Raw genomic sequence first — 72,089 nt, 5'->3', positions numbered from 1 at the left:
TATGTATGTATGTATGTATGTATGTATGTGATCATTGGTGAGTGAAGGCAGTAGGGACTACGTTGATGGAGTAATACTAATGCAACGTATCGAGAAACTTCATTTTTTCCCTTGGGTAACTTTATTTTTTAATTATGACAGTAATCGACACTATGTCCTACAACATAATAAGTCGGTAATGGGTCAGAATAAGGCCTTTCAATGTAATGAATACAGGTCTGTACGGATACCTACCACCAGTAGAGCAGGAAGATGGCATTGGGAATTGTGATGGCTAATTGTAACTTCGACCAATCGCGGATGAAGTAAGCAAATACACTGAGCAACATGTAGCCAACACTGTAGCACACCGGTATCATCTGTCCGGCCAGTGGGCGTTTGGACGGTCCAACGTGCTCGGTGACTCAAGTGAACGAAGAAAATTGCAAGTCAGATAAATGAGAATGGATCTGTGAAAATGCACTGTCGTATCGCAGAAGCGCAAGTATGATTCAGTTGATGAAATCAACAGTCATTAAATGCCATAAGGGTTCATGGACTTTATCAACATTTCTAAAACCCTAATATTCAAGTGCAACTCCAGTCACGGTTTGACCATGATGATGTCCATGTGATATTGAGAGACATTTTACTTGCATCTTTCAAGAAGAGTGCAATAACCAATACAGGGTATTTCTTTGAAATGAAAGAATGATATTTGATCTACAAAAGCATTTATGTACAAGTAATCTTCGAAAATAATTGATGTCTTATGACTAAATATTTCTCTCATACAAATTATATTGTGCAATGATATCTGTGCATGTCAAAGAAACAGTGAATCAGTTAACTACAATGTTTACATCAATTCACGATATTGCAAAAATCTCTCTGCATGTAGGCCAGTATGCACACTTGTGAGTACTCGGCGTGTATTCCAACAAATCCAGTACATGTTTTTTTTTCAGAGCGCATGAATAAATTTGCTCACCCAAAACGAACCCTGCCAAGTAAATGGCGAAGGCAACGACGAAAAGGAGAAAATTACACACGGCAAAGAAGGCAAAGTTCGGCGAGAATGCCATGGCGATTCCCAACACTTGTAATAATAGCAGCGACCAAATGAGCCCTTGCAAACGTCCGAATCTGAAGTGAGAAAACAAAATCTTCATTTCTTACGCTAGCATGTGCCTTGAATTTGAAAGACTTGAACTTTTGCTCAAACTTTCCCCAAGGAAACTCTTAACAATCCCCTTTCGAAATCGAGAATAAAAATCACGGGTTACCGTGCAAGATTTTGTACCAGAGAAACAAATTACTTATTAATATAGAAATAACATTTAACGACATATGATATTCAAAATGGCTGCCATCTGTGTGAAATCAATGGAGAAAAATCATTTTTTACTCACCTGTCCAAAAACAGCCCAGAAGTGACTGACCCTACGAGGATACCGACAAAAGCAATAGAGGGCAGCAAGGCGTTCAAGTAATACCGATCACACACCAAGTCAAACTGCCAACGTTTAAAACAGAAAATAACATTGATGTGTCAGAAGATTGATCGAATGATGGACAGGTGTTTCAGTTCATCTAACTAAATAAGAATGATTGATGGTGCAACTTGTAGGTTGAAACGAAATATACACATTTTAGAGACTTCTAGTTGGTGAAAGAAATTTCCTGTTCAAAAGAGGACGTTGCGAACCTCCTTGATTATACTCACCAAAAGGAATGTGATACACTGTCGCTTCCTCAAAGACAAACACATATGTAGTATTGACGTTTTTCCCGACAATGTGTCCACAGCAATAATAATGATCAGGAAAGGGACTTAAAGTAGTAATGATAAAAAAGCAGAGAGAGAGAGAGAGAGAGAGAGAGAGAGAGAGAGAGAGAGAGAGAGAGAGAGAGAGAGAGAGAGAGAGAGAGCCTTACCTGTTGTGTAGCTGTATGTGTGTATTGGGATCTATCGTATTCCCATCCATGATCGCATTTTATCGTTTTGCTCTCTGTTAGCCAATCCTCTTCAGCTGAGGCTGAATAAAGTATTTCATCGGTTGTGACGTTGTAGCGATAGCATTGACTGTACTTCCAGCCGACTCCACACGCCTCTGAACTCTCCTCCTTTGGAATTGTCAGGTTCTTGACGAGGTCAACGCACTCCATGGTGTCGTTTGACGGACAGAAAGTGAAGCTAATAATGTGGGCGTCTTGGACCCGGCACCATGAATCGGTCTCTGCCATCGTGAATACGACAGCGAATTCCTCGATCCCGGGCGGTATTGCCGTCAGCACCAGCAGCAGGAAGCAGAGCACCTGAAACTTGCCGAACTCCCCCAAGACGTGTTTCAAAACATCGTCATACTCAAGAGTCGAACCTGGAAAATGATACTCTTTCATTAAGGGAGTTCTTGCCTCAAAAGTGAAAGACTTAAGACTTTTGCTTAACATTTCCTCAGGCAAACTTTCACGCATTCTCTTTCAAAAACCAAGAATAAAAATTCGGGCATCATCGTGCAAAGTTTGGTACTACAGAAACAAATTGCCCAACATTTACCGATATTTGAAAAACAAAATGGCTGCCATCGTTGTCTTGTCTCTATTGGGGGGGATAAAGGTTACTCCACACGCCATAATTTTTAAAACAAACCCTCAAAATGGCAGGGCAAAATAATACTGTAACACTTTGAGAGTAGGAATCTGTCCTCGAAGCGCACGCTACCTTAAACAATTTTAGATCAGATTCTGTGTATGATTCGTGTTTTGGAATCCGGGTGATTAATATGACCTTCACCAATCAATATGGAACCGAAACAGAATACTTAAGATCTTTACCTCGTGACAGCTTTGAAAACGTCACTGAAACGACCATAACAAATACTTGCCCGAGAATTGACCTCACCTAAGAAAACTGTCGTTCATCAGCTTTTGTAGAGTACCAAAGGTCATATATAAGGTGAACGCTCATCGAAATTGCAGTTATACTGGTTCTTAGGAGCTGATCATTATCCCCGACATGTGTTGTTTCCTACGTTTTGCTAGAGTTTCACATGAATGAGTCATTGCTCCTCCAGGCCACCACAGTGATAGTTTTGGCAAGCGTTGGTCCCTTTTAATACACTCGGAATTTGTAAACAGTCTCGCAGCAAGCACTGGTCCCAGGGAGTGTCGACCACCGAAAAAGTAGAACAAGCTTCCGCTAGAGTCTAGAAACTAGTTTGCTGTATAAAATGACCACGCTGTCACCAATGACCGAGATATGTCTGCTGTGATCTAACAGAATTGGAAGGCGAATAATCCTATAAAAAACGAACATTACCTTGTTTCTTCGGAGCCATTGCTCGGCAGGCCAGTCTGGAATTGCTACACGGCGCCGCGGACGTGTAGCGGTAGAGTATATCTGACGTAAGCTATCCGAACAATGAGCGTGCTCGGGATCAAGGCACTCCTGTATATCTATTGCAATGCCTTCAAGCCGCGCTCCAGATTCAACACTACCCTTCAGTGGATTGTTATCAAGACCTCGTTCCGCAAGTTACTCGGTCCAAAATCCTCAAGCTTCAACAGTGGGCGCGTTTCAGCACAAAATGCCTCTTTTGAAATTACCTGGCGCATCAGAGTTGACTTGTTTGAAATGACCGTTGAATGATCAACTATAGCATGTAGGTAGATCAAACATGTTGACTTTCACAGCATCCTCGCCGGTGATGTGTGAGAGCGCATAGCACGGATCACGTGAGCGGCCCGAGTCTATCTGGAGAACTCTGGCGAGTGAGCGCATGCCTATAGAGTGCACGCCACCTTGCAAAGCTGTGTGTTGTGCGGCCAAGGTAAATAAGTCGTGCGATTTAGGTTGCCTGACCTATCCTAATTTTTACCCACCACCCTAAACATTTATAGCCATAGGTAAACGGGGAAGTGAATAAAACTAAATCTTGGCGAAAAAATACAAATTTAACACACGTGAACTTCAGTGAGATCTATTCATTGTTGCGGGTTACAAACAAGCAAATTGCCAGTTAGCGATGTCCATAGTGTAATCAATTTCATTTTGCAAATATGACAACGGAGACGCAAAAACATATTTGGCCACTTTCTGGCTGCCGTTCATAACAACCTGACCTTCGATTAATTTTAGATGAGCGTCATCGAGGTTTTCCTTACTGTACAGCGCTCTAGCGATGTTGCTGGGCCGTACCGTGAAGTTTAGCAGGCTGATATCGGTGTTGCATGGGCGATGAGGCAATGGAGAACTTTGACATAAAATGTATTATTTTGCTTGATGATTTGATGTATTTTGTAATAGTTTACTCGTCTGTCACTTTGGCAGTCAAGACATAGCATTGATTAATACCAGTCATCAGAATGAATGAAGACTTTGAATTTCCTCTGTGCAAACTTTAATGATCTAAAAAGTTGAGGATTTTTTTTTGCGTTTAAGCATAAATGATCCAAGATCTTCATAAAGGCAAGTCCAGGGACCCATTTGACCCCTGACCCGGATGTCCTAGATTCAACACGGGTTCAAGTAGATGTAATTCTCTTTGGAAACTGAATCAGTGTAAAAATCGTCCAACTGGCATCGACACACAGACAGCAGACTAATCTCCAGGGCAAAAACGAAACGTGCAGGTTCGGCTCTTAGAACAATAATATCTTGTTGTTTAACACTTGCATGCGCTATCTGGTGAAGCAAATTTAAAAAATACTCATTCATTAGACTTTTTTGGAGGCGAATGTCAGAAGTAAAACATCTATATTTATCATATTAGATATATTTCCTTCGGCCGGATCACCAAGCTCAGCACTCTAGACATGTAAAACGTAAATTTACCTCTTGTTACACCCAGCTATTTTCACATATGGCTATTTTATCATGATAATACGCGCCTCGTGACAAACAGTTTTTACACTTTTGATAAAACTTTCCTTCAAAACGTTTAAACCTTTCTTCACGGTCACCGTGCTCATGGGATTCGAGAAACACCTTGTATCTGAAATTTAAACAAAGGGATTTGAAATAAAAATGGGCCGCTATACCACGTATAGAGTTCCAATGAGTCCACGAAGGCAGTCCAGTAAAGTAACTTTATGCCTCTTAAAGGTATACAGTCACCTGTAATCTAAACATGCCCATATATAGTCAAAGGGGGGGGGGGGTCCTTGGTATTCAAAATGAACATGTGAGGGTGCTGTTTTTTAAAAAACGGCCACCCGCTTAAAATCTGTGATTGGTTAGATTTTCTCTTTCCATGGCGCAGTCTACCTTTAGGTATATGAAGTTCGCGCATCAACATTAAACGACAACTTTTGCACACACATTTCCGTCAAGTAAGCTTTCAACCATTCTTTTTCAAAATCAATAACAACAGTCGGGGTCACCCTACAAATTTTGGTACTAGAGAAACAAATTGCCCGATATTGAACGACATCTGAAATTAAAAATGGCCGCCATTCCTGTGCTGTGATCTCGATTGGGAAATAAATTTCCCGATTGTCACAAAACTAAGCCGGTGAAAATTGTTTACACCATGAGCTTCAAAATGAGCCTTCACAATTGGTAGGCCAAAATAATAGTATTACTTTAAAAGTTTGAGGGTCCGACTATCTGTCCCCTAGGCGTCATCCGTCTACTTTAAACGAAGCAAATTAAGAAGAAAGTTCACATGAACGTGTCATCTCCCAAGGTGACCTCAAGTGCTGACGGTAATCTCATCTACATTACATATCACAATAGATATTATCAGGGTAGAGGTTAGGCCAGGGTGGGCATACAATAGTCACACCCTTCTAATGAAGCTGCAATGACACAATACGTTCCGTTTCATGTCAGGATGGCATCTGTGCGTCACTTCGGGTAGAGATCAGTTCGGGGGGCATACAATAGTCACCCCGCTGACAGCCCTACAATGGCAGAATCGTTCCGTTCCTGGTGAGGATGGTGTTTGTGCGTCTTCGGGTGGAGGTCAGGCCAGGACTGGCATACAATGGTCAATCTACTGACAGCGCTACAATGGTACAATCGTTCCTTTTCAAGGTCAGGACGGTGTCTGTGCGTCTTCGCACACATCAAACGTGTGATGATATTCAGTTCGGATTTGTTTTAAATGTAACAATGTTCTGATTTTTGAAAACGAGAAAATAAAATCCACAACACGTTTTCAATCTATTTCGTGTCCATATAAATTTATCTAAAATAGACCATCGAAAAAATCACACCCAATTAATCCAATTCATTCGCTATGGTTAAAGTAGGGTACCATTTTACAAGTGGTATAGCCACAAACTGATGAAGTGAAATCGCTGTACACAAAATAATAATAATAATAATAATAATAATAATAATAATAATAATAATAATAATACTTTATTACCATGTGTATAAAAACGAAAATACAATGGAATTTGGGGTTAATCTGCGGAGCTCAGGCCAAAAACCAGATATGAACTGAAAATGCTCACGTGTTTCATTATATATTGCATTTATGTGCAAGTTTGAACCTTTGCTACATGCTTTGCTACATTTAAAGTGTTATGATCAACACAATGAATTTCACCACAGATCAATTCTAAAGGTCATTAAGTATTCAAATATGTAATTAGCTGAAATAAAAATAATCAGTTTCTTTGAGTACTGTCATTGTATCACAATATAGCATGTGTAATTACCTTTGGTCAAGTCCTTCAAGCTCTATATGCCAAACCGTGAAAGCTTGTTAGCTATTTATGCAAATTATGAATTAGCTGACATGAAAATGCAAAATGACTTTCAATACTGTTATAACCTGGTATAATGATCAATGTACACAGCATGTTTCGCCAAATTTTATCAAGTAAATGCCAGTATATATCCCTAATTTGGAAGGTTCATTAAATATGCATATTGGGAATTGGCTGAAAAAAATGTCAAATGACTTTCAATAATCTTGTATCATAGTATCTTTAATGTACATAGCAAGTTTTGCCAACTTTGGTCAAGTCAAAACAGATAAATATCGCTAATAAATGCGGGATATCGGACCGCAGGCGGGCGAAGATTGCATTATAAGCGCGCCAACCCAAACTCACTGCATGGACATCACATTTACGAAATCGAAGTCCAAAGTCAACTACGTCATCGTTAGAATAAGAGAGGTTTTCCATCACACGGGAGCATACCACCACAAATTTTGCACAGATGGCGTTGCACTGGCATTGAAAAAGGGTGCATGGGAGCATGGGAACGCGGGCAGTTTCCCTCGCTATGGGTAGGAAATGCATTGAGCAAGACACACTTCCGGGTTCGCAAAAAAAACGAGGATCCCATTTACGGGGCGCTCAAATATAACTATTTGCTGTGATACATAGCAGAGGCGTATATGTTTGTGATGCTGAGAATAACATCAGTAAATAAATGACGGGTTTTAAAAGTTGACGTTTTTTGCGATGAAACAGACTTCTGAAGGTAGCTCGCTTGGGGAACACGTCATCCCGGCCGCTGTCCGCTTTGACCCCAGTAATTCACACTGGTTTTGGTCGGCCCCAGGTACCCAAGTCACTTCGACCCCGTCACACTTTTGCCTACATGTCCACGGAGACGATTCAACATGTTCCACAACAAAGCCAAGACAAAAATTGAAAATATCAATAAAATGGCTTAACAAAGGCTGAAATACACGATACTCGATGAAGTATGAAGTTTATGAAATGAAATCAAAATTGACAACACAAGTGTTTGTCTCGGGTAATACCACTTAAAGTTGAACAATTCTACAGACTGTTTTTTCCATACAGTGCAGTATTTGTCAGTGACAAATTAATCTTTGCAATACATTTTTTTGCGATGAGCTGGAAATTTGATCAATATCGAGTTAATGTACATAAATATTCCGTTATTTACTGGGACACGTTTATTTTCTCGATCCGCTATCTGCGGACTACGTGCTGAAGTACATTGACTGTTCATGTCAACGATCGTTTTCTCCCTCTGCAGAGTTTCTGTATCCCGTTCAACAACGCTGTACCTCGATCACACGATAGTGACGCTATGTAGCTGTCAGTATTGAAACTTATCATAAAATGGCCACCTCGTCTAACAGTAACACGTATTGTCGGGATTATCGTACGGAAAAAAGACTGCCAAAGTAAGACTTATGAATCTTCATCAGAATTGAACACATCATGATTGTACATGAGTATCAACCGTGATGCACGTTGAGCTCGGCAGTTACACAAGCATGGTACGCTACATGCATAGCCCTACGAGTATGGCGACAGTGTCCGGCTTTGGCTACGCCGCCTACCGGAGGTGGGAGGCGGCGTAGCCAAAGCCGGACACTCTCGTCATACTCGTAGGGCTAGCTACATGCACTGCCGCGATGCCGATTGTATGCATTCCAAGGCCTATCCCGGAATTTGTTTCACAAACAACCTCAAAGGAGAGCAAACATACTTCTATGGACAATGACGAACACGTTTCTTGGCGAAGCAAAATCAAAACAGTGCAGAAGTACATGAAGTAGGTCATGGCCTTGGACTCTGTGCACGAACCTGATTGGACACTTCAATACCTTTGACCCAAATTTATTATTCATCAGCACTTCCATGCCATGAGGCAAGGTAGAGAACGTATGTACTCATTTCTGGCGATCGAGCAGCGAGGGAAACAATCAATTACCAAGGATAAAGCTAATTTGCTAAACGATATTTTATCTTGAATAGTGAGTTGAATGAGTAATAAAATATCATATTTTTAATGTTCAATACGAGGTTGAAACACGGAGGGACCGTGGTTGAAACCAGAGCTATCCAGCTGTTAGCCCTGCGTACGATGCTGTGTGTTCCGCTACAGCTAATAGCCCCGCTCACCACAGCCCTGCAAAGACCCGTACGTAGAGTTGGTGACTTCAAATCCATTTTTGGACTTGACGTAAAAAGCCAATTACTGCCGAAATTCAGCGTTCTTGGGCCCAAGTCGTATCCCTGCCTACCTCAGCTACTCGATCGCTTCCAAAAATGCCAGTCTTTTATTCTTTTTCGTAAATAACCGTCGATGTCGGCAACTCTCTCGCTAGCCCTGCGTACGTACGCACTGTACGCTGTGTGTTAGGAACGCACACAGGAAATGCACAGCGTACAGTGCGTACGTACGCAGGGCTAGCGAGAGAGTTGCCGACATCGACGGTTATTTACGAAAAAAGAATAAAAGACTGGCATTTTTGGAAGCGATCGAGTAGCTGAGGTAGGCAGGGATACGACTTGGGCCCAAGAACGCTGAATTTCGGCAGTAATTTGGCTTTTTACGTCAAGTCCAAAATGGATTTGAAGTCACCAACTCTACGTACGGGTCTTTGCAGGGCTGTGGTGAGCGGGGCTATTAGCTGTAGCGGAACACACAGCATCGTACGCAGGGCTATCCAGCTGTAGCCAACCTGGACAAGCACATTTCACAGCGCCCTCAAACAGTCGATTGTTTTCACTTGTCATACGCGGCGTAACAGAAAAATTAAAACTTTCATAACTTCATTAATATCCAAGCCACGCCCACCAAAACCTTTTCAGTTCTAGCCATTTGAATTCTGAAGATGTCTACCAAATTTGACTGAAATACGTTCAGCCGTTTTTGAGAAAATGGACCAACAGACAGACAGACAGACAGACAGACATCGCTGCGACATATGCCCACGTGTTCACACGTGAGCAAAAAATGACCCTCTCATGATTTGCCTATGACTTGGTTGGGCAGAGCTGCAGTGTCAACACAATTAACATATTTGACGTCATATTAATTAGCTCTGCCCAACCAAGTCATAGGCCAATCATGAGAGGGTCATTTTCAGTGATTGACTTTGAAAGGGACGCTAGATAGTGGGTCGGAGGTACGGAGGCAAGCGGAATTCTAGGCTACTAAAATAATGGGGAAGGGAGAGTTTTTTATTCTCTATTACGGGTCCGTGAAATCGAGAAAAAGGGGTACTTTTCCAAAAACCTTGAAATATCCGAGGAAATACGTATACCTACCAGACACTTAAACTTTACCAAAGGTCTCATTATGCGTTTCCTATGCTTTGATCTGGGTTAAAAGTGTGATTCGAGATCTAATGAATTTTATGAGTTTGACACTCCTGTTCCGAAGTTAACAGTTTCTTTCAGACTCTGATGTGTTAATATAATTATGTGAAAACGATATCATAATTCAGCATTGACCTGACTCTAATATTACGTCTCCCTCTCCTGGATTTTGTAATTATAGGGGGATTTTTTGGTCGTATTTTCTCCCATATTTCTAAAAATAAGGGGGTCGGTTTTTTGGAAAATCCCTGATTAGGGGTATCTTGAAATTTTGCGGAACGAGCATGGATGCCTATACTCTCTAAGGGTGTCACCACCGGGCTGTGGGGTCGAGTTGTCCAGGGTTTTGGGTCAAGTTGACTGGCGGCCGACTTGCTGCAATAATTGTTGCCCACGGACCGTGCGCTAGCTTTTTCCTACGGGCTGGCGCTACCGTGACGCAACCAACATGACAGATAAATCCGGCGCTCGGCCCGCGGGCTATAATTATTGCAGCTACCGGCCGACCTGTATGAGTCACCGTCCGCTCCGCACGGCTTAGGTCGGACTGGCGTGGAAACCCCCTTGGTTGAGGAGCCTTCAGTATTTACAGGGGGAGGTGGGCCGGGGGAATTCCATGCACACCTGTAAATGAGACCTCCCCTATCCTCCTATCTAAAATGTGACCCTCCCCCTGTCCGACTTCTAAAACTTGACCCTCCCCAAACTACTGCAGTATTCTCCCCAGGAATAACGGAAACAGTATCAGCTAATATACATAACAATTTGTTTAATTGTTATGTAAGTAAGGGGTGGACCATTTGATATCCTGGGGGGGGGGGCTTGGAAGATTTGGGGAAAAAAGATGCCAGGTGGAGTTGCTCGAAAAAAAAAATCTGGCTTTAAGTGGCTGATGGAAAAACAATTATGGACCATTGCGACTCGGAAAAAAAAATCTTGGCAATTGTTCGATGCACACTGCAGCATCAATAAAAATCAAGCAGTAGCTCTGGAGTTTTATAAACCATTTCAAGCTTGAGGAACAATAACTGAATATGAACAATTGTACAGTATACATGACCTTCTGATTAGAGGAAGTATGCTGAAATTGAAATTGCTCACCAGTGTTTTCCAGAAATGTGTAGCCTAAATCTGAATGTATGGATTTTGTCAAAATACCACAAGAAGAGAGACGGCCTGCAAACATTTTACTATTATCGTTTATATGAAAAAATGTGTAGAGAGTCGATCCAATGCGTAATAATATTACGCATTGGATTGAGTCTCTACGCATTTTTTCATTGTTATGAGTTTTCTATATACGCATGTTTTATTCGTAAATGCGAACACTGTTATAGTGAATTATCTTACCAATGTTTTTATTAACAAAAGCGAATGTGTTTTGATTAGAATTGAATGAGTTTGATGGTTTTGGGGAAACTACTATGTGGTAATGAAGAATGGAAAATGGGCAATGAAATGAGCAGACAGCAGGTGATTTAAGATTAAATGTTACATCTTCACTGCAAATAAAACCATAAGTGTGTCATAAATAATACAAACAAAACAAAATCATGTTTGTTTGTTTGTTTGTTTTATTGCATGTGAGCCACGTCTGAGACACACAACAAAAGTACTGTTTCAGTCTGTAATTGTCACCTCAGATGCCACCAGAGAAAACCATTTCCACTCCAAAATTTCATTTTTCGCCTTGCGAGAGGGGGGACACCCCCCTCTCGCGCTCTCCCCCCCTCGTTCGCTACGCTCACTCGCCACTCAGTCGCTTCGCTCCCTCGCAGTCAACCCGTCTACTTTCTTAAATTACCCGGCTACCTTCAATGTAGGGACAACACTGACAAGTAAATGCCATAAATGTACATGATTTTACAAATATGATTTTGTAAAGTGAATCAAAAATGTTATGTATTTACATATCTTTATTTAGTTTCTTGAATATAGTCTGTGTGCGATAGAACAGCATCTTGTAACTGGGTGTGAAAAACCAAGCAAACAAACATTGCACCGAAATTTTGTAAAAAAAAAAATATATCTCGAAGAAGGAAAGTGAAAAAAAAAGTTGCCAGCATATGCCCTGTAGAAAAAAAATAATTCATGGTGAAGCACTTGGGGAAAAAAATAATAGCTCTCCACCAATCTTCCAAGCCCCCCCAGGATATCAAATGGTCCACCCCTAAGGGACAGAAATTACAGGGTGAGGGTTGGCGTTTTGGGACGGATAGTTGCAATTTATCACACAAGCATTTTTGAAGGGATGGACATGGGGGAGGGTCACCATAATTTGTGCAACTAAGAAGGCAAGATGTGGCTAATATATTGCTTCACCAAAAGATAGAACTATGAGATTTTTTTGATAATTGATGTACACTTTACCATCCGTCCAATATGTTTATCAGTTTTAACTGTTCAAGGTGTTTAATGTAGGATAACACTGCATCTTCTTTGCTTGTGCAGATTGTGGATAATGTATGTATTTGAAAGAATTATGTGTATTTCGTTTGTGATTTCCTATTCAGGATTACATGGACAATCGAAGTTTTGGCCGTAAAATCAGCTTCTGTCAAAAGTGGCCCTCCCTCAAGATAGGTTTATAAAAAGTGACCCCTTGGACAGTTTTCTAAACAGTGACCGTCCCCAAATTCCCCGTAATTACTGAAGGCTCCCTTGGCGAAGTTGACTTTTAGTGAGCTTGTTAGGGGCCGTGGATAATTAAAACATGCGCCCAGTCAAACGCAACTAAATGTATATGGTCTCAACCCCCTCCCCTTCCCCTAAACGAGATTTCTGAAGTGCGAAAATCCAACCAAGCCGTATTCTGTATCAGCATACCTACAATCGGTAGTCACTATGAAATCACGCATACCATCCCGCTCCCCCAATACCCCCTCTAAAATCAATCGTTATTCTGCACCAAGTCGACAATGACGCAAACAATAGAATTAAATGAATTGAAACACTGTATCCATAATGATCGTTACTTTTTCGCCAGTACCGCACGTGCGCGATTTTCAAGTTGCGATGCACAAAAGACGACTAGCCAGGGATGTTGCGATATACATGTAAAAATATATAGTGCGATTTTTGCGCTTGATAATCGGAATACAGTCAAACCCTTCCCTAAACACAAAAATTATGTTTACCGTGCGCTTGGTTTAATTATCTACGGCCTCTTCACCACCATAGCTTTCAGCGCTTTCAGTAGCTGTTCTGGAGCCCCAGACCTAAGTGCTAACCCTATATTACCCATGTGATAGGATTAAACTGTTTGAAAAGTGTTGATGACATACTTTAAAATGACTGTTCAGCGAAAAAAGAGACGAATTTTCACCTTGTACAGGCCAACACTTTAAAGCGCAGTGGTCGTCGCGCTGCGCGTGCGTGATTTTTTTGTTGATAAACATAAATTTTTGTAAACATAAGTCTTCTCAACTTCAATAGGAGTGAGATGGGAGCAGTCCCCCACTTTGTTAAGGCCTTTGTAAGACTCAACATCATGCAATAGTAAAATATTAAGATCGGAAACGAACTTCAGTGGTGTATTTCTATCTATAAACTCGTGTAGAGCTACGAATATTGGGACACTACACTCAGCGCATTATGTCGCTGAGTTTACTGCACGCAGACACAGTGAACAAAAAGGTTTGATCGCGCGCGATTACGCTGGTTGTACACAATGCTATGTACAGTACAGTGAAAATACATAACTAAAATGATCAACATTGCCTATATATGTAGACCAGCAACAAGCACAATGCCTAACACAAAAATTACACTCAAGACCATGATCGGCAAGCCAGAGCAGGACACCAGAGATGTTGTTGGGAGACGGTCACCGCGTTGACGTACACGGATATAGAGAATCGGCCCGCGACGACTTGGCCCACAACCAACTGTTGATCACCATGTCTTACTTCTCCTAGTATTACGTGGTAAGAAATAGTACAATGACAGGAAACAATAGACAAAACGAGCGGGTTTTCGCTGCATTTGGCGGAAAAATTGCACGGCTACACCGTGCATAGACGTATCGAGAGATCCTGTGCCCCGGTCCTGCACGGTCATATGCATGGCAGTGCTCAAACCGCTAGCTGGTGTAGGCCTACCGGTGATGGGCAAACGTCGTTGTTGTACCTCCTGATTGCCGGGTAGGTCTGAATCCTCTTTCAAGTGAGATAACCCCCACATAACAAGAAGACCAATGAAAGGTCCTTCACTTGACTTGATACCTGTACTCGGAATTCTCGTTTGCACCCCCAAACGGGGTAAACTTTTTGTAGTTGAGTTGGATTCTCCACAGCTGAGTGAAGCGCGCCATATACCCGGTTTGACACGGACGTTCATACAGACCACGGAACGGAACAGATGCAGAGATGCTTCTTGCTGCAGCGGGCATTGCTCTGCGAGTTGTAGATTTCTGTAGTTTCGGTTGTTGTCTTTGTACTCCTGTCGGGCCTCTTGAAATGAAAGCTCTCGTCCTTGCTAGCGATGTCGAAAACTAGAGCCCGGTCGTTGATAGTCTGTTGGCGTATACATGCGTACATGCGTACGTCTAGCTCTATGGCTCGAGCGATAACAGTAGCCGAGCCCAATTCAACTGATTCAAGAAAATCATGAGCAAATGTGATCTCAATCCAGCGTGCAATTATTGTTCAATATTCAGCAGATATTTAACTTAGATTAACTGACCTTTTATCGCGTGTTACATTTGGTTAGTTGGTATACTTGTGACAGATCAGCCGCCATTTTAACAAGCGGCAATATCGCAAACATTACAATCAACCCGTAACATGTGCGGCGTTCTTGGATTTGTTTACAACAGAGGGGGACCCCCTCAGGAGGATGCGCAGCGCGACGACCACTGCGCTTTAATTTAATGCCGAATTCCAACGCAAAGAAAACCCCCCAAAAACTTAATATCAGGAATGGAGAAAGTGAAGTTTTCTGTATATACGATCTTTTTGGTCGCCTTTAATTGGCCATGGTATTCAACTCCTCACGGTGCAGAAAATCGGAACACAATTACCACAGGCCAACTGGAAATGAATAGTATAAAATATGATATTATTTTCATTATTATTAAAATATTAAATGGTAATTATGAAATATTGATATCACTTAACCTAGTTTGTCAGGATTGAGCTTCCTTTCTGCGTAGCAGCACTCCATAAAATCGCTGTATCTATGAGTTATGTATGACATGGGCGGCCGGCCGGGGCGTCCAATACTCCTGCTATATTGGATACGCCTAGCATATTGGACGCCCCGGTCGGCCGGCCACCCATGTCATACATAACTCATACACATACAGCGATTTTATCGAGTGCTGCTCTGCAGAAAGAAGCTCAATCCTAATGAAATACTAAGTTACGTGATATCATTATGTCATAATTACGATTATTATTTTTTTTTAAATTATGAAAATAACATCATATTCTAGACTTCATTTCCAGTTTGTCTATGCGATTACAAGGGCAAACGCGGCCTCTGCATGCAATGAACATTTTTTGTTTTCGCGCAATTAATAGTTTCGATATTATTTTCATTTGTGTTTATGCGCTAATGTAGCTGTTTGCCACCGAGGGCGCAGACTCGACCCGTACATTCATGTAAAGGAACATTCGGACCATACATATATAGAGAGGTGGGGTTGTTTTATTATAGTGCGGTGACATATCGGGTGGGAACATTGCACTTTGACTGTAGCTCTCGCGGAAACTGCCACGCTTCCTGTGAACTCGACATCCATGCTGTACAGTAATATTTTTCGATCAAATGCCTCTTCCAACGACTGTCATTGGTAGCTATCCAAAGCCTGACTACTTGAAGTTGCCAAACTGGTTCATAACAACCGAGTACTGGCCAAGCGATTACACAAAAGTATGCGCTGAGTATAAAGTTGAAGGTAAGCGGCCAAGCTGCTCGACGAGGATAATGTATGTATCTAGGTCGCTGCGAGCTGAGAGGCCTCATATATTGTATGAGCGATCTCTGGTCATAATGCCGGCTATTGAATTCGAAATCGTTCGGTCAAATCATTGACTATTTTTTACCGTGGCCGAAAACGACACAGACCCTCTTCAGTTTGTAGTTGCGTCGTTCTGTTAGAGCTGCGTCGTTCTGTTTTGACCTGCGCTCTTCAGTTTGTAATTGCGTCGTTCTGTTTGAGCTGCGTCGTTCTGTTTTGACCTGCGCTCTTCAGTTTGTAATTGCGTCGTTCTGTTTGAGCTGCGTCGTTCTGTTTTGACCTGCGCTCTTCAGTTTGTAATTGCGTCGTTCTGTTAGAGCTGCGTCGTTCTGTTTTGACCTGCGCTCTTCAGTTTGTAATTGCGTCGTTCTGTTAGAGCTGCGTCGTTCTGTTTTGACCTGCGCTCTTCAGTTTGTAATTGCGTCGTTCTGTTAGAGCTGCGTCGTTCTGTTTTGACCTGCGCTCTTCAGTTTGTAATTGCGTCGTTCTGTTAGAGCTGCGTCGTTCTGTTTTGACCTGCGCTCTTCAGTTTGTAATTGCGTCGTTCTGTTAGAGCTGCGTCGTTCTGTTTTGACCTGCGCTCTTCAGTTTGTAATTGCGTCGTTCTGTTTGAGCTGCGTCGTTCTGTTTTGATCTGCGCTCTTCAGTTTGTTGTACCTGCGCTCTTCAGTTTGTAATTGCGTCGTTCTGTTTGAGCTGCGTCGTTCTGTTTTGACCTGCGCTCTTCAGTTTGTAATTGCGTCGTTCTGTTAGAGCTGCGTCGTTCTGTTTGTGACCTGCGCTCTTCAGTTTGTAATTGTGTCGTACTGTTTGAACTGCATCGTTCTGTTTGATCGTCGCTCTTCAGTTTGTTTTGTTGTAATAAAGGGAAAGCAACTCCACACATCGTTCATATCTGAGTTGTTTGCATTTTGTGTATAATATTGTGTAGGGCCTATATTGTGAGTGTGTATCATGTTTGATTGTTTTATGTGAGTATTGGTTAGCCATGGCGAATGTAATAAAGGGAAAGCAACTCCTCACATCGTTCATATGTGAATTCTTTGCGTTTTGTGTATGATTCTATGTGTGTGTATATAATGTTTAGCTGTATGTAAAGGGTGATTAGCCATGGCGAGACGTACCCGTAATTTACGTGTCTTGCTGTTAACCCACATTGGAACAAAGAGACTAGCGTTACACTGCGATCCTTTGGAGCTACGTTTCGAAAACAGAGATTTCTTCATCAGTCACTTAAAATTCATTTTGGATTGGTGAGACATGTTGAATGATTGATTGATTTTATGTGTTAATATGTTGTTCCACTGAAATTTGTTGTTCAATTACGGAAGCTATGTCTACGGTTTGGTCTTGTTGTGTTTGTGTATGCTCATGTGAATCGGAGTGCCATCTATTGTAGCTTTTGTGAAGTCTGGCATTTGTAAGTGTATCGCATACTTCTGTTCCTTCTGTATGCGATTATTGGTTGCTCGAAGGTTTGCAGCATGAAAAATATATTTGGGACAAGATTTCACCGACGTTCTTGATCCAGGCTTAAATAGTATAAAATCATGGACTTTTGTATAAAATACAGCAAAAATGGGCTAAGTGTCAAAGACACAAGGAAAAAAAGCTGGGCAACAAAAAAGGACCTCGAAATCAAGAAAGTGAAATAGAAAAACATGACAAGACATTGATGAAGTTCAGAGAGCTTTAAATGATATTTACGAAGTCAAAACACAAGGTATTACTCAACGTGCAAAAATAAGATGACATGAGCTTGGTGAAAAAAGCAATGCTTATTTTTTGAAGCTTGAAAGAGAAATCATTACAAAAATCACATTCGTAAACTTCAAGCATCTACAGATTTAAATGAAATTTTAAACACGCAGAAAGAATTTTATCGAAATTTATAACAGACTACGCATTGTTTTCCTGAAGAAAAACCAGAAGAGTTCACTGGCGATTTGCAATTCCTTTACTGTCAGAATTACAGAACAAATATTTGTGAGGGTTATTTGAGTCTCGAAGAGTGCTACCAAGCTTCGAAAAACATGTCCATTAATAAAAGCCCGGGGAATGGCGTTTCTGGCCCTTGTATGGTAATTTAATTGTACTGACTTTCAACTATATGTACACGTCCATATGGAGAGTTGTCAGTGTCAGTTTCCCAAAGACAAGCAACCATTACTTTGATTGATAAAAAAGAAAAAGATCGTCTGTAGCTGAAAAATTGGGGACCTATTTCTCTTTTAAACTTTTATTATAAAATTGTTGCCAAGGCCCTTTTAATTCGAATTTCAAAGTTTTATCGGAAATAATTTACCCAAATCAAGCTGGTTAATATGTGAAAGGTCGCTACATCGGTGCCGCTGTTTGCAAGATTTTAGACTCAATACACTTTACAAAAGAAAACGATATTCCTGGTATTCTACTTTGTATTTATTTTGCCAAGGCATGTGACTCTATCGAGTGGCCTTTCCTATACTTTGCTTTAAAGAAATTTAATTTTGGTGAATCTTTTATTCTATGGTCAAAGTTTTATACTGCGATATTTTTAGTCATTAATAATGGTGTCACCTCTGGTTAATTTTAAGTTAGCAGCGGTTCAAGACAAGGTGATACTCTTTCTGGCACCTTACTTGTTTTTTGTTTAGAAATTTTGTCCATCGCCATTCGTCACAACAAAACAATTAAGGGCATTCAAATCGAACAAAATCAGTTAAAATTGCACAATATGCAGATGACACCACTCGAATGTTATCAGATGTGAAATCTGCCGAAGAATTTCTCAGAATAGTTGACTCATTCGGCAACATCCCCGGCCAGAAGATCAATAAGGAAAAGAGTGACGCACTATGGTTAGGTAGAAAGAGAGATTGTATATACACACATTAATCGACTCAATGTACCGCATCATTTAACAAAGGTAGAAACGATGTGTGAAGTTGCCCTCACTTTCCTTCTTATAAAATTGCTCAAAAATGCTCAGGATGTAAACTGTCTGCTCTACCATGTGTGGCAAGTGATGATGACGACCACGAGGTAGCCTCGTCCATGGGTACCAGTGGAGGCATAACCTCTTTCCCTGCTATTTAAATTACAGTAAAAACATGTTGTTACTGTGCACATTATCTTAGGGAAACAGTTCTTGTCTAAAGTGTAAACAAAAAAGAAATTCCTCCGTTCTATTTATTTATAACGGAGGTCAAACAAAAGCACAAAGTTGAGAGAAACATTTCCTACAAAAATAGCACAACTGAAAAGTATAGGACCCGCTGGCATATTCTGGTAATGTACTTTGAATCATAGATTGAGAATGTTTTTGGGGTTTTTTTTGTAAGTGCTATCCTTGTTCTTTGTCTTTTGTCTGTGTTCTGTTTCCGTTGTCTTTTTCGTACCGTTTTTCTCTTGTTTGTAAATATATATATATATATATATATATATATATATATATATATATATATATATATATATATATATATATATATAAATTTATTTATATATACATATATCAGTCTAGTAAACACAATACGAACACAACCTTTAACACAATAGAACAAAGTTAGACATCCTAGCTTCCACAATGAAAGAACAAACTTACAGTGGGACAACATAGGAATACGTATAATTTGCCATTATACCACGCAATTTATCCACTGAACCTGAACTTGTGGCGACTGATGAAGAAAGTCTGGCAAACTTTCGAAATATAGCGTTAGTGTCGTACGCAGTCTCTCTACTCTGGAGTGCAGACTGCACTGACAATCATATGACAGCTGTCTCCCCGTACCTATTCTGCCAATGAACAGACTGCACTGACATTCATATTCAGCTGTCTCGCCGTACCTATTCTGCCAATGAACAGACTGCACTTACATTCATATTCAGCTGTCTCGCCGTACCTATTATGTTCTGAACACAAGACAGTGAAACAAAAAATAAACACCATAATACATTAAACGCAAACAACCAATATGTGAACGATATGTGGAGTTGCTCTCCCTCTACTACCTATGACTCCACGGGCACCCATGCCAAGTTGCAATGGTATTCTCCAAGTGACCGTTCAATGTTTGTTACAATTACTCCAGTACTTCCGTGTTATGCTGAAAACAAACTGAAGAGCACAGATCAAACAGAACGATGCAGTTCAAACAGAACGACGCAGGTCTAACAGAACGACGCAATTACAAACTGAAGAGCGACGATCAAACAGAACGATGCAGTTCAAACAGTACGACACAATTACAAACTGAAGAGCGCAGGTCAAAACAGAACGACGCAGCTCAAACAGAACGACGCAATTACAAACTGAAGAGCGCAGGTCAAAACAGAACGACGCAGCTCAAACAGAACGACGCAATTACAAACTGAAGAGCGCAGGTCAAAACAGAACGACGCAGCTCAAACAGAACGACGCAATTACAAACTGAAGAGGGTCTGTGTCGTTTTCGGCCACGGTAATTTTTTGCCTGGGTCAATGTTAAAAATTCTCTAAAGTAAAGCATGTCTAACCAAGTTGTAAATTATAGCTCCCAACTTTGATGTGTATAGATGGCGCGATAGGAGCTGATTCAATAAGTTGAAAATAATTTCATTTCATTTCATAGGTTGAGACAGTTATTAGAGATAAAATGGCAATAGGAGTTGATCGAGTTTGACTCCGACTCAAGTAGGCCTACACGTATAGGTCAAAAAGCAAAAAAAGGTCTAGACAGAAATCCTGTGTCTGTCAGCTCATTAATGTTCTTGTATCCGAGTCCCATGTCTGTCTGTCAGTGTCTGTCTAATCTGTCTGTCTGTCTGTGGCTGTCTGTCTGTGGCTGTCTTCTGTGGCTGTCTGTCTGTCTGTCTGTATGTCTGTCTGTATGTATGTATGTATGTATGTATGTATGTATGTATGTATGTATGTATGTATGTATGTAGGCCTATGTATGTATGTATGTATGTATGTATGTATGCATGATGTTCAAGGTGACCAAAATCAAAGGTTATTATGTGAAGGCCCTCTTGTAGTACAAAGGCTCCGGGCCGGGCCTATACACACACTCAAAGGTAGGCGAACAATAGAGGTATAGCATACACTGTTTGCCTATACCCCCTTGACCTGAAGCCATAAACCGTCACGGTGACTCCATAGTACGTACACCACAGGGGGCTCGTACTTGTTAATTTGTGTCTGTGTTTGTTTGTTTATTTGTTTGTTTGTTTGTGTGTATGTGTTTGTGTTTGTTTATTTGTATATGAAATAACAGCGAAAAGCGACTTTGTTTATATGTGTGAATAAAGAGCAGTATATTTATTTGTTTGTTTGTTTGTTTGTTGATACGTATTTCCGATGTTTAGGGTTAGGGTTAGGCTTAAGTTAGGGTTAGGGTTAGGGTTAGGCGTAGGCTTAAGTTAGGGTTAGGGTTAGGGTTAGACTTATTCACTCCCTTTATATATTTAGTCTAAATATTGAATAGTCGCTGTCTAAATATATAGAGGGAATGAATAAGTCTAACCCTAACCCTAACCCTAACTTAAGCCTAAGCCTAAGCTTAAGCCTAACCCGAACTTAAGCCTAACCCCAACCCTAACCATCGGAAATACATATCAACAAACAAACAAACAACCAGACAAACAAACAAATAAATAAGCTGCTCTTTATTGACAAATATAAAGAAAACAGCTTTTCGCTGTTATTTTATTAAAAATGACAAATAAACACAAACACATACACACAAACAAACACAGACACAAATAAACAAGTACGAGCCCCCTGTGTCTCAATGGGCATCGGGTCGCGCCCACACTGTGCGGCAGACGTGATCCCGGGAAAGAAAACACAGGCAGTACGACTAATCCATGGACTAGGAAACCTTGACTGGGGCCACGACACGTAATTACGCAATTTCGATGCAAGTCCACGCATTTGAAAAAAAATTACTAAACACCTTGTAATGTAGGAGATGTACACATGTCTAGGGCTGAGTGGACACATGCACGGCGAGCGGATTGGTTCGGGTTGATTTAATAGTGCCTTCGGAATCCCCACAGCTTCTGAGTACCCGACCTAAATTGCCAATACTGAATGTAGCGTCGAGTAAAAAGTAGCGCACTGGCTACGTAACTTTAATTTTCAATTTTTCGCGCAATATTTAATTGTTTTCATATTGAATTGATTGCACTCATATTACCGTAACATTTATACTGCCGCGGAGGACGCGGACCTGTCATTCACACCAATTATGGAAATTTCGAACTGGAGGGGGCGTGGTTTATGATACTACAAATACATGTCAACGTCGAACACGTCACTTTGAACTTCGCGTTCGCGTGAGCAATAACGCCTCCCGCGCGCACTCCGACCTGCGGTACCGTATCACTTTGCCAATCACAACACAATGGCTCTCAAAACCACCGTCATCGGTAGCTACCCGAAACCTGACAATTTGAAGTTGCCGAACTGGTTCGAGACAACCGATTATTGGCCGACCGATTACACGAAGACATTCGACGAATTCCAGGATGAAGGTAAGCGGCGATCGGCAAGGCCAATACACTTACTTACGAAGGTCAATACGCTGAGATGTTCATGATTACGGGTAGGCGTCATATATGCACGGTTTTTGGCTGCCATATTGACATCTTCCAGCAAAATCACCGTGTATTATTTTATGTCAAGGTCAAAACTCCTCTAAAGACTAGAGACTGCCAAGCTGTATAGCAACTGACCCGTAAAAAAACAGCGGCGCGTCTCTCGCTTTTCCCACTTCGCGCGCGATCACAATAGCTCTAAAATTACCGAGATGTGAAGCTATCGGAAACCCGATAAGTTAAAATTGCCGAAATAATTCGAAACCACCGTGTATCTGCCGAGATATTACGCGAAAGTGCACGACAAGTACAAGGACGAACATATACACGGCTCGGCAATGTTTATAAATACTTCGATGAGCTGAGCTATTTATAAATGAAGGCCTCGTAATATTAAAGCGCTGAATATAATCAGTACAGCCAGTACAGTCACAAGCTTTCAGTAGAATCAGCATTTTCATGCCAAGGTTAAATAACACATCTCTCAAGTAAATACTGTCGAATTTAACAGCGAAGAACCCGTATATAGGGGGCGTCAAGACCCCACTTTGCGTGGCAAATTTGTGACCATATCTCATCCGAATGTTTATCCACATGGCTTCCCAAATCCAATATGGACAATGAACGTTACTACGAACTGGATTCAAACGCGGCATTTGGCGGGGATGACTTATGCATCGTATCGTAGCGGGTAAAGGTATCTCATCATGTCCTTTTTTATACCTGACGATATTCTTGAGCTTATAATAACATACGGCACAGGAAAGATGTGTCTAGGAAAATATAATTCGGTTGTTCCATGCCATACAATTTAGCGTTCCGTTGAAAACGATTTTTCGTTGCGATTCGAACTGAAATGTTGCTCAAAAACAAAACAAAAAACCAGCGCAGTTACATGTAAAAATCAATTAAGCCTTTGTAGGCATTGTCTTACGGCTTTCGCCGTTCACACAGCGGCTTGATGGAGTGCCGTCGTTTGTGCTCAGGCGCTGTTTGTCTGCGGGAGGGCAAAATTGCGGATCATGTACAGCTGTTCGCCGCGAAGAGGGAACCACATGCTTTCCACATGAACGTGAGCGATCTCATTGTGGCTAGGCTCAACCTATTTCCGAACATTTACATGACAATGGCCAATATCGATATTCACTTTGCGCGCGTAGGTGACCTCCATGCTCACAGAACAAAAACAACAGACCAACCATTAGATCTCAAAGGGTGGTCAGAATAATTGTTTGCTTCAGTATTTTCACACTAGAAAATGCAAGATTTTTCTTATTTTTACAAATGGATTTCCTCTCATATGTCGGGTGTATTTCATCTCGTAACCTCGAGAAGGTCAACATTTCACTCGGTCCGTGAACCGTTATTGAATATGTCATCCGCTTTAGCAACATCGCCCGATCGGCCTGTGTAACTGTAAGCATTCTGGGGCCGTTCGCCATGTCTTGAAACACTCATGGAGGGTTGCATACGATAGAATGTTATGTCAAATTCAGGAAGCAGTTTTCAATCGGTACAACTTTAAGGCTGGACTCGTTCACAGCCCTTCGTTGGCTACGCACCATGCAGCTACACACTGTCACTGTGGCTCTGAGAGCCAGCGAGGGGCCGTGAGAGAGATCCAGAGAGTCCGTAACACCTCGAATTCCTAGGAGAGCCCCTCCAAACACGTCAACTCGCCAACAATCTTATTCATCAAACCATGGATGAAACAAAAAAAGATTCGACGAAGGTCCATGTATTCTGGATTCAGTTCATTCCAGTTTCCGACTTTACTCTCGATTGCATGAATTTTTGTCCGGAGAGGTAATGAGTGCCATAGTCTCAGCCTAGCACTCTGGTAACGTTAGAGTGACATAATATAATACTATAAAATCGCCCAAAAGAATGGTTTGGGGACCGTGGTTTGGTCATTTATCGATCGAAGTCACAGTGTTGCCACCACCACCCATTGGAACCTTTAAACAATCGCTGCAAAACCATGAATCTGACAACCAGCACGTGACTCTGTAAACAGGTTTACAAGTGATTATTATCATGGAGCTACCAAAAAAAGCTCCATTTTAACATCGATAGTCAGGGGTTTGGGTCAAACCATTTGACGTAACGGTTTATAAGAGTGAATGAATAATAGAAGAGGTGACGTCACTTCACAGGCTTTTTTCAAACATGCTCTTTTGACAGGTAATCGTCCTATCACAGTCATTCTTTTGTCTGTGGGTCAATGCAGCATTGCATAAATTGTAATAGCGGCCTTCGGTTATATGTACACTTGCCTTTAGTCGTACGACAAATGAATAAACCAGTCAGTGGTGACAGCGGAAGGCTGGCTTAGTGAATATTAATGCTTCAAAACAAACTCCCAAAAAACGAAACATGCATGTTTGTTTCCATCCGTCTTCACAGAGTTGGAGAAGGAAGTCAAGGCGGCCACCCGAGAAGTTATCGATGAACAGATTAAAGCGGGCATTGATGTTATCACAGATGGCGAGATTAGCAGAGAGTGTTACGTGTTTCACTTTTGGTGAGAATGCTGTCTGCATATGCCCCCCAAATGTGATCTGCTGCCCCTCAGACTGTGATCTGCTGCCCCAGGACTGTCCAAGTTCACCACACCCTCAGTGTTCTGAAGTTGCCATCTCATGACGCGAAATATTCAATGCCGTCTTTCTCAAAGCCAAAGTTACATTGCTTTGTCGCATCTACACGCGTTTATCTTACGGACGTAACATCTGTACTTGTTCTAGTTTACACTGTCAGCATTTGCTTCCAAACCGGACGACTTTCATTTACACGTTTTTGATCTTTCTGAGATAGATCCATCACGATATACCGTCAATTATCTATATTACAGAGCCTTGATTAACTTATATTTTTTCCCTTCTTTTACTCTCCCATTTTAGTCGCAAGGTGGAAGGTTTTGATTTCGCCAACTTGATTTTAAAAACCTACCGCAATGGCGCCCTCAAGGCTCCCCTTCCCCGGATCGTAAGTAAAATAGGTGAGTGTTTATAAATAATATCAAGTTTCAGTTTGTATCGCCAAATATGCAAAATAGACGATCTTAGTCTTGTCTGTGTGGATTACTGTCCCTTCAGAGGGACCGCTGAGAGAGAGAGAGAGAGAGAGAGAGAGAGAGAGAGAGAGAGAGAGATTCCCCATCTGTGTTACTGTGCATAGGGGACCCATACAACAGGTCTGTTGTTATGCACAACATACCCCAACATCCATTGCCATTGCAAATATCCGACCGCGCCCTGAGCAGCTTCGTGTAAACGAAGGGACGCAACCAAAGTGTATTTTGCAAAAGTCTTGAAATGATTGCGAAGCTGCAAAACTGGTGAATCGGACATGCATCAAATACTAACAATATTCTCATTTGCCTGATGTCATGATTCATGGCCAATTTCTGGTGCCCTACCCAATCAGCGTATAGAAATTATCTGTGGTATCAGATATCGCTAATATGGGATTTTATCGGCAGGCCCAGGAAGCGACGAAGATTGGGCAGCCAGGGAATGGAAGCAAGCTCAGGTCAGTGACAATCATGTCCGCATGAAATGGTTCTCTCGTCAGCTCCGTAAATTTGCTTTGCCCAGGAAACTAGCCTTATTTTCACACTGAACGGTTAAATATTTCTGTGCACCTGAACTTTTTGTAGTTCATCAATTGGGACAGGGCTATGATCAATGTTTTTTGGACAATTTCTGACAATCACCAGTGATTATGGCAAAATCTGGCCCAGGAAGAAAGCTGGAGGAAACTTGAAGTTGGACTATCCCGCTTGTTGTACTCTAAAAATGAAAGTTCCACCAGCAACAACATCAACCGATAGACTACAGATAATATACACCGTCATCGATATTCCCATTTCTCTCAATTTGTAGGAATTATCAAGTGTGCCAGTGAAGTACACGATACCCGGGCCCATGACGATAATAGGATCCACGCACAGTGAGTAGTCGATAACCTTCTTCACGAGTCTTACACTGGCGAAATCATACGTTCGGGTTTTTTGTGAGGATTTACATACTGATTTACAGAATTGACGAAGAAAAGGCCCGCTTTGCTATTTTACACTAGTGCGAATTAGTTCTACCAGTACCTGCTGCTGTCCGTGTAACCTAAAATCGATCGCAGACGATCGACTCATAGAAAAGCTCTTCTACGCAGACTTGAAGATGTATTATTAGACTATTGAGTCACGTGACCTATGTGAGAGGCCGGGAATCGGCGTTCTGTAGTGTGACGCTATGGTTTCGATCCGCGGCATTTCTGTGCCCCAGTTCTACACCCATGCTGTTGACGGCATACCTTGATGGCGACTTTAAAAATCTGTGACAAAATGTATGTTTTCTGTTGCCTTTACAGAAGCAACAAAATCGCTCGCATTACTATAAAAATGAAAATAATATTAAGAAAATTAGTATCAAATCGCCAGAGGCCCCGTTTGTAGTTGTAAACGGAACTTGTAAAACCGACGTTGCAACTTGAAAGGGTCGCCTATGAAATTTCAGTCCCAAGTGTCCGGTGTAACTTGGGGAATACAATATAGTTTTAAACGAGAATTATTGCTCAAATGAGTTTTAGTACGCCAGGCTATTTTCATGAACGGAGTAACCTTCATTTCAAAGAAAGAGCTCTGAACCCATGAAGCAAGGCACAATAAACGGCAGTCAATGCAGAATGGCCATGTTTTTCAATATCTCGAATAGCATTATGATATCACAACTGAAATACGCCTTACAGCGCCGCAGTCGAGCTCAGATGTGACAAAGTCACTATCTTTTAAAATTATTTCGGTCAATTTTGTTTCATGTGAGCAGCCAATCGTGTTCTGCTCACTGAGGCATGCTAAATCACCAGTTCTGACATCTCTTGTCCCTGCTTTGTAAATAAAACAAATATTTTCATGACTTAAATTACGGTACATACCAGAAATTATGTCATCAGTATATTTACTTGGTATTTGCATACACAAGGTCACAGTGCATTAGAACTCTTTTAATCATAACAAAAAATACCCAATTTAATTTGAAAAAACGACCTTGTCCCATTACCAAGTCGAAAGGCAATGACCTCCACATCGTGTTGTCAACGTTTATCTGCATATATTGCAACCTGCATATACCACCAATCAGAATGGTTTTGAGGAAGTTTAAATACTACTCTGTCAACGAGCATCTGTAGACCAGTACGCGCGCACCCGGAGTATGTCATGTGGTTGCAAGCCTGTCACACGAGTACCAGTAGGACGTTCGCCCTCTATGGTCACCTCTCTCGTCCGAACATGTTATGCAGAGTTGCATTGAACTTACAAGTATTACTGGTGAGACGGCGTGTGTTTTGCCTGAAAAATGTCAATAATTTTTCTGTTTTGGTAGAGCAATTGGGTGTGAATTCATTAGAATCTTTTTTTTCTCTGATGGTGAAACAAGACAGGAACAACAGTGACACAGGATCATGTTTTACTTTCCAAGATTTTATTAATTTCAACAATTCAAGATTACAACAAGTAACAATACAATTTTACATAATCAAACTTTCTAAGGTTAACAAAGGATGAAGAGTGAATAAATTAACGTTTTCCTGTGGTAAAAATCTTACTTAGGGAGTCGTAATTATTAACGACCTTGGGGGGAAGTCTGGGGAATTTCATAGTATTCTGAAATTTCGAGTAAACCCCATGCCAACCCCAATGCATTTGAGTAACCCAGTCTCTAACACAGAAATTTTGACTGATCCCTCCCCCCCCCCCCCCCCACTTAGACCAGTTAAATACCAAGACATGTATTTGTAAAATTTACAAAACTACAGCAATAGTAAAGACCTTTCATATCCTGCTGGAATATCATCGGTTACCTCATGACAGTTGAAAAAGATGTGACCAGCAAAAGAAATTCAAAAAGTCACAAAAAAATGTAGATACAAAAGCTCATGCTGTAACCACTATCCAACCATATAGTATTGTTTACCATACAGTATTGTTTATTTTGGATGGGTATCATGACAAGGTTTCCACTAAGATATCTGACAGGGCAGAATTTGAAAGTACAGGAGAACAGTCAGGAGGCTGGGGGGGGGGGCAGTGTCAGAGGAGTTGTACCCTCTCGTGTTGAAAATTTGAGAGATTGATGTGTGCAATAATGCAGTCTGGTGCAATATGAGAGATGTTATCAATTTGTGTAAAACTGTTAGAACACCCCACAGGGGAAAAGTGTGAGAGGCGTGTCCCCTCTGCCACGTCGGAAATTTTGAGAAATTAATGAGTTCATTGATGCAGTCTGGTGTAATATTAGGTGTTTTCTATTTGTTTTTACTAAGTAAAACTGTCAGAACACCCCAGGGGGAGAGGAAGTGACAGGGGGGGTCGCATTAAGAATTTTGAGAAATTGATGAAATGGTGCAATCTGAGAGGTATTTCAATTCATTTTGTACCAAAAATTGAGCAACCCACTTCTTTCTCTCCAATTTTGAACAACCTCCTTGTAGCTTTCAATTTTTTGAGTGACTACCCTCACATTCCTCTGACCCCCCAGGCCCTTATGTTAAATTACTCTAAAAGACCCATAAAAATATTCTTGATGGCCTTAGAACTAAATTTGTGAACAACATGTACAGTAAAAGTGGTCAACTTTGATGCAGTCTTGCTGATGCATTTTATGGGGCTTGAACTCACAATATCTACATACTAATTCGCCTAGCTTAGCAGTCATTAAAACCCCTACAAATAGGCGTTTCAACTAGCAGCGGCCTGGTGGCTCATGTAGCTGTACTGTGATAATATTCAAGAGAATCCATAGGATAGCTAGGTGTGTGCCTCAGGCAAAACAACAGTTAGCAATAATAACAACTGTAATAAATATCAATTTCTGCAAGTCATTTAAAAATATACCACCAAGGGCACAGTATTGCTCCTATCTGACAAACAAAAAGAGGTATTCCTATTTCCACTTATTCACTCAAAATATTATTGTGTTTGCAAAGAGTTTGAACTTTCAATTTTCATGGGCAGAATTCCGTTTTAACAGCCACTTTTCAATTTTGTAGATCAACAGTAAAAATTTGATGGTCCTTGCTTGAAATGTTAAGATTTACTCAGAGTTAAGTTATACACAGATGAGCCAAGAATACAATGTGCAATATACACACCAAATAAACTGGTGAGAAGGAAACCTCCAACAGGTCAATTAACTTTCAAATGTTGGACGTCAGAGAAAAATTGAAAGATTTCAATAACTTCCTAGTTGTATGTGTAACATTAAATGTGAAAACTTCTTGGTTTCAGATAAAAATGTGCAACTATATTTTGACAATTACTGCAAGCAAAATATATTGTAAGTCAACATTGTCTACTGCAAGTTCAAAGTTGTAATCAAAAGCAGACAACCACTGGTAATTGGTCATGATAACTGATAAATCCGAACCTTGGAAGGAGTAAATATATGCAGTGTACTGATCAAAAAACAATATGATGTCAGAGGGATAGGTCGTCAACAACAATATCGTTGTTTATTCTGTTTGTGTGGTGAAGTGACCTGATATTATCATTCATCACTCATCTTATTCAATCTACACATGATTTCACTCAGCTGCCTTCATCTTTGTGAAGATTTACTTAATTAAGTGATACCATGACAGGTTTTTTTGTTTAGGTAACAAAATGATTGGAACTGATACAAATAAAGTGGAGTCAGTTTTATATAATGGTATGGTGCATCTTGCCATATGCCTTCTTGTGGATTGAAATCCCTCATCAGTGTATGGGGTTTCCTCCATTAAATATTTGCTAAAGTTGATCCACTACATAAAACATAGCCTCAAAACTTTTTTCTAAATCATATTTCACTACAAATTGGCACCAAATAAAACTACATTATTTTCAGTGTCTTCAAAATTGATTTACAAGGTATTCAGGGTTGGAATAGGTCATTCAAGCTTGCAGACTAATATATTGGCTCCAAAATAAAAATCATGGGTTCCCCCAGTTTGAAAAATGATTTGGCTTAGGTAGTCTCCAGGGATTTTTATAAGAAAATGCAAAGATATCAGATAAACACCAATTAGACAAAAGCACTTTTTGACCAAAATTGACAAAAATTGCTCCAAAAATACAAAACTTTGCATTTCCTCACTGTATAAAAATATCTGACTTAAGTCATCCTAAGGACCTGTATACTGAATATCAAAAAGTCTGACAAGGATTTTGAAGAAAAAAAATAGATCTACAATGACAAAAATAATCTCAATAATACAAAGTTGCATATCTTGGCACGATTTTACAAAATCTTATTGCTGTCATCCTAAGGGACATGTATAATCAATATTAACGTGTCTGACCAGAACTTTTGCATGATATTTTTGGTTAAATATGACAATAATTGCCTTAAAATTTAAGTTTTAAAATATTTCATAACAATATGGACAAATGTCAATAAGGTTATCCCTGCAGAACAGTACATTTAGATTTCTGTGGCAATACTAGAGTTTATTTGCTTCTCCAAGCATAACCATTCTTTTCTTTGACATAAGGTAAACTTCAGCCTCCTCCAACAACACAATTGTGATGTAGTCTACAACAAACCTGAGTGAGAAAATAGAAATATAGATAAACTATTAATACATTTTTGTATATTTCTTTCACCCATGAAAACCTGTGGTAGATAATGTCATAAAATGTATGATATCATGATAGGGCAAGCCAATAAACTTGTGCATAGTAATATTGGAAATGTAATTCAATAGAATGTAATAGTTCAATAATTATATGAGTTCTGTGTGCAATAAAAAATATTTGTTAAAATACTCTTATTTAGCACGGGTGTTGATGACCTCCACTGCTTATGCATGTGGCTCCTTGTTGAGTCTGATTACCCAGTATACTGTGCACCAGGATGCTGATGTTTCGCTTCGATAACGTTTGTATGTGCGATGTGTGAAAGTGAGCATGCGTGCGTGAGTGCTTCACGAACTCTACAACGTGTGGAGCGGTCTCAGTCAGAAAAATGTAACAATTTAGCAGGCTATTGAACCACTCTTTTTAGAGTGGGGATTTAGCTGAGTGGTTCTCTCTGTGGCCTCTCCGCTAGGCGACTGATGCCGTATGTTGTGGGTTCGAACCTGATTGAAACTAGCCGTATTAAGGTGGCTGGAAAGGCTATGTTTGCACCAATTCTTTTCTCAGAGTTAATGTCAAGTTTCAAGTGTAGAATCAAGATATTTAGTTCAAATTTTCATGATAAGTCTCTTAGTTAATACTTTCTCCAAAGAATATAAAAATTGTATATTTGCAGCCATGATTTGAAATATGACACCAGTAAATATTAAAATTTAATTTTTCATATTTTTTTACACATTTGAATTTAATAATAATTGGATAGTATTAATATTACCAAATTAGTTATAAATATGTTGACACTATTAATTGTAAGATTTGCATGGCAGGATTTGTAAATAAAATTTGTTTTTATGATTTTACATGGGTTTACATATCAAAAATTATTAAAAATTCTTTCAAATTTCAAAATGTGATTTTTCAAAAAGTACTTCTAATACAGAAAATTGTGCCATACACATCTTATCTGTAACCTTGTTAATAGGCTGTAAAAATTCCATGTCCATATCTCATTTCAAAAGTTGGATTAAATTGGTATATAATTATGTAGGAAAACTATTATTCTGTCAAAAATGTTGAAAACAAGCCATATTTGCACACCTCTTTTGAAGTCACAGAGCAGTCTTTTTGGTTAATCTCACTTTTGACACCTCTTTGACACTCAAAGAATCTAAAAATGAATTTACAATAGCAGTCACTCACTCTGAATGCAAGCACCACTTTGTCAAACTTTCCTGAAAAACAGCAAATAATGACTTTCCCTTTTTAAACATTTTATTGGGGACCTCTACCATAGTTAATACACTGAGGACTCCCCAACTCTTCTTATTTGGTCAGTTTTTCAGAAGTTTCAACAGGCTATAACTCTGCAATGCCTTTGTGGCCAAATGTCTTGTTTTTTTTATTCCACAGAGAATGTTGACTACTTTTATACTTTGATAGTTTTGTTGAGGTTTATAACTGATGCTCTAGCCTTTCCAACCACCTTAAAACAAGTCCTTACGGCTGCTCTCCAATACCAGTGCAATCACACATACAAATGCTATGCTGACAAGCTAAATATTGATTGTTAGCAATCTTTTTCTAGTAAAATAACAACTTACAGTGGACAAATATAAATAATGAAAAAAATATCAAAAGTAAGCATTACAGGCCCTCTAAATTTTTTTGAGTTGTAATATAATAACTTACACCATTATCCCAAAACCATTCACATGATACAGCTCAAGTTGTAACTACAAAATGGTACACCAATGTGAGAAGCAACATATGAACATAATACCCTACTTACATTGACGTTTCTTTCACATTCCTCTTCCAAAACAAACTTCTTACCATCTGTTGTTAAGGCAGGGTCATAGCATTCAAAGATACTGTCAAAACAAACAAAAATCCATTATTACATCAGAATGAATAGACACTGTTCACAGACGTTTCATATTAAAAATTAGACATGCCATAAACCTTCAAAAGACACAGTTTATGTTTTACTTTGCATATAAAAATGATATAAGTCTTGCATTGGTTATATATATATATATAAGTGGAGCTGACAACAGTTGTCTTAAATGGGCAGTGACATATATGATTTGAATAAAATATCACTTTTAACATGGTCGTCATTTCCTTCTTTTGGCAGGTTACATCTGGACATATTTTACAGTACATGATCCTCATACAAATTAAAATGCCTCTTATTCAAAATGTAAGAACTTTATTGCCAATCAAAAAAAGTTTTGTTTAACAACATTTAAAAAAAATAATGGGAAAATTTAAGAAAGTTTGACCAAGTCAGTATGGAGTTAAATTGTTTGGAAATCTTGAAATTGGAAGAATAGTGAAGCCAGGAAATTGGGTGATTTGCAAACATTTGCAAAAATTAACACTTCTTTATCAAGCAAGCTACGACTGCTTGACAGCCTTGAAGATGAACCCAAATAATAATATTTTAATCTTGGGTTAACAATTTCATTAAATTAAATGAATGTCTACAAAAAAGTTATTTTGGTGCAAAATACCCTGTGTTGGGTGCAGCGCCCCTTAATTAGCAAGTTTTATACCACTGCAAAGTCTCTGTGCAACCAGTTGACACATTCTGACTCAGCATGATCTAACAGCAGATTCCTGCATAAAATTTTTATTTCAAAACTTGAATCACTTTTTAATAGCATAAAAAGAGCAAAACCAAGGAGAAACTTAGATGACAAAGCCTTATAAGGGAAAGAGAGATGTACCACATGACTCCGTGCAACCAGGTGACACATGGTGACTCAGCATACTCAAAATGCAGTTCCTGCAAAAAATTTAGATTAGACAACTTAAATCAGTTGGCGATAGCATAGAAAGATGAAAACCAATGAGAAAACTTAGCAGTCACAGCCTTAGCACAGTAAGAGAGATGCACCAGAGTGTCCGTGCAACCAGGTGACACATGGTGACTCAGCATACTAAAAATGCAGATTCTGCAAAAATATTTGATTAGACAACTTAAATCAGTTGGCGATAGCATAGAAAGATGAAAACCACTGGGAAAACTTAGAAGTCACAGCCATAGCACAGTAAGAGAGATGCGCCGGAGTGTCCATGCAACCAGGTGACACATGGTGACTCAGCATACTCAAAATGCAGTTCCTGCAAAAAATTTAGATTAGACAACTTAAATCAATTAGTGATAGCATAAAAAGATGAAAACCAATGAGAAAACTTAGCAGTCACAGCCTTAGCACAGTAAGAGAGATGCACCAGAGTGTCCATGCAACCAGGTGACACATGGTGACTCAGCATACTAAAAATGCAGATTCTGCAAAAATATTTGATTAGACAACTTAAATCAGTTGGCGATAGCATAAAAAGATGAAAACCAATGAGAAAACTTAGCAGTCACAGCCTTAGCACAGTAAGAGAGATGCGCCGGAGTGTCCGTGCAACCAGGTGACACATGGTGACTCAGCATACTCAAAATGCAGTTCCTGCAAAAAATTTAGATTAGACAACTTAAATCAATTAGTGATAGCATAAAAAGATGAAAACCAATGAGAAAACTTAGCAGTCACAGCCTTAGCACAGTAAGAGAGATGCGCCGGAGTGTCCGTGCAACCAGGTGACACATGGTGACTCAGCATACTAAAAATGCAGATTCTGCAAAAATATTTGATCAGACAACTTAAATCTGTTGGCGATAGCATAGAAAGATGAAAACCACTGGGAAAACTTAGAAGTCACAGCCATAGCACACTAAGAGAGATGCGCCGGAGTGTCCGTGCAACCAGGTGACACATGGTGACTCGGCATATTCAAAATGCAGTTCCTGCAAAAAATTTAGATTAGACAACTTAAATCAATTAGTGATAGCATAAGAAGATGAAAACCAATGAGAAAACTTAGCAGTCACAGCCTTAGCACAGTGAGAGAGATGCACCAGAGTGTCCGTGCAACCAGGTGACACATGGTGACTCAGCATACTAAAAATGCAGATTCTGCAAAAATATTTGATTAGACAACTTAAATCTGTTGGCGATAGCATAGAAAGATGAAAACCACTGGGAAAACTTAGAAGTCACAGCCATAGCACACTAAGAGAGATGCGCCGGAGTGTCCGTGCAACCAGGTGACACATGGTGACTCAGCATATTCAAAATGCAGTTCCTGCAAAAAATTTAGATTAGACAACTTAAATCAATTAGTGATAGCATAAAAAGATGAAAACCAATGAGAAAACTTAGCAGTCACAGCCTTAGCACAGTAAGAGAGATGCACCAGAGTGTCCATGCAACCAGGTGACACATGGTGACTCAACATACTAAAAATGCAGATTCTGCAAAAATATTTGATTAGACAACTTAAATCAGTTGGCGATAGCATAGAAAGATGAAAACCACTGGGAAAACTTAGAAGTCACAGCCATAGCACACTAAGAGAGATGCGCCGGAGTGTCCGTGCAACCAGGTGACACATGGTGACTCAGCATACTCAAAATGCAGTTCCTGCAAAAAATTTAGATTAGACAACTTAAATCAATTAGTGATAGCATAGAAAGATGAAAACCACTGGGAAAACGTAGAAGTCACAGCCATAGCACACTAAGAGAGATGCGCAGGAGTGTCCATGCAAACAGGTGTATAATGCTTTGAGCATTTTCGACCATTGTTACTGTTACTGAAGCATGCATCCTATCAAGAGAAAAGTGATAATATAAAACAAGCCAACCACCCTAATGTTTGTAAATAAGTAGACTTTGATGTGTTTCAAGACATCTCTTTGACTCTTTTGACACAACTGTGAAACATCTGGTGAATTTAAGAGACACGTACGCTAACAATCATTGCACTTAACGATTGTAGAAGAGTGTATACTGCTGTGTGTTACACCCCTAAGGTTACAGTGATCAGTCTAACACAGGCATTTTGTCTTACCTATGGTCCTTCGAACTGGTTTGTTTTTAAATTGGAAAAGTCAAACCTCCATTGGTTTCAATACGGATAAAAATGTTGCTAAGAGATTTGCTATTGATATTTAGCAGTGCCATGAATACAAAAGCAAGCACAGTAGCATTGTACGGCTTTGGACCATAACAATCAAACACTAAAGTGCTGAGTCTGTCGAGGTCGATCATGATGACTGATGTATGTAGACACAGTCAGAGGCGGACTGTCATGTAGACCTGGTTTCGTCTGACCTCTGAATTTTAAAGACCTCTGAATTTTAAAACCGCCTGCATGCTAACACCAGAGATATATGAGGAAATCGTATGCTTGTGTTACAAGCCTACGATCAAGAATCGAACATACTACTATACTTGTACTCACTTGCTTCGAAATGGCACAAATTAAAACGTGCTTTGACAACCAGAGCTAGCACAAGGTATCGCTTGGACTTTCAACTCTGATCTTTGACATCGAAACATAACCAAATATGGGTGTGTCATAGCCAACAACCACATGACATATTTACAACCAGATGACAGGACTCCCAACGCGCGTACTCCCTCTATCACGAGCATATACTTTATAGTTGCGCATGCTCTCTCATTTTGTTGCCTATCAGCCATAATGTCGATTCCCTGCTCGGTCTCTCACACTCATGATGACATGAACGATCACAGTACCGGGTCGGGCCTCCTACAGCCCAAATTCCTATTTATCTGCCCGACTTATCGTAACGTAGTCGACGGTCAAGATCACTTATAGACTGTACTTTATTTCTCCACTTTCGTAGATGATTTCTACACGGACGTGGCGGAGCTCAGTAAAGACCTCGTCAAGCAAGTAAACAGACAGATAAGGGGACTAGCACAGGCAGGTTAGTTGAATTTGCATGATGGATATCTTAAAGCTGTGTTTTGTTCCAGAAAGCAGCTCAAACGTGATATGATGGTGATTATATACCATGATAACGACGGTTGTGATGATGGTGATGATGATGATGATGAGGAGGAGGAGGTACTATCCGGATGACAGTCAATTGTAGTTCCCCAGTCAATGGCATCAAGTATTCAAGGCAATTTACTGTCATAAGAGCTTGTTCAAAATTATCAAAGAAAATTGTCACTCTGTTGTCATGAAGTTATTGTGAACAATAGCTGTGTTTTCGAATTTCATTTAAAGTGCAGGTACTATAATTCAGTACCCTGATAAAAATATAAATATTATATTAATAGTGGCAATAATAAGTTGCTTTCATGGCCCAAAGAGGGCGCGGTTATTGTCAACTTCGTAGCCCGGGAAGCAAGAAACAGCTCGAAAAGAAAGAAAACCAGGTTCACACAGAGATGTTTTATTCCACCGATAGGTTGTCGCCACATACAACTCGATGAGCCAGTCATGGTAAGAAACCCGGATATTGCAGCTGAGTATGGCATAGATCACGCAGCCCAGTGCTTCGAAGGAGTGGGACCAGAAGTAACCAAAACAGTTCACCTTTGCTGTGGCTACCCTCTTCATCTGGTGAGCATTCGCTTGTGTTTCCCGCGAGCCGCAGAGCTCTCGACGTTTGCCCGCGTCTTTGCCGCTTCGTTCATTCGAAACACAGTCCGTGGATAGAGGGACTGTGTTCGAAACAACGCCCCAAGTGACGCATGAGGGCCAGTATCTACTACAAGCGTGCGATCTTGTGTTTTTAACCAGCTAATATTTTAGTATTAAATTAGGATTAAATTGATTATATTAAAGCATGGGAAGGTTGACAAGGATCTGAAAGACATTCCGACGATTTATCAACTAATTTCATTCGAGCATTCGGGGAGAATATCTTTAATTACACCACCAGGGTCGATACTGTATTCACTTTGTGATATTTGTAAACGGGTAGTTCATGAGTTAATTGCTCACGTTTGATTGGATGTCTTCAGGCGCACCCGCAGAACAATGGACGCGATCTTCCTCAAGGGAAAAAATGATTTTTTCCTCTTAGAAGTTAGGGCAGGGGGGGGGGGGGGGCTGATTGCTGTTTGAAGCAACTCTGCCACTGCCCTCAGGATAATGCTGAGTTGTAAAATTATCTTGAGGGTCTAGTCTTCATGACTCTTGGCTCTCTCCATAATGAGAACCAACTACAGTATCTCGATTTCTCTTCCTCGGCAGGACCAAACAGACTACCTGAAAGCTGACCGCCAGGTCTATTTCCGGCTGGCAGATCAGTTAGACAATGCAGGGTTTGACGCAAGTAAGTATCGACCACAATCAGCTCGTTCGTCTCCGTGACCTGAACATATCTCTTGCATTTTATCAAGCGTAAATATCGTGAAATTCCCTTTTGTGTATTTGTATTGAAATTGGTACATCACAAAATAAATAAATAAATATATGAATAAAAAAATACCTCTGAATGGTGAAAACGCCACTTCTTCTGTTTATTGCCTCTGAAGAGCAAGATCTTTATCAACAATAGACCAAATTGAATATTTTTCTTTTTTTAACAGTTTCTATTGAAGACGCACATCAACACAACGATTTGAAATTATTGGAACAGTTTAAGAAGTCCAAGGTTGTCTTTGGAGTCATTGCCATCGCCAATAGCCGTGTCGAGACAGTGGAGGAGATTCGTAATCGACTCGGCGAGGCGCTCCAGCATATACCAGCCGACCGTTTGATAGTTGCCCCCGACTGCGGGCTGGGCTTTCTCCCCAGGGACATCCTTCGGCAGAAGATTACAAATATGGTCAGCGCTGCCAAGTCTTTTCCTTGAATATGAACATAATTTACTCTTGCTTCTATTATTTTTCCAAAGTAGATAGGCTGACCGTCTGCGCGGCGACAGGAGCATTGAAGAACTCAAAACGAGATCATAGGCCTACATCGCGCACGGCGGTCAGCGATCAACTTATATATTCAACGTTTCTGGTATGGTATTGATCCTGGTCTAGATCTGTCCATTGGAATTCTTTACGCAAGACCTTAAGTTTATGCTTTTATCTTTGCATCACTCATTAAAAACACTGGGCAAAATGATATGCAACAATATATACACACATACTGATTCTGTACATTTGTCAAATACGTTAAGTATACACATAAAGTGCACAAGTACGGCAGTGTACCCTTGGCGTGCAAAGATCTGCATTACGTATACTCTTGTTCTGCATAGATATACGTTACGTATATCAACGTATTGATATGTTCCATACACAAAGATAGACGTTACGTATACCACTAATGCTGTATTTCATACACGTAAATATACTGAATATATCAAACATTTTGCCCAGTGAAGTATCTTCAACGTTCTCGACTTCCACAAGTGTGCTGATAGTTACTATGCCTCTCATTTTCAAAGAATATAACGTGTCGGTCAAATACTGCTACTACAAACTTTTGCATAATGTATTATATGATGATTTCTTTCCTTATATAGGGTAGAACGCACCTCGGAGACAGACATTCAGACTCTCAAACTTGTACAGTTCTCTTCTGATATACCACATGTTGGGGTTCATTTTAAAGCTCTTGGTGAAAGAAAACTTTTCACCGGTATAGTTTTTTGAAATTCGAAAATCTGTATTTTTCGCCGTAGCGTTAACACAGGGATGGCGGCCATTTTGAATTTCTAATATCGGTAAATCTTGGGTTATTTGTTTCTCTAGTACCACAATTTGCACGGTGACCCCTATTTTTATTCTTGATTTTGAAAGAGAATGATTGAAAGATTCCTTGAGGAAAGTTAGAGCAAAAGTTTAAGTCTTTCACTTTCGAGGTGCATATTACCTCAAGTGTGTATTTTGTCGAGCTAGTCGCAATTTGCAATGCAAGCTGTTCAGTAGACGTGTTACGTTTCTGTACGTTTACTTATAGGGTAGAGTTGAGTTAAAAGCGCACAATGCAATTGGCCAACAAAGCATTCACTGTTCGACAAGCGTAGAACTTTGTAGGTTTCAGCAGCCCGGGTGTTCATTTCAACAGTGTATATCCAACTTCCGTTTGTTATTTTTTTTTTGAAAAGCTGAATATTTATTAATGAAATGAAATTTTAATAAAAAGATATGTTCGCTATGATCAACATGTAGCGTTATGTAATATACATGAGTATTAAAGGGGAATAATCTAAACCTAACGTGTGATAAAATTACGGTGACTCAAATACACCAACGAGCTCAAAACCCATCCTCTTACCTCAACGTTTCCGATAAAAATGGGTACAAACTCACACAATCTATCACCGTGTAGTTGCAAGATGCAACCTGGGCTTACGTTGCTAGCTCGCAGCACGTTTCCTAGGAGACCACGCAACTGCAGATTCGAGATCAGGCCGGAGCTGGAACCACTGTCTAAATTCGAAACTACGAAACATATTATCAGGGTAGAACCGAATACAGAGTGACATGTGTCTCTGTGCAACAAGTGAAGTTAGGTTCCCCATTTTGAAGCGTGTATGTAATGCTTTGCCCAAGCTTTGCCTGTTGGACAAGACTGCAGATTAGCGGGCACTAAGGAATTTTGTTTGAATTATTTGTAACCTAGGTAGTCCACATATACCATCCCTTTTAGCTAGACCCTCTAAGAAAGTCCTCGTTTGTTCACAACCAAGGGGGTGTCTACTAATCTTCAGTCGTGTTGTGTGTTAACTTGAAAAAAAACCTTTGCTATCCATTCCTACTGACTAGCAGCCACAGATCTAGCAATTTAATTTATTATGATTGATTGATTGATTGATTTATAATGGAAGTGCATTCCCCCTCCCTCCAAATTTGCTCAGGAACAATTATATAACCGATTTTAGGTACAACTATTTGTTAATCTACAACTTGCAACATGTCGTTATGCCTTCAAAATATTCCACGACTACGATGAACTTTTTTTTTTTGGTTTTATGCGGTTTATCATTTTAATTCACGGTTACTCTAGAGTTGAGTAACCTTGCTTGTAGATCGTCCACTAATAAATGTGCAATTTTATTAAAATAAATACAGACCCCGTGTCATTTTTGTGCGCCTGTGTGTAAGGGGCACACTTATGGGCAGGGTTCCGTGCGGTCCGGCCGGCCGTCTGTTGAATTTACCAGAACGGACAAACAAAATACGCACATCGCAAATATTCAGATGATGAAATCACACTTGCTTGTATGTTCGAAAGAAATGTGAATACTACTGATTGTCGTTGAGGGCGTCCTTATCGATTATACCGATGAAGTGGAATAGCCTTATTGCCAACTGTCTCAGACGGCAACGCTTTCAAAAACTTAAACTAAAGAAGTTCGTCACCGAGAAACTTCTCATATTTAATGAATCGAGAATAACACAGACTTTCGAAACTTTGCTGAGAGATTGGCCAGCGCCTTGTTAAACTGAAAGATCCGTCGCTCGAGGGCGCTCTCTACGCTCACCTCTTGTGTCACAGAGATTTCTAACAGTTAACATAGTCTGCTTTGTTGCGTTTTTTCGCCAGAGTCGGATGTATAATTTGTCCTCGATTCTCGGACTTTAACAGTCGATTGTGTGTGTGCCTAAAATTGTTCCCCTTGCGTGGAGCTCCGATCATGACGTCATTTACGACGTATGAGTCAGCGTAACCGTGCCGATGCCGATTAGCTATACTGTCTCCCGTTGTGGATTTTCCTCCCTGAACACTGAAATGCATTGCGCATGTGTTGCGTTTCCCTCTCGTTGACTCTTACGTAGGGCTAAATCAGTATATATATCTTGCCTGTGGAATATTCATTGGCTAAAATTAATTTGTTCGTAATTGTGCCCGCTGTCTGTTTAACAGGTTTTGAGGGCATGCATTTATGCCTCTCATCACAGCAACAAGTCATACTGAGGCTGCGTTCACAAATAACGGTCAGGGAGGTGGGAGGCTGGAGGAATCGCGATTGAAATCTTATTCTTTTTCACAGAACCCCTCCTCAATACCCTCGAAAATTTTCAAGTCCTCCCGTCTATATGATCACAATTTTTCAAGCCCCCCCCCCCCGAATTATCATACAGTCACATATTTTAAAGGATGCACGCAAAGAAAAAAATATACATGTTGGGCAGTTCTGCTCGCACATGTTCAACACTACCTGTTATTAGCAATTCGTAGAGCCATATTCTTAAGGGATATCTTTAAATTGATTCATTTAAAATGCATCAGTGGACTTTTTTTGATATATCAATGAAAGCCGACTGTCGGACTGAGTTAGTCCAGTCTGGCCAGGTCAATGGCACCTGACTGCACTAGACGCTACTTATAAAAAAATTACAAAAATGACAATACATGGAAGGTTACAATATTCCATCAAAAAATTTCTGAAAATTTTGATGTAATAATGGTAAATTGGGTAAATTAAAATAATTATATTTAGCCACACAATTTTTTATTTAAATTTACTTCCTGTTTTACTTTTGTGTTATTTTACGATGGGAATGTAAAGATATAGCAAATCAAACACGGTGACCTCATCTTTTTTCTTTAATATTTGATTATTCTCATATTCTAGAATTCAAAAAATCCCTGATATCTTTCAAGTCTCGTGGTCATGTGTTGCTCTCTGGCCTTATCTTGTGTACGAGCGTTACAAGATCCGAACGCTTTTTCAGCTACTTCATAGTCAGACTATCTCTGTCACTGCCGGGACGGTAACGTTGCCCGTAGGCGTAGGCTGTAGCGGGCAATAGCTGTATTATTTTGACAATTATTTTGATAATTTTGACAATAACGTTGTTCAGTTTATGCAACTGCGCGCAACTGCATACTTCTCGCGAAAGAGCGAGGAAGTGTCCCTTTCTCGCTAATTTCTCGCAAATTTCTGTACTGGTGCACCCAACATTTATATATGCAGGCTTTTGTCGACAAAGTGAATATTGTGTGTTTCAGCATGCTGTTGGCAGACTGCAAGAAATTGTGTTTTACATATATTGCATATAAATATTAGAAACAAATTATCGACAGATGCAGCTTCTGCCCCGCTGCTAGGCTTACGTGTTTGATTTATCGCAGACATTCAAACATTTTTAGATTTTTTCGAGACAAGTCTAAGTAAATGAAATGCGACAAATGTGTTCTAGATCTTGTTTAATTATTACTAACATTAGAACAATTTGATGACATTAAAATGTTATTAAATTTTCATTGAATTTCCCACCAAACTTTGGAATCATAAAAAGTAAACCGAACCAACACGATTTCAGGTGCCCCTATAGGCAGAACAAAACTTTCGAGTCGCCCCCTGTACTACCCAAAAATTTTCGTATTCCCGGCCCCCTGCATTCCTCCAGCCCCCTTCACTGTTTTGTGAACGCAGCATTACTGTCTTAGTATAATCATTTCTCCACAACCGGTCTATCTCCAAGACAATTCATTACCCATGTCTGTGACTCTGTCAGCTCGGTTACGATGAAAAGCAAGGCAAGAATTTTTTCCTGTTTTTTTTCTGTCTTTCTGTATGTCTCTCTGTGTTTCTGTTCATGTCACGTTAGCTCTGTGACTGACTGTTTGTCTATGTGTCTGTCACCGTCATTTCCCCTTTCGCTTTCTCCACTTATGTCTTGCCTTTCCCGCCTCCTTATCGCCGTCTGTTCACCCCTTCAAATTTATACCACTGTTGTTCTCTCTTCCTGTCTCGAATACTCTACACCGTTTCCTCATTGCAGACTAATAACGCCCTCCGATGTTTCTTCCTCGTTGCGAACGTTTCTGCCTTAACACAGTCACCTTACACATTCCGTTATTAGACTTCGTAATTTAAATTCAGGCACTAGAACCGAGTGTGCGGCGGGATATCGAATATTTCGTCACACTCGACTCGGCATGCCGTCAACGTGTCCCGTGTTCGCTCCCGCCAAGCACTTTATTCCCCCAGGGCGTTAGGAATGCGATGTCATGACGCACAAGTCAGGGATGAGCAAAGTTCCCAAAATTAATAACGTACCCTCCTCTTCAGGGGAGCCACGGTATGGCGTCTTGATAATAGCGACCGTGTGGTACGACATACATGAACACGTGTTCCTTATTAGATAGCGGAGAATTGGTCGTATTGGAAACGCCCAGGGGAATGCAATTGAGGAAAGACGTCATCGCTAATGACCAGGAAATTACATCTATTTTGGCGCAGTTTTATCTAACCCTGAACGCAATATTCATTGGAACGCGTTATCACCATGGCAACAGTTCCCATCGTCGCCTGTGCTCAGGATGCAGACTTGCCTTGGATATATTTTCGAATTAAAGACGACTATTCTATGAACTTCTCTGTCTTTTTTGTTATGTATGTATGTATGTATGTATGTATGTATGTATGTATGTATGTATGTATGCATGTATGTATGTATGTATGTATGTATGTATGTATGTATGTATGTATGTATGTATGTATGTATGTATGTATGTATGTATGTATGTATGTATGTATGTAGCTTTATCTATCTATCTATCTATCTATCTATCTATCTATCTATCTATCTATCTATCTACCTACTCACCTACCTATCTATCTGTCTGTCTGTCTGTCTGTCTATCTATCTATCTATCTATCTATCTATCTATCTATTTATCTATCTATCTACCTATCTATCTATCTACCTACCTATCTATCTATCTATCTATCTATCTATCTATCTATCTATCTATCTATCTATCTATCTATCTATCTATCTGTCTGTCTATCTATCTATCTACCTACCTATCTATCCTTAGTCCAAAGTGTCTATATCCTTCTGATAAACCAAACAAATGACATTTCGTGTAAATCTACCATGTAATGTATTTACATGTCTAAGTTGTATCTATTAAAACGTATGAATATTTCAAATACTGACAGCGGCGTTTGGCGCGAAAGTGGCAGTGCCTACGATTGGTTGTAAAGTCTTTTGCTACGTGAGTCGAAAATGCGCCTTTTGAGGTAACGAAAAGGTGAAATGATAGGATTGTGTGTATAGGTGCATGTGTATATAATGTGAGTTTTGCAGTGGAGTGGGGGAGGGGTCAGCAGTTATAAGTTGTACGAGGAGTTAATTCAAAGCTGTAGGGACTAGCAGCGATATTTTTGCGCTGGCCATAACGGTTTTGCGAGTGTAAGAAACGGATACTGACTCATATTCGTCGTCTCAAGAACAGCGCTAGTTCTCTGAGTGTTTGACAATCTCATGTCGATTTCTCTCTAAGTCAAGTCTGGTAGCGCCACCTTCAAATTACGACAGCAGCATAAAACATGAATTTGAAAGTTTTGCTCCGGTGATGAGGCAAGTTGATGTCACTTGTCCAGTGATGACTTTCTGACGAGCATACTGCCGCTCGCACTGCGTACGATTCGATGAACGAGCTTTAATTCAACTTTAATCCGAAAGTATTCCTCCTCCGTCTCGAACGTAAACATCCTCCCCGCGTCACTTCCTTCCCTTGTCTATTCTATACTTCAGAGCCAAAACGTATAATTTAGTACAAAATCGTCCCCAAGTTTTAATACTTAAGCTTCAGATATCTCCCCATGAATTCAAAGTTGTCGGTAACAAAATGAAAAGGAAGGCAATTCAAAGGATTCTGGCAGGGCGGTTGCCACGCCGCTGCCGCGATTTGATGTGACGTCGGCTGAAATCTCATAAAGTTTGAAGCTCTGCGCTCAGTAAATAACATCCGGCTACGAAGCAGTCGGGCTTGTTAAATTCACTCTCGCTTTCAAGTTGGTCGCCGTGTCTTCATCGGTATCTGTTCCGCGCAATTAGCACAGCAGAGGTCACATGACGAGCCTCTCAGCACCCGACATCTTACAGTTGCCGCATTGCCCATTTCTATAATGACGGCAGAACGAAAAAAAAACCTACTAATTTCATTTTACGGAGAGTTTTATATCGGTTTTCGCTAACGAGCGATATTCCTATCAGGGGTTTAGAAGATTTAATTTTCGACGCTTTATGCCTGTAATGGCGCATCTTGTTTAGAGTATGCCTCTAAACAGCGGCAATTTTAACATTAATTTCCGCCTCGTTATCCGGTAAACCTGCCATTATTTAGCTCGTTGGTTGGCGGGGGAACACGCAAACTAATAATATGATGGGTTAATTTTCCCCCGTCTGTCAGAACCTATTCATGTCTGGGGTTGCAGATAAAAAGCGCCATGATCGTCGTGTAAGCACGCATTTCGGCAAGAATGCTTGTCGACTGTGCTACTTAATTTTGCCTCAGTTCAGAAACTCTACCTGTAATTTTTTGTTCTTTTCGATTGTCTGGCGCACTAAAGAAATGAAGTTTCGGATTCGCGGACTGATTTTAGTCGCTCTTGCGGCTATCGTGGTAGCTTTAGTAAACGCAGATGCCGATATACTCCGAAGAAATGCTCGTCTGGTGAGCAGGGTCTCTGAGGCAAAGACGGGACCAAGCGAACTGAAAAAGCGGGTGGTGGCGAGCGCATCTCGCTCAATAAGGGTAAGAGACGTTTCTTCGAGACGTCTCAGCGAAACCCAGTCCAGAAGACTGTCATCTATCGATAGAGTTGATGCTACTCTTGTCGGCCGTCGATCATCCTCCGCCGCTATAAATCGACGGGTAGTACGGGTGAGTATTCCCGACAGTCGAATTCGCGTCGGTGGCGTTGACAGGAGGGCAGTCCTCGCTACCGATCGACGGATCTCCTACCAAAGACGAGACGCTCTGGGTATAAGACGCGGACCACCCCAAGAGAAGCTTTTGACGAGGACAGACAGACGAGCCGTGTCATCTACAAGGAGAGATACGGTGAGTACCAGAGTTTCTGTGACATCGAGGAGAACAGACTTACAGCGCAGGTCCATATCAGAAACGCGAGGAGGGAGATATCACAGGTTATCAACAACAGCGAGGTCGGCAATAGAGGGAAGGGCAGTTATCGCTTCGCGGAGTCAAAGCAAGGCTCTACAACGGCGGTCATTATCGACTGTTCGGAGAGGAGGGTTGCATGGCAGAACAAACGAAAGATCGCGGTCAACATTGAACAGAAGGTCAGTAAAGTTGTCACGAAAAGACACCAGGGATGTACGTTCTGTCTCGGCAGTCAGGCGGGATGTGACAGACAGGCGGGCTGTTTCATCTATCAGGCGAGATTCCAATCAAAGACGGCTTGCCGTCTCAGTAGTCAGAAGAGACATCAGGGAAACAAACGCCCGGTCTGCCTCTGTAGGAAGGATTGCACCCGGTAGCAGGTCGGTCGATTATCGAAGATTGTCGAGTACAAGATCAGGTGTGGCGCAAAACTCCCTGGTACTGAGGAGTGACAGATTAAACAGAAGAGAAGTTGGCGTGGTGAGACGGTCATCAATAGGAACGAAGGGCAATAAACAGCAGATCACCCACCCAGACCAGAAGGCTTAGCACTTCAAGACTCACTGATGACGTCAGGCAGTCCACATTGGCTCGCAGGGCAACACCAGAACGGCGGTTGGTCGGAATAACCTGGCGAAGAGTGAACGCCGAGCGGGTGACCAGGTCAGCTGCAAGAGTTTCAAGCCCCGAACGCAGGGTGGCGAACGTCCGAAGGTCTGATACCGCAAGGCGGGTCGCAAGAAGCGATTCGCAGAGAGCGGCGCCTTTGAAGCCACGAATGAGTAGAATTGCCGCGAGTGGAGAGCGACGTTCAAGCTCTCTTCATCAACGCGGCCCTGCCAACCGACGTGCGGTGGCGATGGCCAGATCGATGCATGAAAGAAGCGAACTGACGAGACTTGGACACAGAAGAAATTCAGTCGACAACAGGGTAAGGAACTTGTCAAGTCAGCGGCATAGAGTAACTTCCGTACGAGACAGCGTTAAGGGAAGATCACCTATGATGGCGAGATCCAGTGGTAACCAATCCGGGGTAAGACGGAGTGTTTCACATATCCGACGCACGATCAGAGATGGGCAAAGGCGCGCAGTCATTTCTCGACAACGACTCGGCCAACGCCGGACGATTGCAGTCGAAATGAGAAGATCTGCTTTAGACCGAAGGAGTGCGCTGAACCGGCGGAATGCGGACACAACCAGACGTGCGACCACCATGACTCGGCAGGCGAGCAGATCACAAGTCGACCGACGGTCTGTCCAAAGAGTCAGGTCAAACGTTGAGCGGAGAATGTTGGATGTCTCGCGAACGAGACTGGGAAACACTCGAATCAGAACGACAACCCGGCGATCTGCCGTAGAACGAAGGGCGAGATATGACCATAGAAGACTTCCGTTGAGATCTGACTTAAATAGAGGAATGGTTGCTTCTAATAGAGAAATCAGAGAAAGGAGATCGGTCCAAATCAATCGTCGTTCTCTACGGGATCGAAGAGTGGCGCCAACGTCAAACGCGAGGCGCGTTGCAGTCGGCAGTGCAACAGGTGGTTTGATCAGAGAAGCCGTCAGAACATATTCGGTGAGACACGATTTAACCAGACGCAACACTGAACCAGTGAGGCGAGTAGCCGAACGGAGAGCGAGGGCTTTGACCCGCCGAGTCACAAGTAACACAAGACGAGTTGCCGTCAATTCTGAACCTGCCGTCGCCCGACGAACGACCGTCGGCTACCGTCGTAACGCATCAATGGGCAGACGTCTTGCGCCTGTATCGCAACGCCACGCAGTCAGGGCAGTTGTTCAACTCCACAAAGCCGGCGAAAGCTCGGGCATCACGATAGTCCTGTCGGTGGAAGAACCAGACCTAACAACTAGCAACGCCACTGCAACAACAATTAAGGTAAGTGGTGAAAAAATAGTCCTGGCTATCGTTTGATCAGTGAATCCAACTTTCAGTTCAAATCCTTGACTCACTGCACATCATCTGACTGAAAATTGGCCGCATTGGCCATTCGAACAAATGCGATACTGAAATATTTCAACATATGTCAGGAATTTTAGTCGAAGAATCAACGACAAAGCTTTTACAGTACTACTGGTACTTTAAGCGACCCAATTTGTCATAAAGTGCTTAAGATTTTAAATTTGGTCATGATAACGTGACGTAATGATACACTATCCATCTCCAAAATTCCAGTGTCTTAACTATCACACACTGCGGCTAAGGCGTATTATACGTTGTTTAACAAGGGCATGTTCCATACGTAATGAAGTGCTTTAATTTGTTGTTAACCCGAACATGAGACTCATTTTAAATTTACCATGTCGCTCAATCAGGCTCGCTCGATCAAGTTGTAAAAGGACAAAGTTGATTGGGTCATGATTACAGCTACAAGTGTATTACGAACATTGAGTGCCACTCACCTCCCGTCCGCTCGGAGAGCTCCGTGAACGGACAAATCACGGAAACCAACACACCGACATTTGAATACAGTTCGTATCCTTGTTTGTGGAGGAACCGTGCCCAGGGATATACAAAATGTGAGAGTTTGTGACTGCAGTCATCCAACGTGATGAAGGACCGCAACCGCACGTTGGCGAAGAGAGGCAAAATATAATGATTCAAGTAAAAAAAAACTTTTCGAGCTTTTTTAACATGTTCTGTCGTTTGGGCAAATAAAAGAACTTGCGTTTTAATGAATTCGAACACAGTGACAGGGGTGCATGGCACATGATGTGCCATATACTAGTATCATAGTTCAACTTGACATCAAAAAAAATCAGTGTAAAATACTTCAAGGTCTTCGCAACGCCGTTTTTAAGGAATATACATGTTGCTCGCTGAGAAATTTTGCTCGAGAGTTTTAATTTAATGCTTCTATCCCCGCAGGACTCGAACGCAGACTCGGAGTTTGTCCCCCAAGAGAAAGTGATGTTCGCGGACGAGGATGTCGACGTGGCAGTATCGGAGAAAAACACCTATCAATTTGTTGAAGGTAGGAAAAACTCTCTTTCAATCGACGATAACGACACATTAACACAACAACAAAACACTAAACAACAACATCATCATCATTATCATCATCATCATCATCCTACAACAACATCATCATCATCATCATCATCATCATCATCATCATCATCATCATCATCAAAAACAGCAGCAAACGATGACGGATATTTAAAAAGTTACTAAACATACTGGTTTAAATATGGTTTCATTCAAACTCTAGTGCCTTACCATAGAATACTTTATTTAATTCATCCATTATAACAATGGCATTATAGTGAACTTACACGAAGATGAGAAATAATGTAAAGAGTCGTCAGTTGCCCATACACCATTTTTTTCTAATCAATTATTGTACCGCTCGCTATGATGATCAACTTGAACGGTTTCTTCTTCGAGTCAGTATGACTGCAATGCTTGAACCCACTGATAGCGAACTTACTCTCAGCTGTTCATTCTTATTAGCCGCTCGTCTAGCTCTTGCAGCGGCAAGGAGTTTGCGTGAAAATGTCTGCCCCGTGTCTTTGTTTCCTATTAAAATAGTGAAGTATCTCTTTCGTACTGTGCTGACTTGTGAGGAAACACATCTTTGGAAATTCACCTAACCACAAACAATGCCGCAAAATATGCAATTACATTCTCCACTGACGACCAACGCCCTCTACGCTTACGTTCTTTGGTGATTCAAATTGTTAACGCATTGTTTATGTAAGACTTGTGGCTACTATTGAGTTCTACATGTTAAAAGAAGCTCTATCTATTAACAAGTTTCGGTAGAAGACACCTACAGTGTGTTTCACCTAGGTACCGCAACTCAGCGTATGAGCCGGACACAATTCACGTACAAAACACACGATTAGCTTGGGTATCACAGACACATTTCAAAGCCACCAACTCGTCGATTAATTACAGTAAGGGCGACCATTAGATCTTGGGAGGGGGGGTGGTCAAAAACAGAAAAAAAAAATTTCAGAGCAGAAAGTCAGGAAAAAAAATCTTCAAACTAGTCTGCAAAATAAAAAAAAAAAATAAGAAGACAAAGGCGTAAAAAAAAATCTGCAAAAGTCTTTAAAATTTTGAATTTTTTTAGATTTTACCGACAGAAAGCAACTTTCTGTATTTTTTAGTGCATCCTCCCGGCACATTTTTAATTTTAATTTGTACATTTAGGGTGACTGTATCCCTTATACTGGAAGTTGTGATTATCTTATCTTTTCAGGACTTTTGTATTCTGATCACTTGAAAATTATGAAATTATAGAACCTGTTTTCTACTTGTTTCCTGCGTACAAACCAAGCAGGTACACTAGGTAAAACATTGAAACTATGGTAAAGTTCTATTTGCCTTTTAAGATCAAGGTAAACAGATGCAGGCCACATCAGTTTCATTTTTTTCACAGCATTTTATTGCAATGATGACTGCAAGAATGGGTGAACAAGTAGAAACACTTCAATAATGATAAAACAACATATCAAGTCATTATGTATTATTTTGCTTTTAAAAAGGCATTTTCAATTCTTTTTTCTCAAAAAACAGCCTCAAAAACAACAGCAACACATTTTTTAACATTCAACAATACACTACGTAGAATGCCATCTATCCAACAAATCCCAACACAAAACACACAAAAGGGTTGAACTTTGAAAGTTTCTCGATAGCAAATACTGAATAAATCTGCATGAATAATCGTTTTTGTGTAGCAAATTTCAAAGAAATTGGACAAGCCCTTTCAGAGAATACAGATTTTTTGACCATGAATGGCATAAATTGCCCTAAAAAGACGAATATTGAAATTTCAACACATCTATACACATCCAATCATTTGGACATGCTGCTACAGAGAAATAGATGTTTTGATCAAAAAGGGCAACAATTGCTCTAAAAACACAAATATGCAAATTTAACTATATTATTTAGCTTATTTTAGCTTCTCAGCTTGTCAAAATCAATTGTGAATCATGAGATATGCATGATGTTTGGTGGGGTGCATGTAGCCATTTCACCACGCAGTAGAAAGGGAAGCCAGGAAACCAAAATAGTCAATTTTCAAAACTATAGGAAGCTACTGAGGAGCAAGAAGACCATGTTTCAGAGGAAGATGTGTAATCCGAAAAAATGCTCCCAAAGTGCCACCAAATAACACCATTTTTATCTCTATTTTTCAAAAGCTCCAACAGCAGGAGGGGGACACCCCCTCCTGACCACCCCCCGCAAAAATACTCCCCAAGTGCCATCAAATAACACCATTTAAATCTCTATTTTTCAAAAGCTCCAACGGCAGCAGGGGGACACCCCCTCCTGACCACCCCCCGCAAAAATACTCCCCAAGTGCCATCAAATAACACCATTTAAATCTCTATTTTTCAAAAGCTCCAACGGCAGCAGGGGGACACCCCCTCCTGACCACCCCCCGCAAAAATACTCCCCAAGTGCCACCAAATAACACCATTTTAATCTCTATTTTTCAAAAGCTCCAATGGCAGGAGGGGACACCCCCCTCCTGACCTCCCCCTTCAAAAATACTCCCCAAGTGCCACCAAATAACACCATTGTAATCTCTATTTTTCAAAAGCTCCAACAGCAGCAGGGGGACACCCCTCTCCTGACCTCCCCCCCCCCCGTGACCGCTTGCGTGGCCGCTTGTGGTGCTTGGCACCACATCTTTGCCCTCTTTATCTTCAGACAGCGACGAAATAAAAAAAAATTATAAATCTGAAAATTTACTCTGAAAAAAAAATTTGCACAGCTTATCTCAATTGGAAAAAAAAAATTTCAGAAATTTACAATAGTAAAAAAAAATTTTTCACAATTTCATTGTGACCACCCCCCCCCCAAGGTCTAATGGTCCATCCCTAAAGCAGCATGGGACAGCCGCTGTCTGGACTGAGAGATAAACAGTTGACTAGACTTGATCTACAATGTAACTGTTTCTTTTACAATTTCAGCTAAGAGTTCAAGAGGTGAAGGTATTCTCAACAGAAACTAACTAAAAAGCCACACATTGTAGATCAAGTGTATCTCTCAGTCTAGACAGAGCGGCTGCCCCATGCTGGTTTACTGTAATTAATCATTGAGTCGGTGACTTTCAAATGTGTTGTGATACCCAAGCTTATCGTTTGTTTTGTGCGTGGATTGTGTCCGTCTCAAACGCTGAGTTGCGGTACCTAGGTGAAACGCACTGTAGGGCGAATTCTTCGATTTTTCTTCATTTATGGAAACGGACGATTATTTACATAAAATGCTGAAGTTTATCGCCTGACGGCGCCGTACTAGCGCCCTCAAACAATACTTTTGATAAAGAACAGAAGTCGCAGTTTCACTGGTGGTAATGTGCATCATAGATTGCTATTATTTACAGCATCTTAGGGAGTCAGAATCTAGGGCTATTTACTTCTTGATTAGTTTTTTGAAACAATTCAATACGAACGATGAGTTTTAGGCAGACAATTGGCTAAAAGCTTCCGAGATGTTGTACATTAGCTTCGGTTTCATTTTAAGAGAATGTAAAAAGACGGGAGTTTTTAAGACTAAGATGAGATTTTCCGCATTTCTTATTATTTTAGGTTCTACCTTACAAAGTACAGGCGTCTTCGTCACCTCCAATTTCACTGAGCTGAATTTCCCTGAACCAGTGTTCGTCAAGGCAAACCACACAGCCTGGGAAAACGAGCCACTGCGCATCGATCGTCTCCTAGCAACGGCGATGCCCGCGTCAGTCATCTGACAAGGGACTAAGATACCATCCACAGGAAGCCGAAAATACCCAAAAATACCCGAAGGTGTACATTATCGTGCAAGTAACGTAGACTCCATTGTAGTTGTGTCAGCATGCTTACTAGTTATAAGTTACAGAAAAACAAAATATATGCACAACGATGTCACGTGATAAAGCGTTTCTCAAAGCAATATTTAGACAGAGTTGGTTGAGAATGGGAACCGTGTCGTGCTGATTTTGATCGACCATAGAAAACTGAAAATGTAACAGAAACAAAATTCTGAATCCCAACTTTTCAATGACCAGATCAGAAAATGTTGAGCTTGAATTTTACTGTCGACTCTTTGAACTTGAACTCTCGAGATAATATTCGAACTGGCGCCATCCAAACGGTAAAACGCAAAATGAAGTGAAAATTAGTAGGTCTAGTAAAACTAACTTGAGAGCGAGAAATGTTAACGACAGACAGAGCAAAGTCTTTTTTGAAATTCTATGATAAAGCGTTTGCCCTTATTGTACAGCTGTCGATAAAACGTTAATCACAAGTTTTGACATAATTTATCGGTCGACGCTTTTTACTCTCCAATCACGTCGCCCATGAATATTACGCGCAACTTGCCTTTCAGAGAATCCTTATTATTGCCTTGCGGTGAAATAAACTTAGAAATGCAGTTTAAGTTAGCCTCTGAAATTGTAAAGACCTGCAATACTAATTGCATAGTTGCGAAGAATTCCTAAGCACTAGTCTTGATAAAATTGAATTGTTCTGTCGTCGACTTTCCCTGCTCTGAAAGGCTGCTTGAATTTGATTACAATGTTCGAGCCGCTCCACTGAGGGCGCTCATCACGTTGATGCGTACTGAAACAGTATAACTAAGGTGTTGTATCCTAACATCGACAGCGGTCACTCTGACAGCGTCGCCTCATGGAACATCTTATTCCTATAGCATCGTACTTCTATAATGTTTGTTTCGAGCAAAATATCTAAGGTCAAGCTCAATACTGTTTCTCTTTTTGACAAATTTGATTGAAAAAAAGCAGTGGAAACGGAACAAAAATTGCCTTCAAACTTGTGTATGAAAGTTAAGCGGGAAAACATTTTGGATGCGATAGAGTCCAGCTGATTTTGTTGATCTCAACATGTAAATAATTGTAATCAATAAGTGTGTCTTCGTAATAAATCAGTTTCATGAGCACTATTTCCATGTATTGTGTATTTTCTTTTTTGTTGTATGAATAAAAATGAAACCAAAGTATTGCAAGATTATGTACGTACCACTGAATACTGAAAATGCCTGAGTCATCTCAACAAAGTGGCAACTTATCATTAAGTAGTATGCGTCTAAGGGACAGATAATCGGGCTCTGATTTGTTTTCAATATGTTTCTGCTTTACCACTCATGCGGGTTCACTTTAAAGCTCTTGGGGTGAGAACAATCATGTTCACCATGCCAGTCTTAGTTTTTCGAAAAAAATCGAAAATTGTATTTTCCCCCGTAAGGTTAACACAGGCACGAAGGCCATTTTGAATTTTAAACATCGGTAAATGTCAGGTAATTTTGTTTCTCTAGAACCCAAATTTGCACGGTTACCCTTGATTATTCTTCTTGCTTTGGTAAGAGAATGGTTGAAAGTTTCCTTGAGAGAAGCTTAAGTTTTACCGAAAGTCTAAGTCTTTCTCTTGTGAGGCGCATACTGACTTGAAGTGAAAGTGTACACGATAGATTTTGTCCCGCATTCAAAAATGAAGTGATGAGGAGCTCATTAGCATGTCATTATGCAAATGTTTCGGATCGATAAGTATATTGGTTTGGGTCGTCTCCAACAAGCTCCCTTGTCGTTGACATAAGCCCTGCACAACAGATAACAATTGTGAATTGTTTCTCTCCCTCCGTCCAGCATAAAACCGACAAAATCTATCGGCAGTGATTCTCATGATAATTACCCGGTCGCTTCATATTTGACATGTATCCATACACAGCGAAAAAAGCGTGCCAGTCACGTTTACTCTCAAAAGTTAGCAGGCTGATAGACTGTGAGGGCGCACTTTTTCGCGCGCCCTCCCGAGGGAGAATCAGTCATAGTTCCAACAATGATGCCATGACTGAATTCCTTGAATATTACTTATTTGACATTACTAATCAAAAAGGCTACTCCAATTTTCTTTTGAGAAGAAATTTTCTTAGGGTTTATCGCCTGTGTTCAAGACACTTTTATGCCGCTTTGCAACAGCCGGAAATTTAAGCGAAGTCCTTGAATAAAGATCGCTGGATATATAATCATACACCTGATGAACACGTTTGTGGAATCGTTGATCACCGAAAGGAAGACACGATGTAGAGTCACTGTTTTCTCTTCGCTCCTTCTGTTATGTGCTTTACCCTTAAATGCAAGACTTCCTTGTGTGTATTCTGTTGCCTGTACTCACTCACCCTGACCCTATTGAGTCGTTCTCTCGTCGGGATGTGACGTGACTCGTCCATTTTCTTTCACAACTGCAAAGTACAGGGTGTACATGTACGTAGTCACTATAGGGAGTCCTCGGGTATCGATAAATCGAAAGTTCACTGATAGAAGTTAGAAGAAGGCGCAGCTGTACGTTGGACGTATCCTACCTCTGGCCCTCATCTAGCTGTGTTTGGTAACATCGTCAATCACAGTTGAAGGTTTTTGAAAGACGAAAGATTTTTATCCTGATCCGGGACATGAGGTTTTTTAGGTCTGGGAGAGCTAAGGGATAACGCCTCAAACGTAGAGCGCTCTTGCCAATTTAAGATCCTTCGAGCCATTGCGTTTGGGAAGATCTTTAACCACAATTAACAGTTAATTTCATACACAGTAGCCGAAAGGAAAACGAGCACTGCAATCATCAGCCTCTGCGATTATGAGCCTCATGCCGGAAAATGCCGAGAGAGTTTGACCGGTTAAGAAGGGCTTGACTACGCAGTTTCTGCGTAGTGAAGCTTCATTACGTATTCATGGTGACCCCTGGCCAGCTGTCAATAACTTTGGGGGCTTTTGTCTTTTGGCCTGCTTTGCATATGCGTCGTTGGACACGACCTGCCAATCACCCAGGTAGTCAATTAAACTATTAGTTGACTGTTTACCGACCCAATTAACACTATCCAGCAGTATCAGTCATATTTTAATCGCGTGGCCCGGGTGGGCACAACGTAGGAACGCGTGTATTTCTATGTGTACGTTTCACTTGTGGTGTTGTTTGTACCATGGAGGTAGGAATGTTTGTACCATCGTGCGTTTGAAGTAAGCTTACTTGTTTCACCTACAGCATTACCTCAAGGTGACAGGCTAACTATTAATGTTCAGTATCATTGCACCGAGTTCTGCCCACGGTGAAAACCACCTGTTTTGCCACGGTCCCTCTGTGGAGGGACCGTGGTTTTGCCTACTAATTACTGCCCGTCGCTGCCCGTCCTGAATGTAGCCTATCTATAGCTACAGTAATCAGTCAATATATAATACCCCGCGCCTTATAATTTTTATATAAACCACAGTCTCTCTATCCACGAGGGACTGTGTATAAACTTATAAAATCATAGTCCGTGCCGTAAAATTGTTGACTTTCGATGCGATATAGAGGTTGATCGTTGAATCGCACCGGCGCATCCATATTTACTTGCCCCATAAGCTTACTACTCTGTAAAGGGTGGGTAGATGGAATTCCTGGGCCAAAAATGAACACCGGGGCGAAACTTTTTGTGAACCCATGTGAAAATAAATCATTTATCAGTTTTGATATATACTCCTAAATTGTAAGTTTGATCATGGAGGTACCTCCATGGTTTGATCAAAATCGAGACCACATTCAAGGCTATGCAGACTGTCCATGTACGCACACACAGTGACAAGAAGGCGGCAAACACCTACTTACCAAGCACATCGAATCGCGAAAAGAAGCATAAAAAAGCTATAGGCTCATCGCCAAAACAAACGCGCCAAGCGCTAACAAAAACCCATACCAAGCGGCCCTTTTCAGGGCCACCAAAACTCCAAAAAGAGAACTACCCAAAAAAACCCATAAAATGACATAGAACACACAAACACTAAAAGAAATAACAAAAAAACCCATAAAATGACATAGAACACACAAACACTTAAAGAATAAAAAAATCGTACACATAAAAATAACGTGACAGAAAAATGGCCGTGGAAATAAATCAGCTATTTCCAAAGAAAAGCCGACAACAACATGAAATTCAACAACAACCTATCATCGCTCAAACTATGAAACTCCGAAAAATAGTACTAGGCAAAGGCCTTAAATTAATTCGGACGCCAACAAAACCAAACAGAATAAAACCACCTCAGGATTTCAACAAATAAAGTCGTAAAATGTGACTACGCTACATCGTGAGACACAAACAATCGCAACAACACAAATTCAAAGAAAAGTCAAATTGGGCTCCACAAACAACAAACACCAAAAACTTGAAAGCTATCTGAAGCTGCTAAACTCGCACTTCTAGAGATACCCTTTCAAACAAGGAAACAAAACATGTCGCGTGCTAAAAGAATCGCGATAAACCAGCTTGCAAACAATAGACAAATTTCGGAAAAAAAACCCTCGACAAGGGTCGGGTTTTCGTCATTGTCAACACAAACGATTACGTACTCGAATGCGAAAGGCAATTACGCAACACTCAGTATTATACACAACAAGCCAGAACAAACAGTAAACAAAGTAAACGAACTATGAATCAAAATGTACGAGAACAAGCACATCAACCAGGATACTTGTGAGTATCTTGATCCAATAAACATAAAATCCGTACCCCCAGTGGTACTTATTGCCTAAAAATTCACAAACCTCCGCAAAATCTTAAAGACACACCAGTCAAAACAAAATTTACCGAAGTAAAGAAACATAGAACAAACAAACCGAACCACCAAACGGACTCACAACGTGACCAAAAATTAATATACTTGCCTCGCTAATCGAAAAGCAAGACCACTAAAATGCATTAAAATAAATTTTCACAAACACAAACTAAGGAAAGAATCTACACTGCGACTGATGAGAAACCACAACCGGGTTTCGAAACGCAAGCGTCAAAGGGCGACTCTATCAACTTTTGTAACAACATAGGTCCGGCTGCGTCTCGCCATAAGCTTTCACCACACAAACAAAACATTACCGTACACACTAATCCAAACTTCTCTACAAATATCCAAAGCGAAACAAACATTTCATTAACACACAGTCCCTCTATCCACGTGGATAGAGGGACTGTGATTAACACAAACAATCGGATAAGAATGTAGGAACACATTTTCGAAACGAATCAAACACAAACTCGACACAAAAACATTTAGGATAGTTAGATGGGGAGCCTCTTTCACATTTTTTACATCTCGCTATACTGTCTATGATTCTAAAAATAAAGTCATCTGCCACTTTTTCTGTATACGCGGTTTGGCAAAACTCATCTCTTCAATCGAAAGTCGGGCGATTTCATGGTTCTTTGGGGTACGTCGAGCTTAAGGAATGTGGTTATATTCGCGATGTTTTATTCGAAATTATTTATTTCTTCTAGGGCAAATGCACGTAATTCATGCTGTTGGAAATACTGGCCGCTCATAAACAAGACAATAAACTCGATATCTGTGCATCTTTACTTTTATTGTCAAAGTACCATCGACACCCAAAAAAAACCAAATGGTTCAGTCCACGCGTGGGTTCAGTCCAGGTATTTGCAACGCAGTCACCTAGGCGACGGTAATCCGCACCACTTATCACCATCGGGAAGGTACTCCTCCCCCTATACCACTGGCGATCCCACCCTCAAGGCACTGCGTCATTCGACCAAGCATTGTTATTGTAATTTCCTGCATAAATTAACAGCGAGGTCAACCGGTCAAACTCTCTCGGCATTTTCTCTCATGCTGTAGCCTAACTCAATTTAATTACGAACATGGATGTTGGGGGGGGGGGGTGTTGGGACATGCGCATAAACGTTACGTCACTTTGCAAAACGTAATAGCGGTGTAAGCTGAGTGAAAATTAAAATTTGGGGAGCATTTTTTTTTCTTCATGCCATGCTTATCATATCTCACCACCATGTGTTGTTAAGGTAGAATATTGCCTTGCATATATTCAGACTCTCGAACGTTAACAGTATTCTCTTGGCTTACCACTGGTTTGAGCGAATTTGCAAGCTAACGGAGTAAATAAAGTTTTCACCGGCTTGATTTTGTGAAAATCGGAAATTTTATTTCCCCTCATAGAGATGACACCGGGATGGCAGCCATTTAAAAGTACAAATATCGGTAAGTATTTGGAAATTTGCTTGTCCAGTACCAAAATCGCCCGGTGACCCTCGATGTATAGTCTTGATTTTGAAAGAGAATGGTTGAAAGGTTGCTTTTGAGGAAACCTTAGGGCAAAAGTTCAAATCTTTGATTTTTGAGTCGCGATCTACCTTTACAATCAGGCAACACACCCATCCGTGCACATCCCACCATTGAAAACTGTTCCCTGTCTGGCAGAGTGCATTTTAAAACGATTCTTTGCCAAACAACCAACAAAAAATGAGAAAACTAAGTACACACACAATTACCAGCGTCAACAGCGCCGCGTTTAAGTCAAAATCAATCATACGAACTTGACTTCTAACTCAAATAAAGCGTTTCAAAATCAAGTGACAACCACAAACAAAGACAATCATGCTGCCTCATCAGAATTTATTCTACAATTCAGGCGATGAAAGAGAATTACAATGAGTTTACCCACCACAAGCTTTATGAAATGTCTGCTGAAGGGCAGACGTCAGTGTTGCAGATAATATATGCAGTGTTAAATTGGCAAATTCGTTCATGAAGGACACAGATATTCGTCTAACGTTAATCACAATGCACAATCACAATGGCTTGTTTAGAAAAAAAGATTTTTGCCAAACGATGGAAAAAGAATCAAAAAATGAAAGGGAAAAAATATGAGCTTTTTTGTTGTTGTTGACAAACCAGTGTTTTCGTTTAATACAGGGTAACTGGATTCGAGTCGTGGCAATTTACCGTGAAATGTCTGGTTTGATTAGTTAATCCAGCCGCCGTGCCTGGGGTGTCCGAAGCGAGTGTCAAATAACTCAAACTAGAGAAAAAATGAATGAGGGGGCTTGGCAGGTCATTTTAAGGTATCCTCTCCGAGTCGATGGACATATTTATGTCGCATCCACTCCCTTCTTAGTCTTATATAAACCCTGCTGTTTTACTTAATTTTTGTTATAAGAGTTTATTAGCTTACACAAACATAGGTCACGGGTGAAATTATAGAGGGTTTCTTTGCCTTTATTCGCCGAAATATGCAGCAAGATGATAGCAGAGGAATTTGAAGCGAGGTGTTATCTCCGAATAGAGTATTTGTTCGCTGATAGGTACCGGTTGATTTTGGTTAAACTTGTCACGGTTTTCAATCTATAAATCTTTAAACTTAACCCTCGTCTTCCTCGGTACAGGAGCAGTTCTCTGTGGTAAGAAAGGATAATAAGATTATTGTCCGAATTATCTGTTTACTTAATGTGTGTATGGTGAGAGAGAGAGAGAGAGAGAGAGAGAGAGAGAGAGAGAGAGAGAGAAGAGAGAGAGAGAGAGAGAGAGAGAGAGAGAGAGGTAGCTAAACGTCAGAAACAGACAGATAGACAAACAGATGGATAGACATAGCAATCGAAAAAGGAAGTGAAATGGAAACAAATACACTTAAAGTTTGAGAAAGAGGGACTGATACGGAGAGGCGCAGACAGATACATAGATGGGCATGTAGACAGTTCTCCAAACTACCAGTGATGTTGTTACTTTGTAAGTTGTTGGAGAGATTTCAAGAACTTATCATGAAGCAGTAAAATGATTTTTTTTTTAATTGCAGAACGAATCTAAGTATTCTTCAAACGGAATAACAGAATCCCCTACCCACTGGACTTAGATTGAATGTCTCACACGAGTTGCTCGTGCTAGAGACCTGAATTCCCAAACGAGTGTGGGACATTCCATCTCAACCCATGGGGGTGTAGGATTATATATCTGACGCCCCTTCATTTCTTAAGAAAATTGCAGTTATCATATTTCATTGTAGAAAACACCATTGTAATCAATAACTTCATTTGATTGATATCATTCCCCTTAAAAATAGTCCACATCCAGTCACATATAATGCTATGCGAAACATCTTTCTTCTGATCAAAGTTTTCTTCTCACAGTTCTAACAGCATTTAGTATTAATAATTTGGCGGTATGCTCGTCAAAATAACCTCATGGCATCGTGCTTTGGTCAATATACATACATATTTTTCACCAAAGGAGGGTGAACAAACCCATTTACTTTTAATTGTGTCGTCTGCCCCTGCTATATTTCCGGTTTTGTAATACCCGACCGCCCATTCGCCATATAATAAGCGCGGCTCGGGCACGGGACAGCAAATGACCAATGAGCATTCGTCAAACGAAAGCATATGTCGCTCGCGCGACAATACAGAGTATAAGAACAAATCGATCCCACACCGCTGTTCTCACACTCCCTAGGGACGTCAGAAGGTAGTCTGGCAGTTGAAATCGTCCTATTTCTTAAGGGGAGAACCATTTTATTTGGGAAGGGGGTGGAGGAAATGGGTATGGCAGTAACCGCCCCCTCCACTGTGGCATCAAATGTTTTCTATTGTCTCTCCTGCATCAATTTTTTTCGCATGTGGAAGCAATGCAATTTGTGTTTTTGATGATTACTAGTTTTTTAATATATGGTTCTTGATTTAATTACATGTCACTGGTTTAGAACTGTACATCTAAGAATAACGAGTAGCATTCTATATGAGCACAGAACAGATGACATTTAATAAGAGGACAGAGATTGTGTAAAACAAAGAATCGTCTTCAATGAATTCTTTATTGAAATAAATAGTAAAAAAGTGGGAAAAAACAACCAGGGCATCGTGTAGAGGTGCAAGAGGCTGAGTGGGGAGGGGGAGTACGACATGTTCCCCTCTTGCATAAAAAATGTTGAAACCTTGATGTGCGCAATGATGCAATTTGGTACAATCTGAGAGGTGTTTCTATTTCTTTGCACTAGATAAAACTATTTGAAAATGACGAAAGGACACCCAAGGGGAGAGAGCGCGAATGGGGAGTCCCCCTCGCATCGAAAATTTTGAGAAATTTATGTGTACAAAGGTGCAATCTGAGGTGTTTCGGTTTGTTTTGTACTGAGTAAAACTGTTTGAAAATGACGTTTGATACTGATATTTTTATTATATTTGTACATGATATGTGTTTGCGTAACAATAGTCAACAATCCAACAATGAACATATCGGCCTTCCAGTGTATTTTGAAAATGTTATCGCCGAAGGAGGGACACCTCTAAAAAATGAGAGAGATTTCCCCGATATTTTGACAATTTTTAAGTTGGTCTGCTATAATTAATTTTTTTCTCAAGACATTTACTAGATCATTTTTTTCTTCTTTTTCACCTGCCGACAATTTTTCCCCTCAAAAATCCTCCAGCCCCCCCCAAATCAAATGGTTCTCCCCTATGTAAGGTCCGGGACATATGTACCGGTCACACTGCGTGGTGTCTGTGGTCCTGTAAGGACCGCTTACAGCGCACTTATTTGTTGGACCGTTTCCTCTCTTTAGATATCATTACAATGTGACATTTAGTTCTATCCTGGTACTGTGATTGGTTGCCACATGTCCCTGTGTTGGCCTCGAGCTGTACTGTTCACTGCCTCATTACGTCGTGTCCCATGAAAGCTTACTTCCAGGAAACCGTTGTGGTAACTAGTATTCATGATGTCTACACCTGTGACCTTGTTTGACCGCCACGTGAAGACAAAGACAAAAGACCAAATTCAACTGAGAAACATCAAGTCAGTCAATTTTGTAATTTTTTCTGTACACTGCTCGCTTGTTGTGTTCAGTGTTCAACTTTTTAAGAGTAAAATTTTGATTAAGCTAGTAGCGCAAAGCAGCATTTCTTTGTATAAATTGCGAAACGTTTGGCCCAGTGATGACATTTTGCACAATGTTGAGAGAAGGAGAGATGGTACGAAACGATTGCATGGCACTAACAATTCTTACAGCGTTCAGACATCAGACTAGTGAAATTGTGAATACCGCATCCCCTACTACGACTAATGTCACAGGTAAACTATCATGATTTTGGACGGAGAGGCGGTGGATTTATATCGATATCCTTTTGAGAAAATATCAATAGCATTCAAAACCAGGAAAAGGGTTACTGTTTTGAGTCAGTTGGCGATGAAATGGTAGAAATTGTTCTAAGTACATAACAGTTTCACAAAAATGGATTGAAATATTGCAATGAGAATATGAATTATTACAATTTTATACTCTCCCTTATACTCTCCGCTTAGAATTGACATTAAATGTTGATATCCAAATCAAAAGCGAACGAATGTTAAAAGGCTCTCCGGCCGCCCGATACTTCAGCGATGGGTCCAAGACTTGCTAGCAGCGTACCAACTGTAGTATATCAATCCGTAGTACATCATGAATAACACAATGGGTCTATCTTTTCGTATCTGGACCAATCGGAGCGCTTTGCAAGCGCAGGCTATATTATAATTCAGGGTATGCTGTCGGCATGCTAGGAAATTGAAAAGGTTTGTCAAATTTACAAAGTTCACAAACCATATCAGTGAGCAGTCGATATGTTCGATATTTGTATTCAGAACCGAATCGTTACTGGCAATCTTTCGGAGCCAAATAGAACGCGTTTTTTAAACAAGTGAATGTTTCTTAGGCGAACTCCGCTTCTGTCTTAGTTTATGCACGTTGTGATCGAACCCAGCGCGTACCCAGAGCAATTTAAATGACTTGCTACCACAGCGGTTTCCAGAGTACATGGGACACTACATTACAAGGCAGCGAAAACTACAGAACGAGGCTTACACAAGGTAACCAATCACAGTGTCGAGTTTAATACATGCAAATGAGACTAAGGCCCAGCCGTTGAGGGCGCTGTAAGCGGACCTTGAAGGACGCCAAACACCCGGAATTACTGTGGCAGTATTCTGGTGCATGTGTCTAGGATATAAATAGTTGGTCAATTTGAAACAAGACTAATAGAACCGCCCTTATTGCTGATTATATCAGTAATGTAATATTTTTAGACCAAGTCATTATATTTAATTTGTTACTTACCCAGAGGTACCTGGCAAATATAGCCCTTCTCTCGGAACTCATAGTCATCGTCGTATAAACCGTCCTTGTTGCCCCGGAACCTGAAATTACATGCCACAGTCGATTTTTTTACTAACATTATATAACTTTAATCGTCCGTCAGATATGGATGGCTTGGGCGAAAACATATTGAAAAGATGACTTTCCTTAAAAAGGTAAATAATGTGTATTTGCATTAACGATCGCGAAATAGACATCAACGACTATGACCCGGAAATGGTGTACCACTTGTTGTTAACTCATTTTGACACTTGTGGAGTATAAGAAGTTTTCATTTCCTGTGTTTGCAGAAAACGATTTTTTTTTCTCCATGGCGTTAACACAGGGAAAGCGGCCATTTTGTCACAAATGTCGGTAAGTTAGAATTGATTTGTTTCTCTGGCACAAAAATTTGAACGTTGGCATCTTAGTTTCAATTCTTGATTTTAAAAGACAATGTTTCAAGTTAGAGGAAAGTTTCCGCAAAAGTTTAAATCTGTCCGTTTTCAAATTTGAGGCGTGTACCATAGTCATGACTTTAAAATTGGATCATTTCTAATTTTTACATCATTGTATTGCTTGCACCCGGCCGGCATCAGTGGTTTACAGTGCATATGATTACGTCACGGGCCGGAGATACCGGGGAATCGCGAGTACGAGACCGGTTATAACCGGATTTTGGTCATTTGGCACTGCACTGGACACACTATCGAACGATGGTGCATGAATGAGCATGCGCTGTGCGTTTGAAACTCATTTGCCCCACAGGCTGATGTACTTTGGGATGGTTTTTTTTTTTAATGACGACGAGAGCTCGGATAAAAAGAACAAAAAAACAAACAAAACAAACAAACAGTGAAGAGAAGAAAACAATAGTCACCAAAAACAAACCTTAATAGGGGACTTTATTTAGGTAAAGATAAGGTGATGCTCCTCTGTATGCCGACGAGATACGGTTGTATAACGGAAAGAACAAAAAATCAGGAAGAATAGTTGTGTTTTAATTATATAAAATGAGTATTTTTGACAAAAAAGTCTCAAATTGCCCTCCTGGTTGAAAAGTCGAGAATGGAAATGCCATTGATGTTTGCAAATATTATTGCCGTCTTTGCAAGTGCGAGAAATTGAAGAGGAATGGTTTGGCGACACATTTTGTATTGTTTGTACTATATTCTGCCATCCATTACTATAAATTAGCTGTATCGTACAGAAAATATAATTCGAAAATTCATTCGACGCATGCGTACACTTTGAATGAGGATCGATCGTATGCGTGTTGCAGTTTAGCCGAGTTAACTGACAGTGTTTCAAAGCATTGTATGGATCTTTCCAGCCTGTGTAGATGAGCATACGTTCGGGTGTTTTTAAGCCTGGGGCAGTTTCGATTACACGTTCAATCAATTTCGTCCAACTCAAATAGGAAAAAAGCTAGATGTTTCGTATGCAAATCATGATAATTCATTACCCAGTAAAATAGAGAAACGCACTTCTTTCTGTTCCGACCTGTGCACGGCTGTTTATGTCTCATTTAGGCGTCCATGTAAGTACACAGATGTACGCGACTGTTGCGATGCACGTGTGACGATCGCTCATACTATCAGTTTTTGGAGAACCGTTGTCTGGTTCCACCTTTGGTAGGCGATCCTAGCGCGAGGGGAAGGCAGAAATTTAAGACACAGAAGGTTAGCATGCAAGTGCCACCGTTAGGGGGTCAAAGATTATTAATACACACCGTGACAAAACGTTTTTCGTTCGTTTGTTTTGTTCGTTTAGTACCACTGTTATGCCGTTGGAAAAGTGTAAAAGTTAGAGAGTTAATCATTGCTTCGGTCTCCCCATATATTGATCGTTGTCTTTTTCAAGAACAGGTCAGCGGTTTACGGTAGAATGCGCCTCGGGGACAGATATTTGGACACACAAACTTTTAAAATATAGAAATAACGGGCGACGCGCTGACCATTAATGTTTATATATGGGCAAGGGCGAGAGGAAAGCCAAAAATTAACGGGCGAGGCTTGCCGAGCCCGTTAATTTGGCTTTCCCCGAGCCCGCGCCCACAAATAAACGTTAATGGTCAGAGCGGAGTCTGTTATTTCCATTATATTATCATCGAACCGAAGAAAACCGTCAAAATTTGCGAAAATTTCTGGAGCGAACGACAACTGGGCCCTAGAACTGAGCAATACGCGACAAAATGTCAGCGCGCTGTAAAATTTGGCAAATTCGGAGAATATTTCAGAAAAAAGTATTTCAATTTGGCCCACAAGCGCTCCATTTTATTTTGTGATTGATTATGATTTACGTTTGAGCTGTAAAGTTACGATACTTTGAGTTGTTAATCTTATTATTCATATTCACGGGCACGTAAAAAAACCATTACTGTGTATTTGTGGTCAGTCACGCGGTTCAGCTCGACCAATTTAAAATTCGACAGCCAGGGCATGGTAATATAATATTCTCTTGATCTATCACTTTTGGAGGCCAATTTACGAAGCTTATGGAGCAGCTAAACTTTTCAATGGCTTAGTTTTTCTAAAAATCGGGTATTTTATTTTTCCCCTGAGATAACTGAACACATGGATGATGGCCATTTTGAATTCCAAATATCGGTAAATATTGGATAATTGTTTCTCTTGTACCAAATTTTTCGGTGGCTCCCGACTTTTTTTTCTTGATGTTGAAAGAGAATGGTTGAGAACTTGCTTGAGGAAAGTTTGAGTAAAAGCTTAAGTCTTTCATTTTCGAGGTACGAACCACATTATACCTCGAAAGACTCATCAGTGTGTTTGAGAAGTTCAAGTTATAATTTCTATGTCGGATTTAGTTTAGAACTTCAAAATGTTGGTCGAGGGGAGAGAGAGGGAGAGGGGACGTATCGATTTTAAGGTAGCGCGCACCGTGACCAGGAAATTGAAAGACTATAGCATTTGCTCAATTTTTTTTTTGAGGAAACTTTCCACCACCCTCTTCCGAAATAAAAGAATAAAAAAATGAGAGATCGCAGCGCAAAATTTGATACAACAGAAGCAATATTTACCGATACTTGAAATTCAAAATAGCCGCCATACCTGCATTAACTCAATGGAGAAAACTGCAATTTTTTATTCTCACAAAATTTAGCGGGGAAAAACTTTCCTTTCTCCAAGAGCTTCAAGATGAGCCATAATAATCTGTAGACCAATAAAGTATTAAATATGTTCAAGTATAGATGGAGAATCCGAATATCTTTCTTTGAGGCGCGTTCAACCATAATTTGCCAGACGGCGTCGTAATTATCAGCGTTTCTTCACTAATATAATCGGACGATGGTGTTAGGGTTAGGTTCACACTTACCATAATTGCACAGCGTTTTGCCCCTGGTGTGATTTCTTAGTGTTATCGTTCGGTTCACCGGGGCCCACTTCGTGTAGTAGGTACACATGGGTTCGAGCCATTCTAATCATCAGCATCGTGTTTATCCGCATCGCTATCAATATCGTCTCTATTGGCGTCGTGGAGGCCGATCCAGAAACCGAAGTTATGGCATTCCTTGTTGTTCATGTTGTTGTTGTTTATCTCGACCCTCAAATCAGTCCAGAGTTGCTCGTTGTCGATGGTAGCAAGCCACCCGCCCTCGGCCTCACAGAGTGCTTTAGCGGAGTCCCATGTTTCTTTTCCGCAGTGTATGTTGTAGTCGTAACATTCACATCGGGTGTAATCAACTGAATCAACTGAATATAACAGATTTAGATGGCATTGACGGAGAGAGAGAGAGAGAGAGAGAGAGAGAGAGGAGAGAGAGAGAGAGAGAGAAGAGAGAGAGAGAGAGAGAGAGAGAGAGAGAGAGAGAAAGACAGACAGACAGACAGACAGAGATAGAGACAGAGACAGAGTCATTGTGTGACAGACAGAGAGAGAAAGAGGGACAACAGAAGGTAGAGGCAGAGATGAAAAGATAAAGGTTTATGTTGCGTTTTGCATTTCACATATGTATGCGTTCTTCATTTCTGCTGACGAGTTATTCTAAAAATGAAGTCTTTGATAATTAGGCACATGTTTAAAGAATATCATCCCTTGCAAAGTTGGTGTAAATTTGGCATAAATTGAAATTCAAATGATGACACAATTTGAAGCCGTTTATTTAAAAACTGATGTTCTCTTGCGACCTTGGCATTTGTTAACCTGAACAACCATGACCTAACGACAAGATAGTGAAAGATGAGAATTATTACCTGATTGGCCGTAAACCAAAGGCACGGCAATGGAGACAACGAACGCTAACGTCGAAATCATCTTCTTACGTGATAGGTATCCTGGAAAAGAAGGTAGGAATTCGATAGTTTATTTTACACGTTTGTCTTTTCAACGAACGCCGATGTTGAAGCAATAGGTGATCCTCATGCAAATAAAGATACTAGAATCCGTAAATTAATCCCATTGTGTTTGCTTGACACGTTAAAGGTATACAGTCACCTGTAATCTAAATATGCCCATATATGGTCAAAGGGGCGTTCCTTGGTCTTCAAAATGCCTATGTGAGGGCGATGTTTTCAAAAAGCGGCCACCCGCTTAAAATCTAAAATTGATTAATTTTCTCTTTGCATGGTAACTGCGGCAAAATTGGAACAGGTGACAGTATACCCTGAAAGGGATACAGTCGTTGGAACTGCGCTCAAAGGTCGTATGGGACCCATACAACCAATGTAAACACCGTATCCAAGGTACCATTGTGATTGATTAAAGTTAAAGCATATCTACATAATCACATCGTACAATTTGAATGTTGCCGCTATGATGATGAGATTCGTCCAAATATCGTGCACGAAATACATTGTCTGTAAACAAGAAGCTCGCGCAGGCGCAGTTCCGACGACTGTTTGGAGTTGAAATGGAGCTTGACATATGAATATGGCAATTGGATTGGTTTGAATTTTTTTGAACTAAGACAAATATAATGGCCATGTATACTATATTGTTTTCTATTCATCATAATTACCGTATTAAATGAGCGCTGGTAAAATGTAAAGATACTTTTTCTCCTCAGGGACCTCAAAATATCGACGTTCCATCTTAAAATTCCCCATGACAACACCTTAAAAGGTGTTCATGCAAGTTCCTATAAATTTCTCATGATCAGAGGGCAGGATCGAAACAACCTTTGGACTTGGTAGATATCCCACCCTAAATTTGCGAAAAGTAGCAAGGGTGTCACGAACGAAAGGTAAATTCATATCTGCCTGGAATAGCGACGGATATGGAGTTGGCACGATGTCCCTTCTACTTTGGGAAAGGCGAAATCTTGACAACATTGCTCAGACGGAATGAAAAAACAAATCGAGAAACTAACGAAACAGAACAAAGTCTTGTGTCCGATGTTCGCGCGCGTAAATACAGATAAGTAAGGTCAGCATTAATATTCAAGGTCCTTTTGGAAAAAAAAAAAAAAAAACAGTGGCCTACATATAGAAAATGTTTACATCTGTAGCATATGCACTGTACAGTTCTGAAAAGCGAATGCATTGTCATAATTTTGCCGTAAGTGTCAGAATCACCACTTCATCCGAAAATTCCTGATTTCGCTTTTTCATGTCGACGTCTGGATTGTATCGGATTAAAAAACACAACAAAAAAAAACGAAAAAAAACCCAAACCCCGAAAAATATAAAACGACGTCACTGCGCATCGTATTTGTATAGCAAACCCAGTTGAGAAACAAAACAAGTTTATGGCCCTAGGTCATGCCGGAAATGCCGAGAGAGTTTGACCCGTTAAACCGGTGTGCGGGGTATAAAAGGCCCCTAACTTATTGAAAATTCATAATGGCGCTTGAGTGACAACTGGCAATAGCTAGTAGACCGCTCCGTGAAAATCGGCCTAAACGATTCTCAAACATATATTTTTGGCATACCATGAACATAGACTGTTTCATAAACACCTAGGCCATACAGGTATCTGCAAAGTTTCACAAAGTTTTTTAAAACTACGACGATTAGGGGAAAAATCGCTTTCTGAACAAAGGGAATGGCCCTCAGGAGACAGTCGTTCCGTGATTCAAACAATTGTCAATCATTCGGTGACGCGCAGAGGTGTAAACTGGTCAAACATTTGCTGTGCATACGAGAACAATTACGATGTAAACAAACTATATGTAAACTTAGAGTTATATCAGCGGGCGAAGGATGAAAACTTTGTGTTGCCATAAACTTTTTTGCTAGCGTTTATGGTGCAATGACATCACGAAAGTGAACCATTTTCAGACGTGACTTAGCAAGAGGACTAGTCAGTAAGCTTACCCGTAGTACGATGTTTTCTAGCGAAAAGCGCGTAAGCAGAGTCCGTAGTTTGCACTGAGAATGGCATCGAAAATAACCATCAAAACATGGCGGTAGCCTCCATGATCAATTTAATTATTGTCAGTCGAAGAGAGCCCCGTTTTAACAACTTTCCCCTTCCAAATCTACGGCCGAACGTGACGGTACTGAACAGTTGTTTTGGATATATATGCTGGCCCCGAAAACGGCCGTATGTACACGTGTTTTTACACGTGGAAATGACATGTCGTGTTCGGAGGGCTGGTACTAGTAAGGTTTTGACATACCGATTATCCCAGTTACATTTGGACTTCTGTGATGAGAATTTAACAAAATTGTAAGATATTTGAACAGTTGAAACATTCAATCTTTCAGTTCAAGATGATCAAGTAAGCGCCATCACCCAATCTTGTAAACGCTTTAGGGTACGCGTGTCTGAGGACAGCTCATTGATTCCGCGCTACATCGTTATAATATTTCGTCAAAAGCTGGACTTTACATGTAATCCTTTTAATAACCATGCAGGATAGAAAGAAAGACGGAGAGGAACCCAGTCTGTCCTTGATTCCAGTCGAAGGTTAACAAACGTTTCGAGCAAAACTTGCAATTGCTCCGAAAATAAACATAACTCGTGATAATTTTTCGATATCACCCCGCCGCCAAGCAACCGAGCAACTGACCGCGATCGCTATTACAGATATCGTGATACACGAGATTCAAGGAAGTCTCGACCCTTCCGTGAATTTCCTTTATTTTTTGCGATCGGTCATGACGTCGCCGTTTACCTATTTCCTACCATTTTCCTGACGTGTTCCTTTTCCTTCCTAGTTTTTCTTTCTTTCTTTTTTCTTTCGAGTATTGCCATGGCATAACTGAAACGAACCGGGAAATGAAGGCTGTACGTACTGAATACGTACGTACGCCTGAGTGTGATTTGAGAGCAAACAGATTACGCAGATAATGTGAACGATCGCAACCGTTGCCAACAGACTCATTATGCAGAGCCATGCCCCAAAACGCCC

General features: G+C 40.6%; 3 protein-coding genes and 2 long non-coding RNA genes across 6 annotated transcripts in view; 2 read left to right on the top strand and 3 right to left on the bottom strand.

The window, feature by feature from the left end:
• The window catches only part of LOC139142063 (organic cation transporter protein-like), an 11,811-nt gene extending 8,042 nt beyond the window's left edge, over positions 1 to 3,769 (bottom strand). The window contains exons 1-5 of one of the 2 annotated variants that reach the window (XM_070711851.1): positions 3,302 to 3,769; positions 1,918 to 2,360; positions 1,392 to 1,495; positions 971 to 1,125; positions 235 to 403 (exon numbers count right to left, since the gene is read on the bottom strand). In XM_070711851.1, the coding sequence (XP_070567952.1) occupies positions 235 to 403; positions 971 to 1,125; positions 1,392 to 1,495; positions 1,918 to 2,360; positions 3,302 to 3,320 (890 nt within the window). In that variant the 5' untranslated portion in view covers positions 3,321 to 3,769. Of the gene's footprint in view, positions 1 to 234; positions 404 to 970; positions 1,126 to 1,391; positions 1,496 to 1,917; positions 2,361 to 2,884; positions 3,071 to 3,301 lie in introns of those variants that run through there. The other variant, XM_070711852.1, reaches the window with a different exon arrangement.
• Positions 3,770 to 22,245: 18,476 nt separating this feature from the next.
• LOC139142061 (5-methyltetrahydropteroyltriglutamate--homocysteine methyltransferase-like) lies at positions 22,246 to 40,160 on the top strand. Its single transcript, XM_070711850.1, has 9 exons — positions 22,246 to 22,492; positions 24,962 to 25,079; positions 25,459 to 25,556; positions 26,040 to 26,089; positions 26,443 to 26,509; positions 36,885 to 36,968; positions 37,458 to 37,612; positions 38,249 to 38,330; positions 38,587 to 40,160. Exons 1-9 carry the CDS (start codon positions 22,363 to 22,365, stop codon positions 38,850 to 38,852), a joined length of 1,050 nt encoding a protein of 349 aa, XP_070567951.1. The 5' UTR covers positions 22,246 to 22,362; the 3' UTR covers positions 38,853 to 40,160.
• Positions 28,018 to 36,541, bottom strand: LOC139142062 (uncharacterized). Its single transcript, XR_011554293.1, has 3 exons — positions 36,476 to 36,541; positions 32,962 to 33,043; positions 28,018 to 31,139 (listed from the first exon to the last, which is right to left on the bottom strand). It is a non-coding gene; the product is annotated as an uncharacterized lncRNA (long non-coding RNA).
• Positions 40,161 to 46,112: 5,952 nt separating the features above from the next.
• Positions 46,113 to 54,791, top strand: LOC139142059 (serine/arginine repetitive matrix protein 2-like). The gene is made up of 3 exons (XM_070711849.1): positions 46,113 to 48,767; positions 49,758 to 49,863; positions 53,441 to 54,791. Exons 1-3 carry the CDS (start codon positions 47,649 to 47,651, stop codon positions 53,599 to 53,601), a joined length of 1,386 nt encoding a protein of 461 aa, XP_070567950.1. The 5' UTR covers positions 46,113 to 47,648; the 3' UTR covers positions 53,602 to 54,791.
• A 5,483-nt stretch (positions 54,792 to 60,274) lies between these two features.
• LOC139142058 (uncharacterized) overlaps positions 60,275 to 72,089 on the bottom strand; it is a 15,195-nt gene continuing 3,380 nt past the window's right edge. The window contains exons 2-5 of the long non-coding RNA XR_011554291.1: positions 68,989 to 69,069; positions 68,111 to 68,487; positions 64,760 to 64,839; positions 60,275 to 61,074 (exon numbers count right to left, since the gene is read on the bottom strand). This is a non-coding gene — a long non-coding RNA (uncharacterized lncRNA). The remainder of the gene's footprint in view (positions 61,075 to 64,759; positions 64,840 to 68,110; positions 68,488 to 68,988; positions 69,070 to 72,089) is intronic.

This window comes from Ptychodera flava, chromosome 10 (genome assembly GCF_041260155.1).
Source record: "Ptychodera flava strain L36383 chromosome 10, AS_Pfla_20210202, whole genome shotgun sequence".
Lineage (NCBI taxonomy): Eukaryota > Metazoa > Hemichordata > Enteropneusta > Ptychoderidae > Ptychodera > Ptychodera flava.
This window is presented reverse-complemented; position numbering and strand designations above follow the sequence as displayed.

Bases quoted from the DNA above. Each gene is read 5' to 3' on its own strand.
- LOC139142061 (XM_070711850.1), top strand. From the start codon at position 22,363: ATGGCTCTCAAAACCACCGTCATCGGTAGCTACCCGAAACCTGACAAT. The intron at 25,557-26,039 runs GTGAGTGTTTAT...TTTTATCGGCAG, and splicing joins CCGGATCGTAAGTAAAATAG to GCCCAGGAAGCGACGAAGAT. The intron at 36,969-37,457 runs GTTAGTTGAATT...TTCCACCGATAG, and splicing joins AAGGGGACTAGCACAGGCAG to GTTGTCGCCACATACAACTC.
- LOC139142059 (XM_070711849.1), top strand. From the start codon at position 47,649: ATGAGTAGAATTGCCGCGAGTGGAGAGCGACGTTCAAGCTCTCTTCAT. The intron at 48,768-49,757 runs GTAAGTGGTGAA...CTATCCCCGCAG, and splicing joins CCACTGCAACAACAATTAAG to GACTCGAACGCAGACTCGGA. The intron at 49,864-53,440 runs GTAGGAAAAACT...TTATTATTTTAG, and splicing joins CACCTATCAATTTGTTGAAG to GTTCTACCTTACAAAGTACA.